Below are 65,000 nucleotides of genomic sequence, written 5' to 3' on the forward strand. Positions count from 1 at the left end.
TGGTTGCAGGGATCGAGACTCAGCTCCTGGTCCCGCCTCTTCACTGATCGCTACTAGGTCCTCTCCCTCTCTGCTTCCTGAGCTTTGTCATACCTCTTCTTAAAACTATGCATGGTTCCTGCCTCCACTACTTCACTTGCTAGGCTATTTCACTTTCTGACGACTCTATGATTGAAGAAATACTTCCTAACGTCCCTGTGACTCGTCTGAGTCTTCAGCTTCCAGTTGTGACCCCTTGTTTCTGTGTCCCCTCTCTGGAACATTCTATCTCTGTCCACCTTGTCTATTCCCCGCAGTATCTTGTATGTCGTTATCATGTCTCCCCTGACCCTTCTGTCCTCCAGTGTCGTCAGTCCGATTTCCCTTAACCTTTCCTCGTACGACATTCCCCTGAGCTCTGGGACTAGCCTTGTTGCAAACCTTTGTACTTTCTCTAACTTCTTGACGTGCTTGACCAGGTGTGGGTTCCAGACTGGTGCTGCATACTCCAGTATGGGCCTAACATACACAGTGTACAGTGTCTTGAACGATTCCTTATTAAGGTATCGGAACACTATTCTCAGGTTTGCCAGGCGCCCGTATGCTGCAGCAATTATTTGGTTAATGTGTGCCTCCGGTGACGTGCTCGGTGTTATGGTCACCCCAAGGTCTTTCTCCCTGAGTGAGGTCTGTAGTCTTTGTCCACCTAGCCTATACTCTGTCTGCGGACTTCTTTGCCCCTCCCCAATCTTCATGATTTTGCATTTGGCAGGGTTGAATTCGAGAAGCCAGTTTCTGGACCACATGTCCAGCCTGTCCAGGTGTGTGTGTGTGTGTGTGTGTGTGTGTAAAATATACCCGTATATTTGAAGTTTATGAACTCATCGATATATATATATATATATATATATATATATATATATATATATATATATATACATAGAGAGAGAGAGAGATTGTGGGGAGAGTGGACGGCAGCAGGTCTTGTACTCTACCATGAGGATCTAGTAATGGGGTGGTGCAATATGTCATACAATATAGACTTTGGAATCTTAGCATAGCCACAAAATTCTACTTGATGCATTCTCTTTACGTAGAGGATAGCTTTTGTCACCCTGTCAACAATTTAGGTATATTTGTAATGAAGAGCGGCAACTTTTTTCTGCGAGATAATTAAAAATGACTGATCTGATTCAGTGCCAATATTCTGATTTGTATTAACATTAGCAGTAGGCATTTTGGTTTTCGTGTGATAACTGAAAACACTTGTAGTTATTGGCTTCAATTCTGTTATGTAGATATTTACAAAAGCCGATAAGTGGAAAGGAAGCCACATTATTATTATTATTATTATTATAATCAAGGGGGAAGCGCTAAACCCGGAGGATTATACAGCGCCTGGGGGGGGGATGTGGAAGGCATTCAGGCTTAATTCGGGGAACTGGAGCACAGATCCAATTCCCTAAATCAAGAGCCCCTCACCAACATCAAGGAACCTTCCTTGAGGGGAAGGAAGCCACAGTATAAAGAGGATCCTTTTAGTGCAGCGTTTCGCAGAAGACCAAGCTTTATCAAGTACACAGAAATAACAAATGCACTCACTGTAGGGTAAACGAGGATCATGAGATCCGGCTCGGACATGTCACACTTAAGGTCATTAAATTTTGACATCAAGTCCGGTGAGGTAAGGTGGGAGCAAGACGATGGGAGATAAGGTAAGAAGTTCATTATGTTTGTGTGTGGTGAACAATGTTGGCAGTAGGTCCAGCCAATGTTACAAAAAGGCTCTGATTATTTCAGTTCCTGGCCCTCTAAGGGGTGTTGATCAAAGGCCCGGAGCCTTTTGAGGTTAAGCTGCAGGTGCTACACTTCTTCAGCGTGTTGAGCTAGAACTCCTGGTCCTCTTCATGGGGGGCGCTACACCCCTAGAGATCATACAGCACCTGAAGCAATAGGAGGCAGTCAAGTTCAGTTCAGGGAAAGGAAGATACAACCTTCAGGGTGCTAATCTCCAGCTCATGGACCTCTTGAGAGGATTGAGTATATTACTCCTAGGTCTCTTAACAGGGAGTGTAGCTGCAGCTCCCCTGCCTCTTTTAGTGTTTGGAGGTTCAGTTACTGTGTGTCCTGCGTAGACTGAAGTAGAGAGGGCCGGGGTTATGAAATACAGAGATACCTTTCTCGGATCGCTCATCGACTGAAATCTAGGTAAGATTATTTATCAAGAACTTGATACTCAAGTGTGAAGGACTGATGAAGCCACTGTGTAGCAAAGATACCCAAGTGTTACACATGAGTCTACAAGATCTTACGGAAGCTGAACGCAGAGATGAGACACAGGGACGTCGGGAAGTACTTCTACAGTAGAAGGTTTGTGAACACTTGAAACGAGCTAGGCGAGGAAGTAACGTAAGTAATCTTCATTCACGGATTTACATATAAATATTGTAGAGACTAGGAACCAACTAAGCCGTTTCAGCGAAGGTTTAAGAGACGGTTCTATGACACACGAATACAAGGTGCATATTTTTTAAATAAAGATAAATATTCTTGTAATTTACAAAATGAAATATAACTAGAAGTGTGACTAGTACATAGGGCGGCTATACTAACAAGCTCTGATACTCTCGCCCAACAGACACGTTGCCAACCTAGGTTCCGATGTAAACACCAATTACGCCTTGCAGCTTAGTCAGAAAAAAAATTTGATGTGATTCTTCCAGCTGAAATCCCACACGTGACTGTTGTGTACTTTTCGTTATCGTCGACACGAGACCAGCGCGGCTCCAGCTAGGCTGACCCAGCATGCTTTCCCCTCCTGGGGGAGATGCTTCACCTGCTGGGTGTCTTTCGGGTCCGGAACTATCGCCTTACTGTGTACTAGAGAAGATTTAAATCAAGATTTAAGTGAAAACTTTAGTATTGACTTAAGATACACACAACCCGCACATATGAGAAAAACTAATGAAGACGTTTCGGTCAGATATGGACAATTAATTAGTCACAGACTAGTTAATGATCCAAGTCGGACCGAAATTTCGTCAAAATTTCTTTCTATGTATTGGTTATTAGTGTATTGTTCCAGTAACGGTATTGTTCATTTTTAATCATTCTCGACTTAGTCTTTATCGTCGCAAAGCTAGCATGAGTTCTTAATTTAAGATGTCCAAAATACAGAAATTAGTCTCCCACGAAACAAAGCATCACGATATATTAATGGTTTACAAAACCTACAAACAGAAGAATGAATTACGTTCCATTTCTAGCAGCGTAGCAGTTTGTTTATTATTAAAAAGTAGGGAAATAACTTTGTAACTTGTCATGATTGTGACCAGACCTACCTGGAGTTCATTACCTTTGTAAATTGTGAGTTCATTACCTTTGTAAATTGTGAGTTCATTACCTTTGTAAATTGTGAGTTCATTACCTCTGTAACTTGCTCAGCTATCAAAACTTTGGAGTCCAGTCCCTGGACCAATTATGTACCTCTGTAATCTTTTGACTACCGCCCACAGGATGGGTATGGGGTGCATAATAAACATATTAAACTAACTAAACTAACAAGGAAACATTTGGGTATGTACTGTTTACAAACTAATTATCTATAGAATTAAACCACTCGCTCAGAATTTTTGGTATTATATCTTTAATAATAATATACAGGGTGTTTCAAATAGAAGAACTCAATTCTAAAGAAAACTGCTTTGAAAATGGGTCCATAATTTTAAAACACCTTGTATAGTAGACACATATGCGTTATTGTACTTCCAGTAATCGTCAAGCTAGTGGCGGCATAACTATTTCTTTAATGTTCAGTTTGATAATCATCTGTAAAGAGATGGTCGAGAGAAACTTCATCGTTTTACCAGAGTTTACCCAAGCAACGGGTTTTGCCCATGTAAAAGAAAATCATGGTAAAACCCCAATAAAACTTTAAAAACCCTAGGAGAACATGGTGAAACCCCGATAAAACCTGGTAAAAACCCAGATAAACGAGGTAAAATCCTTGTTGAGCAATACCCTCGTAAAACAGGATAAACCCTGGAAAAACACGGCAAAACCCTGGTAAAACACAATAAAACCTTAGTAAAACACGGTAAATCCCTGAGAATACACAACAAATCTCTGTTAAAAAAACAATAAATCCCAGGTAAAACACGATAAACCCCTGATAAAACACGATAGATCCCAGATAAAGCTTTGGTAAAACACGATAGATACATGGTAAAACCCTGGCAAAACACGATAGCCCCCTGGTAAAACCTTGGTAAAACTATATATATCCCCGGAAAAACTGGTAAAACACGATACACCCCTGGTAAAAAACGATAGATCCCAGGTTAAACCCTGGTAAAACAAGATGGACCTCTGAGAAAACACGATAAACCCCTGGTAAAACACAATAAATCCCAGGTAAAACCCTGGTAAAATCTACATAATAACCACTCCATAAATCACATACTTGATTTTCTTCGTTATGTTTCAGTTACGGATCTTTACCAGAATCTGTGATTTAAATCAGTGTCAAAGTGCAGTAACTAGCCCAGAATGTGGTGGTCTGAGGAATACAGTTGATACAGGTTATAGATTATTATTATTATAATCAAGGGGAAGCGCTAAACCCGGAGGATTATACAGCGCCTGGGGGGGGATGTGGAAGGCATTCAGGCTTGATTTGGGGAACTGGAGCACAGATCCAATTCCCTAAATCAAGAGCCCCTCACCAGCATCAAGGAACCTTCCTTGAGGGGACAGGTTATAGAAGCAGTACCTTTTCCATTCATATTTCATGTGCATCAGATCAATTCTTCTATAAAAATGACTGCCAGTGTTTGTTATGGTTTTGTTTTTAAACAATACCTACATCTGTAGGACGCTGCTGTGGTAAAACTTACTGTGGCTGGACCTTAGAGTGGTAGGATCCTTCTGTGGTAGGACCCTAGCGTGGTAGGATCCTTCTGTGGTAGGACCCTAGTGTGGTAGGATCCTTCTGTGGTAGGACCAAAGCGTGGTAGGATCCTCCTGTGGTAGGACCCTAGTGTATTACGATCCTCATATGGTAGGACCCTAGCGTGGTACGATCCTCCTGTGGTAGGACCCTAGCGTGGTAGGATCCTCCTGTAGTAGGACCATACAGTCACTCGAGCATTACTGTATTAACGCTGTGATGTGAGGTCAGGTAGACAGCTTTACATCAGGATACAGAATGTGTTGTAAACTGTTAGCAAAAAAAAATTGATGATGATTTATTTAATATCTTTACTACAAGTGGCCAATATTATTAATATTTTTAGTGTATCAATATTATTAATATTTTCAGCATATGAATATTATCAATATTTTCAGTATATCAGTGGCTGCTTTACATTATTATTATAATCAAAAAGAAGCGCTAAGCCACAAGGGCTATACAGCGGCTGCTTTACAAAAAGGTTGGTGTCATATACAGGTATCAATGAACGTGAATGTATATAGCAATAACATCAATGTACGACAGTCATGATAAAAGATGACTAACAAAAGGAAATAGATTTTAAATTTTGCCGCCGATGCGGCTATTTTTCTTTGCAACTCATATCCATCCCGTGGAGCATTTGGATACAGAAATGGCCTAGGAAGTAGGCCCCAAAAGGGTTAACAGCATTACATTTGGATCTGGACATACATACGAGATACCTTGTCATATCACAGAGGATATTATACTATCTCTCTATTCCTCAGTAAGTGGACAATTAAGCACATAGTGTTAAGGAAAGTGTCCATAAGACTCGCCACACCACGGTAAACTCTTTATGTGGAATACTTGAGTCTCCAGGTGAAGGCAACTTAAATACGTCAAGAATCATGTTCTAAATTCTTTCAAAGACCATTCAACAAGGCTGACCGTGGATCAAGTACATGCTTCCATTTAAAGTGTCTGGAGAGAAATTCGGAGGAATTGTTTAATGAAAATACTGAAGGAAAGGCTAAGCAAGTAAAAGTTGTGTAAAAAGCAGCCACTTTCAAGTAGTCTGGCAACTCTCTAAACTTACCAAGTCAAGCAGTCGTTTGGGCTTAACGACCCTCATCATTATCCTCTGCTCTCTACAGTTTATTTATATAACGATCCACAGAGATATTATCAAGTAGAAACACACAATTAAGAGCACTATAATTGTGTGTGTGTGTGTGTGTGTGTGTGTGTGTGTGTGTGTGTGTGTGTGTGTGTGTGTGTGTGTGTGTGTGTGTGTATGTATTTGTATGTGTGTATGTGTGTATTTGTATGTGTGTGTGTGTGTATTTGTATGTGTGTATTTGTATGTGTGTATGTATTTGTATGTGTGTATTTGTATGTGTGTGCGTGTGTATTTGTATGTGTGTATTTGTATGTGTGTGTGTGTATTTGTATGTGTGTATTTGTATGTGTGTGTGTATTTGTATGTGTGTGTGTGTGTGTGTGTGTGTGTGTGTGTGTGTGTGTGTGTGTGTGTGTGTGTGTGTGTGTGTGTGTGTGTGCGTGTGTTCGCGCGCGCGTATGCTCGCTTTTGTGCGTGCCAGCAAGTGCGAGTATGGGTACGTGCATGTGTACCTAACCAGTTGTGTCTGTGAAGACCAAGTCTCAGCTCCTTGCGACTCCTTTTTAAACTACAAACGCCTTCATTATTTGTTCCTCGGTCATTGGTCCCCATCATACCCTTAAAACTGTGTTTGGAATTGCTCCCTAACTTCCTCATCTAGCTCATTCCATTTATTTGCCATCCTGAGATTGAACAAGCTTTCCGTAAAATCCCTGTGGTTTACCTATGTTGTTAGCTACTGTGCCCCCTCACACGTGCCTCGTATTTCAACCAAAATACCAAGTAAACAGTCCCTAGTGCTTCTTGGGGTGAAGTATCATACGGTGTATAAAATTATTCAGCTTTAAGGAGGTCGTGGCTGAGTGGTCCCGGACCACACTAACTATTTGGCGTGGACACACAAGCAAATATTTCATTTTAATGAGGAAAAGTTTAGGTCCTAGGAGCTTCATGGTTCCTACTATACACATGAGGTAGTAAACAAGGGCACGTGATTAAAGACTAGAATTATAGAAAAGTTTTGTCTAAACAGCAGGTTTCTTCAGCCAAACACTGAGGTAACTAAATATGGAATATATCAAAAATTTCACAGGATGCGGGGCACACTAGTAGAAGCAAGAAAGAAAGATTTTAAGAACATTGCAGAAAGCCTACCAGCAGGTCCCTCTCAAATCCAACCCTCCTTCAAGGATGATGGACTGATCACTGCTTCTGCTGTCCCTATATTTAGTGATGTCTGTGTTTAGTTGTAGAAGCCTATTCTGTAGGCGAAACGTTTCAACAAAAAAGATTCCCAACTGGTGCACATGTGTCTCACTCGTCAAGTGATTCAAGGAGCTGTGGTGAGGTGAGGTGCAGTGAGGCGAGGTGCAGTGAGGCGAGGTGAGGAGCTGTAGGGTGGCGAGGTGAGGAGATGCAATGAGACTGTGGAGAGGTCAGGTGATGACTCTCTCCACCTGACCTCTTCACAGCAATCTCAATAATTTTGCCTCTTTGTTTATTATATACCTGCGTTTTCTCCCCTCTGTATAGTATGGGACATCAAGGTCAAAAAACCAATACGTTTCCCCACTAAAAATGTCTTAGTTGATTGTGTCTCTAATCCTTATTTTATCGGTATTATATATCTGGTTTCAACCCGGTATGAGGTGGGTTCCTATCCCTGGCCACAACATATACACATCTGGCAATTATATACCTCTATAATCACTCTGGACCGAGTTGTCTAATCAGTAAACGATTTATATAATTCTTTTACTTATCTCTTCGTTTCATTTTTGCTCAACGTGTTCAGCAGTAAGAAGCTGTCCGAGTGTTTTATGCGGTAATGAAAGACAATAATTGGCCATAAATAATACCCCGTCACCTTTCACTTTATTCTTTACAATCCAAAAATCAAATTTACTTTATTAGCATGCGGGTATCTGATGAAATTATGACTACCAATTACCTCTGGACCTGAGAGTAAATACTAATTTACAAGCAAGCTTTCAGCAACATGGGACAGTAGGCCTGCCCAGTGCATCTTCTTTATGTTCTTAAATATCTTGCAAGATCACCCCGCACATATATAACATGTATCGCCTGGTATATATACAATTGGTATCAGATACTTTCACTCAGAGCTCTCTTGATGTGGCCCAATTTAACTTGTGGAGTACTCTAGGAGCTTTAGTAATTAGTAAACTTAATGAACCTGTCCGTACGAATGCCCAGGCATGGTTCACGAGACCGGATCTTGGCCGTGATAAGAGCAAGTGTAATTAGGCACTGATTGGCAGGTTCAAAACAAGAGTGGGCCGTCACCGGCCCACCATTACGGCCGTGAATCACGGCGCTAGAGTAGGAACTTTCGCCCTAACGTCGTGGAGCGCGGGGGCTCTTGCTCTCCCAAGGAGCCACACCTTGGCGCAGTTAGAGGCAGTGATTGCATGCAAGATACAGTAAGAAATGTTGATTGCGACAGAGGGGCGATGCTGCACGTTTGTATGTTCGCCGCCCATGTTTCCCTCAACTTGGGATGGATGAATTCATTGGCTGGCCAACATAGCGTTAAACTAGATGCAGCATTTAGGCCTCATCTGGCAAGTTAAGAGATAGGAAAATGATCCTCCGTGAAGGGAAGGATGTTAGGTGAGTCCGCGCGAGGGACGGAATTGAGGTCTGACGAAGTGGTAAAATTGACTTGATAGTCTGTCTTCAACAGGTAAAGATAATAAGCGTGGTTATAAGAATTGAACGATGGATAATATCGTTGCAAATAATGAAAAATGAATGAACATTAGTGAAATATGAGAACGATGGCCACTTGTACCGCTAACACTACCACCACCACCACTAACAACAACAATGACGTTACCTGAAGTGTTAACCAGACGAGCGTGTTCACTCAACACTTACACCAATCAAAAATTTACTGTATCACCATGATCGAGCTATCCCGACGATCTTGTTGCATAGATAATCAAAATAATTGAACTATTATGTGTAATCAGAATTATTTTTGATTGCGCAAGCCTTCAGTGGGAGTAGCTAAACACCGTAAATGACTTTGTGATACTTAAACACTAATGAAGTTCATGCCAAACTTTTTTTATATAATCTTTGCTCTCTTTGTTTTTTTTTTGTTAATTAAAGTTAGGTAAAAGGGCTTGTCAGACTATGTTAAGCATTATATGAAGCTTAGGTCGACGCTGTAGAAGCAACGCAAGTAGTGTCAAGCCTACTCAACTTTGCAGAGGCAATGTCAGTCCTTGTAAATTCTGCGTCGGTGGTTATCGTGTTTGGTCACATTTAGTGAATAAATGCTAAGTTTGTTCATTCTGCTATAGTAACGTCAAGCTTTTCCAGCTCAGTTGTTGTAGTGACAGTTCTTGCTTGCTCTGTTATAATAACAAGCAATGATGCCTGTTATTGTGACAAGCTTTTATGCTTGTTGTAACAAGCTAAGCCAGCTCTGGTGTTGTGACAACCTATGCCGGCTCTGATGTTGTGACAAGCTATGCCGGCTCTGATGTTGTGACAAGCTATGCCGGCTTTGGTGTTGTGACAAGCTTTTTTGGTTCAAATGCTTTAGTGACAAGCCTTACCGGCCCTAATAATAAAATGTTATATCTGGTCAAATAATGAGAAGTGTGGCATTTTTTCTGTGAAATATCTTTATTATGCCTCACGTGAACGGCATCAGTCTTTAATGGCTGATGCCTCATATAATAAAGATTGTGTCCAATAAGCCGACATACAACCACAGAAGTCTTGGAATCATTGGATTACACACAATAACTGTAAATTGCCTTTTCTGATCAGTTTCGAATTTTTGAGCACTGGTATGACTTACATAAAGGTTTAAAATTTGAATGGATTTTGTAGTCTCCAAATAGTAATTTTTTTTTTAAATTTCTGAAGTATCATGTTTTTCTGGAACACCATGAATTTTGGCTGCCAAGGTCAAAATTAAACAAATCTTTACAATATATAATTTATTTAAATTATTACATATTACACAAATTTAAATTATTATTATATATATATATATATATATATATATATATATATATATATATATATATATATATATATATATATATATATATATATATAAATTAGTTCATAATTCCCTGTAGTAATTTGGATTTTATCTAACGCCTAAAACATTTTAAATATTAAGCCTAATTAAAAATTATCCCTGTTTATAATGATGTAGTGTTGACAGTATGCCACAAATTGGAGAATAATGTGAGTTTCGTTATGACCAGTCAACTGGTTTCCCTGTTATAAACAGGAGACTAACCCCTTTCAAAAGATCATCTCTGGTAAGCGATGTCCGGAGTTTCACAAGATCCGGGTTTGTTATGCTTTTGCCCGGCTATGCTAGATCCGGTAATTTAATATATAGGCCTCTGTCTTTGAAGTTCTCCTGAGCATTTTTCCATGAGGTAATGTGGAAAATGGCTCTTCTGATCAGAATTAGTGTATATTAATGAAGGGAATGGTTAGATTGTTATTAGGCAGTGTAAGTACCAATGTACTAATTTTATTCATGCTATAGGACAGTGGTTTACGTGTAAGAACATTAGAACATCTCTTCCGATTGGACTGACACTTTCTACATAGATATATCCTACTTATATGAATGTTCGGTTTGTTATCGGAGTACGCAGATGCCGATTTTACCATAACTGAAAAGTGCTTTTTAGTTTGAGATAAATTGAAAATGCCTTGTTTGATCGACTTTAAGCTTTCAGTGCAGGTGTATCTTTCTCAAAGGAAAATTTGCAGTGTTATTAGGTAGTATAAGTCCCATTTTTCCAGTTATATTAAACAAGCTGGAACGTTTCTATGTGATAATTGTTATTTGTCTCTCCTGATCGGCTACAAACTGTTAACGCCGAAATATGTCACGCAATGGTTCGGACTGTTTCAGCCCCCCCCTTTTTTTTTTTTTTAGGCTATGCATTTAGTGCTCTTGCACTAAATGCGTAGGAGTTATTCATCGCCTGGAGGATCTGAAGGCAATTAGGTTCGATTCTAGGAAAGAAAGGTTCATTTCCTTGGATAATGATCCACTCACCTCAAGGTGTTGCTCTCCAGTTCCTGGAGAACTGAGTTATATTTCCTGGGTCTCTTCAGGAAGGTCAGGTCAGTTGCAGCTCGTTTGCCGTGTGAGGGTTTGGAGGCTCAACTGATGTGCCTTTTGCAGGGATTGAAGTAGAGGGGGATGGGATACAGGGATAGCTTTCTTGGATCGTTCAGTGGTCGAATTGTCTCGTTCATTACTAGGCAGTATAACTGATATAGTAAGATCAAGCCTTAATTACCAAAGTCATGTTTTCTTATGTCCTGACGTGTTACTACATGTTAGATGTATAAGTTACGTAAATATAGAAAGTATGATAAAAATAATTTTTACATATCAACTCTGGGATTCAGAATTCCTTTTAAGTGTAACTTTGATTGCAAAATTAAGAACTTCTAATGATCAAAGAAAAAGGAGTATTTTTTTTTTTTTGCCTTTAAGTCCGGGATGATGATAATATTATTATTAATCCTTTATATTACCACATTTTCGACATTTGTATTATAGTCTACACAGATCAGGTGAACACCATTAAAAGTGATATTTTAAAGTTTCAAAAGCGATATGTCAATATACTCGGCGATTATATCAAGGTTTCTAGGACCTCCAGATCAGCATAATTGATGGCGAAACTTGCAAATCTCAAAAGTTTCAATTGCATCAAGACTTCAGCGGTGAGAAACTTTTATACCGACGGATACATTAAAATGTTCTCAGGACTCTTTAGCGGTATCTAAAAATAATTTAATTCTAATTTATATTCTCAGATTTGATCTTAAAACATGTAAAGGTGATTTTTAAGATTATTTTTTTTTAAGAAATGTTTCAAAATTTTGGAAAATTCTTTCTCTGCAAGAGAGGGAAAGCGTCTTACGTCATGACTATACTACTGTGAAACATTGAAATTAATGAAATCATGATGATTACGTTATAAATAAAAGCCTCGGAAAATGTGAAAAAGGTCATTAAAATTCTATATTTTTACCAGTATCTGATTTTATACAATGGAATTGTAAACAAAATAAATGTATTATAACACTTGCATTTTCACAAATATTCCAATCATTAGTCCATAATTAAAAAAAATTAATTTACGAATAATAATATTAAATCCGTGAAAATAAGTCTGAACATAACGAAGAAAATGCCATTGACTGCAATTAATATTAAATTAAAACTGATCTATGATATGTTCAACAGATTTATGCTAAAATTACAGTTTGGAGCAAAACTAAAATTTTTTTATTACATTTCAATTAAAAACATATCTGTTATGCCCCAAAATTACAAAGGTTAATTTTCTGGGGCAGGTCGGCTAATTTCACCAATGTGGCTTATTAGGCACTGTACTGTGTGTGTGTGTGTGTGTGTGTGTGTGTGTGTGTGTGTGTGTGTGTGTGTGTGTGTGTGTGTGAAATGGGGCCCCTAGTACAGTTATGGAGACCTATACTCGGATAGGTAGATAAAACACCTAGGAAAAAAATATTGGGATTCATACACAGCTACTATGCCTTTCGTGTGGCCTGAGATACGTAGGTAACTGGGGACGGGGTAAAACTTTCTATGATCGCCAAGCAATCAAACCTTGTGTAGTGTTTTATCACTGTATTAACATGGCTTTGCGGATGACGTACGATTCGCTCGGTCAGCCAAGTTAATCAGAGCAGGGTACGATCACTTACTGAATTGGTGGGCTCAGCTACGCCCTTAGATAAACCATTGGATTTTTCTGAAATCTGGCTGCAAAAGTTTCTCTCTCGCTCTTAGCGGACGGAGGATCGAACCTCTATCAGTCCTTGCGGTGAATGACTAACAAGGGTTTTGTGTTTTCTATGTACAGTAGACCGTTATTTAACACGGTAGTTACGTTCCTGAAAACACCGTGTTAGGTAAAACCGTGTTAGATGAACTGAAGAACTTACGGGAAAAATAAGGTTACGTTCCTGAGAGCCCCAATTATTATTACAATAAGGGGAAGCGCTAAACCCGTAGGATTATACAGCGCCTGGGGGGGGGGAATGTGGAAGGCATTCAGGCTTAATTCGGGGAACTGGAGCACAGGTCCAATTCCCTAAATCAAGAGCCCCTCACCAACATCAAGGAACCTTCCCTGAGGGGTGAGAGCCCCAAGAAAGCCTAACAACTTTTTTTTAGGCCTCCACATCTTACAAAAATAAAAGTGAATATGTAATTGCAGTTCATTGTTGTGATGTATTATGTTGTTGTTACTGCTTAAGACTACAAATGTAACAGAAATAATAGTATTTCTTACCTTAAATTGTGGGTGCTGGTGTTTGTGGATGATTGTGAAGAGAGTGTAGAGTTATGTTGTGGTCCTACTGGGCTGAGGTGGATGGTAGAGGTTCTGGTACTGAAGTTGATAGTTGTACTGGAGTGTCTAACTTTGTCATTCAGTCAATCAAGTCGTCCAGTAAGTCAGTCAAGTTGTTCAGTAAGTCAGTGAAGTCATTCAGTAAGTCAGTCAAGACATTCAGTAAGTCAGTCATTTCATTCAATAAGTCATTAAGTCAGTCAAGCCATTCAGTTAGTCAATTCATTCAGTCAAGTCATTCAGTAAGTCAGTCAGTTCATTCAGTAAGTCGTACAGTAAGTCAGTTAAGTCATTCAGTTAGTCAATCAAATCATTCAGTAAGTCAGTCATATCATTCAGTTAGTCAAATCATTCAGTAAGTCAGTCAAGTCACTCAGTAAATCACTCATTCAGTAAGCAGTCAGTCAGTCACACAAACTTATGTTTACCTTTTTTTATCTGTACAAAGTAACACTTCATCATGGCCACAGGATGTCTTGTCTAATATCTTTGTTTCCTTCGTTAATTCTAAAACTTAAATGTTTACACCTTTTCTTGCCACTTTGAGCAACACTGGTATCCTTACTGGGTGTCATGATTGCTTGGTAGATACAAGATATAGCAATAAAAAGATCAAAACGCAATTCACAATCACAAGCTTGTAGCAGAGAAGTTGGACTGGACACGTATGAAGTACGAATGCTTTGATGGTGGGGTGGTGTCGGGGGGTGGTTGGGGACGGCGGGAGGTCTCCCCAGCTGAACCACAACAAGGCGGCCGTTTGAGGAAAAGGGAAGTTTTTTTTTACCTTCCCGCAAACTGAACCATGTTAAATTCATCATACGACGTGTTACATAAAATTGTGCCGCAATTCTTCAATCGTGCTATACTCAAATCGTGCCAAATAAACTCGTGCTAAATGACGGTCTACTGTAATATACTCAATGTTATATTATTTTCTTCTCCTAAGGAGGTATATATCGCAAGGATGTCTTACAGGAGCACGGAAAGCGTCTCATCATTCCAGGAGACGGGAAGCAATCTGATTTGACCCGAGGGAGGGAGGGAGGGAGGGAACTAGCCCCCCCCCCCTTCCTTGGATGAAGAGCCCTTCACTAGCATCAAGGTTACATAAAAGAAAAGGGTTCTTGTGCATTATGATTCAAGAGAGAAGCATCTCAAATAACTCTTGAGGTGAAGCAGAGCAAAGTACATGTTGGAATCTTATCGGGATAATAAATCACTTTAATAACAGGAGGGTAAGACAAAATGCTGAACGATAAGAATGAGTGGAAAATGGAATGGGAGAGAAAGCTCTTTTATAAACATGGAATGTGCCCTCGAGATGGATATAGTGGAGCTAGACTAACGATGACTGAGACGAACGTGCTCAGATCTGAGTGTGGTGTTGAGTGTAAGAGTGGACTATGTTGTCTTGGATGTGAAAGTGGACGATGTTGTGTTGTCTTACTATTTGATGTAGAAGTGTACGATGTTGTGTTATCCGAGTGTTGGATGTGGAAGTGGACGATGTTGTGCTGAGTGTTGGATGTGGAAGTGGACGAAGCAGAAGCATCTGAGTATTGAAAGTCTGAGGGGGCGAAGGATTGATATCCTAGTGTTGGATGTGGGAGTGGAAGAAGCTGTGGATAAAATTAATTTTTAAAAGTTAAGGAAAAATCATTGAGGGGAGAAAATATTATTTCAAAGCCAAAGTCCCCAGCAGGAGAGAAGCTGCACACACTTAATGCGGAAGTCAGAAAGTATTTACTAGGTAATGCATTCCTGGAATTTTAATATTTTCTTCATGGGAGAGTGTTAAAACTATAATGGTCATACAGCGCCTCGGTAATGGAAGGTAATGAAGTTTGATCAGTAGAAGGTGATGGAAGGAAGAATTCTTGGGAATACCATTAGTGGATGGGATGCAGATTTGTGTCAGGACTAGAGGGGACTATGAAACACGTTTCTCTCAACTTAAGCAATATGGAGATGTGGCAAAAAGTGGGTATAAAACTTTGGAAGTTTTATATTATTACACTTGTTAATAAGAAGGACCAAACCAGTGAGGGTTATTTAGCGTCAAGAGTGGCTAATCCTCCGATGCTAATCGTGAGAGGCGCTTCCTAACTGTATTTACGTAATTTCACAATCAATCAAGAACTATTGCGTGACTAGAATCAATTGATCGCCAGTTCGATTCCCACCCAACAATGGAGATCACTTTCACATCTAAATCAATGTGACGATAGTCGCCCTCTTAACATGGCCTTCCTTAATTCCCTATACGACGTACTTATTATGAACCTGCCTTAATATAAAAATATACTAAATCAAAGACCAAAGTAGGTTAGGTGTCTTCTGAGCAAGCCAACTGCCAATTGCAGCAATTTGCAGGAGTAGCTTTCTACACTTTTTCTACGATGAAGCCTAAGAGAAGGTTTTCCTGCAAATACTGTCATTCTCACAGTCGTAGCTTTCCATTATTTGGCTTGTTGCACCGTGGTCATGTGTAGGACAGGTGTCTGCTACAGAAGCTCGGCCACGTATTTCGCTACCTTGGTTCAGATAATGTTCACGCCTATTTTCACATCATTGATTGCATCCTTTGAGGGTAAGTCTGTCATCTCCAGACCCAGCTTAGTCCTGATGCAGTAAGTGTTTGTGCTGTTCAGAATGAATCACGCTCCTGGTAGCATGAGCTACTAGAAAATATATGAAAAAGTCTTTTAACCTCGGTTACTCAAGCTCAGTTAATGATAAAGCTTAGGAGACTTTTATCATCCAACTGAGAGATTAAAAATATCATTAGCTGAATGATATATACTAAAGTTATATGAAAGCCAGAGCTGGTTCTAAACTACACATGTTCAAGAGACTATGTGCCGGGTAATTTATTATTAACATCTGAGAAAGATTTAGGCTATGTGAGTCTCCCAATCATTATTTCATACTAGCCTCTCATTACTATCATTCTGATAAATAATCCTCCTAATACTGTAATTCTGATATATTAGCTCCTATTACTATCCTTCCGATATATTACCTTCCTCTTATCATCATTCACTCTTCTTGATAATGTGACGCGTTACGTAAGCGCTTGAGAAGTATTTATATTCCACCGGGGTAAAATTGCTAGTATAGGTATATTACCTATTTTAATATTTCGTTTACTGTTGAACGCGTGTTCGCTCTCATGAGTATGTGCGCTCGTGTGTGTGCATATATATATATATATATATATATATATATATATATATATATATATATATATATATATATATATATATATATATATATATATATATATAACCGGTCATTTAAAAGGAACTCGTTTAAAATTAAGCCCTTTCTAAATTTTTTCATTTATATTAATATAAAAATTAATGATTTTGTACCAAAAGAACTTTAGGAAACTTACCTAACCCTTTTATAACAAGTGCAATTTCATTTGCCCTAATTCAACTAAATATATTTCAGATAAGTTTACAATAACTTAATAAACAAACACAATAAAATATATATTTTTCGTTAGGTTCTGAATGATTTTTGCGAAATTATTGCATACACAAATTTTCGCATGCCTTATTCCGCAAGAATAAGGCCAAAATTGCAAGTTTTACCTATTCGGCACGACACATATATATATATATATATATATATATATATATATATATATATATATATATATATATATATATATATATTATCACTGGTAATTGAAGACCTATAAGCTAAGAGAAAATAAAAGGAGGCATTTAGGGAAACATCGTAAGAATTCTATTAAGAATGATGAATAGTTTCTTCCGGTTTCACCCTATTTATTTCTCCGAGTAATTATTTGTTTTATTTGGAACAGCTGAAAGTTTCTATTATTATATTTGGAAAGCACGACGCTATTGATTATTCAGCGCTTTAAAAATTCCGTTTCAAACATTATAACATACTATTATTATCGACCTACTAAAATCTTGACCAATTCTCATATTATATCATAATCCACACATATAATACGCACATAGAATGAAACCTTTAACGACGTTTCTATCACGTTCTATCACAAGGCAAGTAAGACTATTCCAAGTCCACTTTTCACATTCTGCAATCCATATCTACATTTTGTTGCGTGTCATTGGCAGTCTCTGAAACTGAGGGAAGGGAAGGGAAACTATCCTTACCATTTATGCTGAGAGAGATGCTGCGGTTCATAGTCAGGAAAGCAACCTGGCGCCCCTCCCAGAGAAGAGGCCATAACCCTAGGCACAAAGTGCTCAAACCACACCAGCACGTTAATTAAGGTGGCTCAGCGTCGGTGAGAGTGGAATAAGTGGATGCAGCAGACCTTAACACTTGAGTGCTACACATCGACACGACCTTCACAGCTGTGCATCAGCGTTACAACTATGATCGCTGTCCACCAACACAACGACACTTACCGCATTCCATCAACACATCGACCTTGACCGTTGTCCACTAATACGACGACCCTGACTGCTCATCGAGACACTACAGTGAGCGCTACCCACCAACACAACGACCATGATTGGTTCCTACTACCATAACAACTTTTTTCGACGGTGACCAGGCTATGAGGGCTACCTGTCAGCCTCGTCCCAGCCTTAAGCAGATCCGTACAAACGCTTGTGACAAGCCCCTAACAGCCACAATATGCAATTTGGTCACTTGTCATGGGCGTGAGGCATCGCCGGGCTACTGGTGACTAAGCTTGTTAAGCACCCTTGTTATTTTAATGAGATATCTCAGCTGCCACCACCGTCACGTCTTCTTTCACAACGTTTAATCTTTTCCACCATATTTAGCAAGCAAGGTGGGAGCGCTCGAGGCTTGGCCCTGGGTTGCCTCTACACTCACCTCTGCCACTCTCCTAGGTGGTCTGATCATTACTCTGTACCCGAGCCTTGTGGATTTGTGGCCTACTTGTTCCTACCAATTTATGTAACCAAGAAAACAAGGCTGATTTATATAAACATTGATTTTTTCTCAAACATGTTTGTTGAGTGTTGCCATACGCTTGTCATTCGCATGTGGTCGGCTGCAGCGTTGTCAATATTGCACCTCGACAGGACCAGAGGTGTTGCTGGTGTAAACAGTCATCCTTAACTCACAATATTATGTCTATATGATGTTCATTCGAAGCAAGTGTCGTGTTATGAGGGCTTGGAATCTCCGTAACAAGGCCAGGAGAGGAAACTGTATGTCGAGCGTGGGTGCCAGGAGTGTTGGCAATCTTGGAGCCCAACCATTATGTAAACAACCACGGCCTTAATGAACTTAATTGGCGATCAGTACGACGGTTGAAGTGGCTCGCCTGGGACCTCAACACTTTCCCGACTGCATCCGACGCCTGTTTTTTCTTCTTTTTTTTTTTTTTTTAACCGCTAACCACCCTGAACCCTTGTCTTAAGCCTGAAAACCGACACTTAATGCTCTAATTATGAGTTTCCTGATTACCTAACAAGTTAAATGCTCATGTTTTAGAATGAGTATTAAATTCCTTTTCTGATGAAGTTCTGTAGGCTTGGCTATAATGATATCTAGGGGGGAATAAACGATGTTATTTTTTTAATTCATGCTAACTGTATAAATCTTGTTAGAGTGACACAGAGATGACGTATTTTCTTTAGTTTTAACATCCTAATGTCTTTAAAGGCTTATAATAAAGCCACCTGTATCATTATTGAAAATCTTAGCTCCTACGCCATTTTTCTTTATAAATCCTGTCTCCTTTTATGGTCTCATATCGTATTCTCTTTTATAAGTTTTGACGCCTTCTATAGCAATGTATAATCTTCCGTTAGATAAGTTTTGATGCTTTCTGTAGACATATTTACATTTATGTGTGGCTAGTGCAATGGTAGAACGACTTCTAACTTGATATTTTTATTATGCAAATCATACTTGGGACTGGTCGAAAAAAATTGTTTGCTAACAAATTACAATGATATTTAACTATATACAAATATACTATTAAATTCAGAATCATTGAAATGAATTTACACAATCATGAATTCAGTCACAAATTACAATGCAGTTATTAGTTATTTAAAATAGATAAGGTCTGTTTTTTCCAGAATAGGTGATTGTATTCCGCTTGACATTTGTTGAACATTTCGTGTATAGGACAAGGAGGAATAACATCTTGTAGGAGTGAGGAAGAGCCAGTTGTGAGTGTGGGGGAAGTTCGTGAGGCAGTAGGTAAAATGAAAGGGGGTAAGGCAGCCGGGATTGATGGGATAAAGATAGAAATGTTTAAAGCAGGTGGGGATATAGTTTTGGAGTGGTTGGTGCAATTATTTAATAAATGTATGGAAGAGGGATTGGCAGAGAGCATGCATAGTTCCTTTGTATAAAGGCAAAGGGGATAAAAGAGAGTGCAAAAATTATAGGGGGATAAGTCTGCTGAGTATACCTGGTAAAGTGTATGGTAGAGTTATTATTGAAAGAATTAAGAGTAAGACGGAGAATAGGATAGCAGATGAACAAGGAGGCTTTAGGAAAGGTAGGGTGTGTGTGGACCAGGTGTTTACAGTGAAACATATAAGTGAACAGTATTTAGATAAGGCTAAAGAGGTCTTTGTGGCATTTATGGATTTGGAAAAGGCGTATGACAGGGTGGATAGGGGGGCAATGTGGCAGATGTTGCAAGTGTATGGTGTAGGAGGTAGGTTACTGAAAGCAGTGAAGAGTTTTTACGAGGATAGTGAGGCTCAAGTTAGAGTATGTAGGAAAGAGGGAAATTTTTTCCCAGTAAAAGTAGGCCTTAGACAAGGATGTGTGATGTCACCGTGGTTGTTTAATATATTTATAGATGGGGTTGTAAGAGAAGTAAATGCGAGGGTCTTGGCAAGAGGCGTGGAGTTAAAAGATAAAGAATCACACACAAAGTGGGAGTTGTCACAGCTGCTCTTTGCTGATGACACTGTGCTCTTGGGAGATTCTGAAGAGAAGTTGCAGAGATTGGTGGATGAATTTGGTAGGGTGTGCAAAAGAAGAAAATTAAAGGTGAATACAGGAAAGAGTAAGGTTATGAGGATAACTAAAAGATTAGGTGATGAAAGATTGAATATCAGATTGGAGGGAGAGAGTATGGAGGAGGTGAATGTATTCAGATATTTGGGAGTGGACGTGTCAGCGGATGGGCCTATGAAAGATGAGGTGAATCATAGAATTGATGAGGGGAAAAGAGTGAGTGGTGCACTTAGGAGTCTGTGGAGACAAAGAACTTTGTCCTTGGAGGCAAAGAGGGGAATGTATGAGAGTATAGTTTTACCAACGCTCTTATGTGGGTGTGAGGCATGGGTGATGAATGTTGCAGCGAGGAGAAGGCTGGAGGCAGTGGAGATGTCATGTCTGAGGGCAATGTGTGGTGTGAATATAATGCAGAGAATTCGTAGTTTGGAAGTTAGGAGGAGGTGCGGGATTACCAAAACTGTTGTCCAGAGGGCTGAGGAAGGGTTGTTGAGGTGGTTCGGACATGTAGAGAGAATGGAGCGAAACAGAAGGACTTCAAGAGTGTATCAGTCTGTAGTGGAAGGAAGGCGGGGTAGGGGTCGGCCTAGGAAAGGTTGGAGAGAGGGGGTAAAGGAGGTTTTGTGTGCGAGGGGCTTGGACTTCCAGCAGGCATGCGTGAGCGTGTTTGATAGGAGTGAATGGAGACAAATGGTTTTTAATACTTGACGTGCTGTTGGAGTGTGAGCAAAGTAACATTTATGAAGGGATTCAGGGAAACCGGCAGGCCGGACTTGAGTCCTGGAGATGGGAAGTACAGTGTCTGCACTCTGAAGGAGGGGTGTTAATGTTGCAGTTTAAAAACTGTAGTGTAAAGCACCCTTCTGGCAAGACAGTGATGGAGTGAATGATGGTGAAAGTTTTTCTTTCTCGGGCCACCCTGCCTTGGTGGGAATCGGCCAGTGTGATAATAAAAAAAATAAATGTTCAAGAAATGTTCTGGATTTATTTTTTGTATACTAGTACATAATTACGCAGGGCATAGCAACAGTTATTCTGGAAAAGTTTACTTTGGTTATGTTTACATCAGCTGGAGGTAAAAACTGCCAGAAGTGCCTGTAGCCCAGCCGAAGCCGAACAGAAGAAACATTTAAGTATCGCCAGTAAGTCCGGATATTCTACCATGCAGGAGGAGCCATATGTTTATGCCACATTCAACATAATCACAACACTGTCGATATTATACATGTACCTTGTTACAAACAAGGTACATATATAACATTGACAAATGTGTAAGAGAGATCTAAGCACTGATGTGCTTCCCAGAGGCACACGACTTAGGCAACGTTAGGTAACTTTATTATGTAAATGTTTCGCCCGCCAGGGGCTTTATTAATTCAAAGCAGAGCCAGAAAAAACAGGCAATTTTATAGCAGAGTCGATGTTAGGTGTAGTGTAGGCAGGGTGCACAAAATGTTTAATGATGCATCACCTGATGACTGTGTCCTGATGGCTTAGCATCATTTTAACTAAAACCGCAGATTCTGAACAACGATGTTTATGTTAATTCACAACCTTGATCATTAGCCTGGCATCATTCCATTTTATCAATCAGCCGTGGCTATTATTGTGAATAACACAGGCATTATGAACAATGTCAGTACGGAAGGTCCAGTTATGCTCCTGTATATTCCCGGATTTTCCACGTAGTATGACAGTCTCGAGCTTTAGTTTCAACTAGACTTGTGGGTTTTTAACTGGTTAATTCTATAATGATATTGCTGACTGAGATTTCAGTTAGAGATAAGCCCTGAAAATATTATTAGCCACACTGTTGTTAGGGAGATTGATAATATTGCCATACTAACAATGTTAACGTTGGTAATGCTACGATCACTTGAAGTTAAATGATGCCAAACTTATCACCAAGGCAGAGAATTTATATAATCGCTATTGTTTAGAATCTGTGTTCATCTGTCTTAACAATCAGTTGTACAGAACGCCGAGAAGTTTCAGTACTTCCAGAATTTTGGCTAAATTGATTTTAGGCCGTCATGTGACGTCATTGGCTGCTTCGTGCACCGTGCCTACACTACAACTGACCATCAAGCTATATATATGTCTCCTTCTGTGCAGTGAATTTATAAAGCAGTTGTTTGGCGAAACCTTAACAAACGTTGCATAAGTGTCGCTTTTAAGCGTCCAAGAGTCTGGTGGTTTTGGTGGATATGCCACAGACATGTGGTTCATCTTGTACCATAGAATAATGATACATGGACTCACTAGGGTTATTTTACCTCTGTTCTAGGTTAATGAAATTCAGTTGCTATTATATTATTTTTCTCAAACTACTAGCTGACAGTCTAAAGTTATCAAAATTCTTCTGAAACGCCTACGCCCTTAGCGATCAATGATTTGAATCATACATTTCAAAGTCATTGTGACAGGGAATCCATATATCCTCTCTCAAATGGCTGGCCATTCACATATATATATCAGTAGGTCCGCTTGCCTGCTGTTTAATGTAAATTTTTAGGAGGACGCTTTTCTAAGAAAAACTCAAGCGACCTTGCCAGGATTCGAACCTGGAATCTTCTGATCCGTAGTCAGACGCGTTATCCGTTGCGCCACAAGGCCACGGTTGTGTAGTCATCATTTAATATATTACAGTTACATGTGTGTGTGCTCACTTTTGGTTGCGGGTAATGTTTCACCTCCTGTTTCTATTTGTTCATTGTATACGATCCGTTTCACAAGTTTCTTGCTTCATTGGACGCATCATAATCTGTTAAACTTTTTACGGTGACTGCTCTCACTGCTTCCTTGTCTAAATAAATCGTCTTTCTGAGCACCTGTGCCTAAAGATGTAATTCCTAACATTCCTATGATTACTCTGAACATTTATCTTCCATTTGAGACTCGTTGCTCCTGATAGCCACCATTCTGTTTCTTTCTGCCTATTCAAATCCTGAAAGTATCTTCAGTGCTGTTATCATTTCTCCCTTGGTCCTCTTTTCTTCTGGAGATCACTCCTAACCTTATGTAAAGCATAGCCCCAGAATGATTCGTCCAGGATTAACAGAACAAGACTTACTATAAATGTCTATTGACGATGGGAGAGCCAAAGGTGGTATCAGTATTCGGCTTGTAATATGAGTGGGTAAACTGTCACAGGTGAACACCTAGAACTGAACACTTTCAGTCCTGGCATAAACTTTGGTAACAGATACCGACAAATTTGTGTAGAAAGTGCTTTCTCACGTGTTCTCTAAACCACCTTCAGTCCTCGCTCCTGGAACAGCAGAAACCCTCCAGTAACACTTCCGCTGCCAAACAGTCACCTCTTGAACCACCTGATGAACCACTTGATGTGCTATCAGCTGGTCAGGTCCCTTCAGTACTGTAGTCAACTGAGAGAACAGAAAAACAACAGTAATTCTTTCCATAATCACCCAGAGCTAAACTTAGCAATCGGCATAAAAATCCCTGCTACATAAGACAAATAGAAGGCGAAGGAGAAGAGAGGTGCAGGACTCCTGGTCAAACCCTGCAACTTTGACCCACAGTCAGGGTAGTGTGTGTGTGTGTGTGTGTGTGTGTGTGTGTGTGTGTGTGTGTGTGTGTGTGTGTGTGTGTGACATTCCCTATTTGTGACTACACGAGAGAATCATTCTCGTGGTGTCCCTTCTTCAGTAATAATTTCTCGTATGTACACTAATATAGTGGGAAAATAGCGCGTGCGTGCGCGCAAGCGTGGGAACATGTGTGAGGGCGCAATTACAATTTGCTCTTTTTTGAGCTTCAGCTCCTTGGCCTCACCCTTAACTTTCTGTTGTCTGACGTGATCTGTTTTCATCATACCTAGACTGTTCTCTTACCATCATTCCATCATGCCTTATTTTAGGTGTGGGCTCCACAAGTGCCGCGTATTCAAGGATAAACAACACTTCACACTAATGGCCTTTGTGCATTAGCTTCACCAATAAAGTGCATCTGCGGCACTTACTAACATTCTCGATTAAAAAAATAAAAGTAACCATCTGCACTGTAAGATCTCCGACGATACCACCACACTAAGTAAAGCCGGGAGCGCTAGTAGATCCTGCCTTTTAAGAAAGTTAGTCACTAACTGTTTACAAGGAAGAAAATTAACACAATAAATGACTCTTAGGTATCATCACGCCAAATTTGAAGTGATTAACAATAATTCGTTTTAAAGATAAGACACAAATAGAAAAAAAATTCCAAAGAAAACAGTCAACCTTTCTGAGGTTGCATGTGTGTTATATTGAATGTGTGGTGTGTGTAGGTAGTTACGCAATGTGTGCATGATATGCGTGAAAAAATATGCAGAATGTGAGTAGGTCTGTAGGGTGCGTGTAGCGAGTTAAGCAGTGTGTGGGATGAGTGTAGAGAGTTTGAGGTGTGCTTTGTGATGCAATGTGTGTGGGACGTGTGGAGTGTGCTAGAAAATATGTTACAATGTGAGTGGTGTGTTACAATGTGTGTGGTGTGTTACAATGTGTGTAGGATATGTGGAGCGTGTTAGGGTATGTAGTGTGTTAGTGTTTGTGATATGTGTGAAATGTGTTAGTATGTGTTACAATGTGTATGAAATGTGCGAAGTGTGTTAGTTTGTTACAGTGTGTGTGAGATGTGTGGCGACGTTAGGACGTGTAGTGTCACAATGTGTATGAAATGTGTGGAGTGTTAGGATGTGTAGTGTCACAGTGTGTATGAGATGTGTGGAGTGTTAGGATGTGTAGCGTCACAGTGTATATGAGATGTGTGGAGTGTTAGGATGTGTAGTGTGTTACAGCGTTCGAAGACTGTGTAGTGAGACATACAGAACCTGTATGTAGAATGTGCTGTATGTTAGTGTATGTTGGATGTGTGTATGATGAGTTAAGGATGTACAGTAGCTTCGCTTATTTGGCGTAACTTCAGATATTTTTTTTTTTTTCAAAATTTTAGTTGATATATTCTTGAATGTATTTGAAGCACTAAATCCGCATGAGTCATTCAAAGCAGGAAGGAGTGGAGGCTCGATCCTCCGTCGATTTTTTTTCGAAAGATAATATGCGAGTACATAGGTGGTTGAACTCTTCTAAGTTTGGTTCTCATGATGCTGTCCTTGGCTGTAACCAGATCGTCTTAATATGGTTCTCAATAGGTCGTCGTCTTGACATGATTCTCACTAGGTAGTCTTTTTGACGTAGTTCTTACTAGTAGTCTTCTTGACGTGGTTCTCATTGTGTCGTCGTCTTGGCGTGGTTCTCACTGGGTCGTCGTTTTGACGTGGTTCTCACTGCGTCATTTTCTTGAATGGTTCTCAGGGTCGTCTTACTCATGTGATTCTCGTTAGGTCGGTTTCTCTCACTCTCTATCTCTCTATTTTTTTTTCTTTACACAGGGTTTGACAAGGTTAGGTTAAGGATCCCTAGCTTTATTGACAAGCTATTTACAGGTTAAGGATTCCTAACTTTATTGACAAGCTAAGAGCTGTTACCTACATCAGTTTATTTGAAAACATTTTTTATTGGTATGAGACATACAAGTAGGGAACAGGATGTAGTTGGAGCCATCTGTGGGCCAGCATTTTCATTTGATCAACTGACTTTATCTCGTTGACATCATAATGCTGTACGAATGTATTCCATATTCGAGTCATCCTGGGGATAAATGATCTAAGATGAAGTGATGTTCTGGAGAAGGGTACAGCCAGAGTGAAGTTGCTGCTTTCTGCCCGTCTTGTGGTATAGAAGCTTGCTTTACGTTGTCCTCTAAGTGGATCCAAGTGTGGTACTTTGACAATATTGGCCTTGTACATAACAGTAAGGCCACCCACATCCCTTCTGTGTTGCAGGCTCTGCTGAAATAACAGATCTATCCAGGATTGGTCCAGGCAAGAGATAAGACGTCTCGTTCTGTTCTCTACTCTGTCAGGCAGTAGCAAATGAGAGGAGGGGGGCAGGCAAACCAAGAAAGTGGAGCATACTCAAGATGTGAGCGTACTTGTGCCTCTTACAGAATCTTGAAACCCCTACTGTCAAGCAGATGCGAGATACCGCGAAGTGCTGTAAGCTTCCTGGCTGCCTTGTTTGCAAGATTTACAACGTGGCTCTTCATGGTCAGTTTGGAGTCAAATTTCATCCCAATGATATACATCCCAAGGATGTATGGGAGGGTGCCAACACCCTCCCATACATCCTTACTACTGCACTGGCAGTACCATCATGGTGCCTGGAGACCATCATCTGTGTTTTCTCAGATGCAAATGTTACTTGTCATCTATTTCCCCAAGCTGATATAGCTCTTAGCTGGTGATTAATGTAGCTTAGAGCAGCTGGCATTTCTTCTCGTGGATAAGTGAATGTAACTGTACAGTCGTTTGCATATGCATGGGATTCTGGGATGAGATGAAGGTCATTGAAGTAGACATTCCATAACAATGGTCCCAGCACGCTTCCTTGTGAAACACTTGCCCCAATAGGATGTCTTGCTGATACCGTTCCATTGAGAACTACCCTTAGAGATCTACCGTGAAGGTAATCACTGAGGAGACAGCGTAGAGCCTGCAATTCCCAGAACTTGCCGTTTTGCTAAGAGACCCTAGTGCCACACACGGTCGAAAGCACCAGCAATGTCCAGTGATACTGCACAGCTGACTTTGGATTCATCCAGTGACTGGTGCCACTTAGTGGAGAGGTTTAACAACAGATCAGCAGCAGAGTAACCTTTCCTGAAGCCATATTGACGGTCACAAAGTAGTAAGTGGTAGTTAAAAAACTGTCATTTGTCTTGAGATTATTGTCTCAAGGATCTTACCAGTGATTGACAACAGTGACACTGGTCTGTAGTTGCTGATTTATGCTCTGCTCTTCTTTTTGTGAACAGGGACTACATTTGCTTCTTTCCTTAGAGAAGGCCATTTACACTATACTAGGCAGTGCTGAAAGATGCGAGTTAGAGGTGCTGCTAGCTGGTCTGCACATCTCAGCAATCTTGGGCTCAACTTGTCTGGGCCCACGGCCTCAAGCGATTTGAGAAGGAAATGCACCTTTCTCTTTCTCTCTCTCTCTCTCTCTCTCTCTCTCTCTCTCTCTCCCTCCCTCCCTCCCTCCCTCCTACAGCACCATATTACATAACATTAACAATATGCTACGCTGTATAAATATTGTCTGGTTGTCAAACCACATTTTTTTTTTTTTTTGCTGGTCGTCTGATTTTAGGATAGTTTGTCGATTTTAACAGAATGAAAGTTTTCAGGCCTCTAGAATGATAATCTATAGGAAACCATTTCGTCACTCTTGAGGAATTAGGAAAAAATCTCATTTGTTTTATCGTTTTCAAATTTAATGAGGATAGACTATTCTATTTTCAGGATATTGGTGTCTCTGAGATAACAAAGGAATGCCTCTTCAACTTAACTTCAATGGTTGTGTTTCTTAATGGAAAGCTTGAATTAGATTTGACCTGTGTATGTCCTAATTTTCCATTTTAGTGTAGGAATTTGGGATATTAATTTCATTATGATTACTTGTGATTGCCTCCTCTGATTCGCTTTAAATCCTCAGTGCTGATACTTAAAGGCACTTCAAAGTTATGGTGCACTCTGCACTATTCCAATCGCGTGCACTTAGGTACAATGGCCTGGGGTAATGCAATGTGGGGACACCTTTCTCGGATCGCGCAGTAACTAAAATACTTTTATTCGTGATTATTATCAGTGAAAGGGAATGATTTGTTTTTTTCTCAAATCTGTAAACATTATTAATAAAAGAATTAAAATTCTTTTATTTTTATTCCACTTAAAAAAAGAAGTAGAGAAAGATATTAAAGTGCTTTATTTTATTTTGTTTGCAGATGGTTACATCAGTTTTTCTTGCTTTTATAAAGAGGTGAATGATTACTGCAAAATGCTTCATCAGATTGTGTTTACACATGTGACATCTCACACCAGAATATTTATTGCTGCCGGTCAACTCCAGGAAGACAACATTCGTGAGAAGCTTCAAAAACATTTAGATGAAAATGAATCCACTGCCATCAAATGCCACAGGAACTGTGTCTTCATATACATCAAAAGCACAAGTCTAGAGCAGGGAATTAAAATGGAAGTAAATAAGCACTTTTAAAACTAAAAAAAAAAAATGCGCCGTTCTGTGGTTAAATTATTTAAGTATAAATTATTTCTCCTTTGGGAAGATATGCTGACAGGAATATGACCATCATCATCCCTCCAGGAAGCAAACGGCTCATCTTTGTAGCACGGCAAGCTGAGGAACCGAGCTGTCCGTCAAAGATTCCATTCTTAAAGTCTATTGTGAAAGAAAAAGGACGAGTGATTTGCATGCAACAGATACCCTTTACCATGATTATTGTCGAAGGAGATTCCTTGCTGGGAGAATAAAAAAAAAAGCTGATGGAGGACATGACAAGCTTAACGATGATTATGCGCTCGATAAGATTTTATAAGAGATCAGCAGTGATAAATCAAATATTTGGACAAGTGAGGTGCTTGAATATTAGTATCGCATTGTATGTCACTAACAATGTCTTGCAAAGATTGTATGAGTTTGATTACAGATTAGTGTGTGTGTCCGCTTCAGGTCCATCTAATCTTTTAATTTTCTGTGATACTTTGCCTAGCGTCCTCTGACTTGTTGAAGATGATGATGATATGGTCAGGAACGTCAGTAAGTAAAAAAAATCCTTGGAGAGCGTACAAATTTATGCCCAATAATGACAAATACTCGTACACCGTCCACATTATTATGTCAGTGTGACACTCCTTTAACTTTTAGAAACTCTCTCTTTTTTGTACGATATTATCAGGTACAAAATGCCTTTAATTATAATTTGGAATATCATCACAAATGCAATTACGAATTGTTCACAGCCACTGCAAATTGAAATTGGTATTATGCTTCAAAAGAAACACCTTATTAAACAAGCTCAAGACCTTAATCACGCTCCTATGATTAAATCCTGCGATTTAAAACATCAGCAACAGTGGCTGCATCGCAAGAAAGAAAATTGAGTGGTATTCGTTCATCAGTGCAAGCCAGTGCAGATCATTTCCATGCAAATATTTCTTCACCCATTCGGACAAAATCGACTCACTTCTTGGCCTTATTTATGATGCAACCCCCCCCCCTCCCACAAACTAATGAAACACAAGTCAATGCCACAAAATGTAAGGCAACTATAATATCTTGTATTAAAATGTACTTAAAATATATACCTTGAAATGCCAGAAATCTTCCAGAAAAAAAAGTTTCAGCACAGCAACGCATCTCTGTGAAAAATAAAAATAATTTTGACTTCTTGAAGAGTATTGCCACCCAGCCGTCTACACTATTGCTCGGTGGTTTCAACACGAAGATTGCCTGCATGATGGCACACAAACTGAAGTCATGCACAAGAGCAGTGTACAGATCTCTGACATGACTCCTGACCTTACTATGTACATTGAAAAAAAGCTATATTGGAAGCCAGGAGATTTACACAGATAGTTGGCTAAGCAAAAACTTTATTTACAACAGATTACCCACAACACGTCTGACGATTCCATCCATCGCTTCGGAGGAATGCATTTTCTCATCAGCTACGCTGGTGCTGTAGGGGACTTAATAGCTGGAAGCGGACCAGCAATAATGAAGTCTACCTTTGCGCCATCAGAAATCCTGCAATTCATAATGCAGCTGCATCAGTCCTCATCTCTTTGGTGTAGATGAACAGCTGTTTATTTTCCAAGCTGTATGTTACGCAAATGTGGAAAGATTTGACAGATTTTTATAGTGAACGAATTCTGAAAATTTGAGGCCGATCGGAGGAGAGGCTCTCAGCTAATAAATGAAAACCTTTAAGGAAGAAAATATTCTGGCAAACAAACAAAGGTACCCAGATCGGGGATACCTACTTACCAAGTCCGTGAAGAGCATTATAATACTGAATAGTGTTAAGTGCAAAAGTGTGTATAGATATGGAGAGGTGTATATTTCACTACATACACAATTAATTCCATTATTATTATTATTATTATTATTATTATTATTATAGTCTTGGGATATCGTTGACTGGTTTTATTCAGGAGACGTACATTGTTAATGATCCCTGTGAAATTGACAGTCTTTAACTTAGTAAACCTCCTAATCAGTCACACTGATAGAGATATTCTCAGTAACTAAAGTTCTTCACAAGAACAAGCAGTCGTATGTGGATATACAAACAAAAAACGCAGTTAATTGTTTCTAAATATCAAGGCATTATAATCATCAGTGATTTCACTAAGACTCCAAATCTGCCGCATTGAACCTGTCTGGCTTCAGGTTTTTGTTTAAGTCAATTATTTTTTCTCCATTTTTGGCCTCCACCTCAGGGGCCATAATCAGACCACTTTTCACTCGGGGCCCCATCGGCAGGTACCCAAACCGGGCACTTCAAATTAGTGGGAGATGATCATTACTCGCTGAGTGACGTGCTACTAATGACGTTGTGAGGCTCGGCCAGGTATGGCGGGGAGGCCCACCAAATGAATGTTACGAGTGCCGCTTTACGAGCCAGAGTCAAATGAGCTTCTGCTAAAGTGTGTGTGTAAGTGTGTGTGTGTGTGTGTGTGTGTGTGTGTGTGTGTGTGTGTGTGTGTGTGTGTGTGTGCGTGCGTGCGCGTGTGCGTGCGTGTGTGCGTGCGCGTGCGTGCGTGTGTGGCGTGTGTGTGTGCGCGCGTGTGCGTACGTGTGTGGCGTGTGTATTGTGTGTGTGTGTGTGTATGTGTGGCGTGTGTGTGTAGTGTGTGTGTGTGTGTATGTGTGTGTATTGTGTGTGTAGTGTTTATATGTGCGTATGTGTGTAGTGTGTGTGTGTGTGTGTGGCTTGTGTGTGTGTGTGTACTCGATTCATAGCTCCTGTTTCCGCCTCTTCACTGGTCACTAGTAGATCCATTCCCTGCTGTATGAGCTTTATCATACCTCTTTTTAAAGCTATGTATGGATCCTGCCTCCTCTACATCACTCTCCAAGTGTGTGTGTGTGTGTAGTGTGTGTATGTGTAGTGTGTGTGTATGTGTGTATGTGTGTGTGTGTGTGTGTGTGTGTACTCAACTAGCTGTACTCACCTAGTTGAGGTTGCAGGGGTCGAGTCCGAGCTCCTGGCCCCGCCTCTTCACTGGTCGCTACTAGGTCACTCTCCCTGAACCGTGAGCTTTATCATACCTCTGCTTAAAGCTATGTATGGATCCTGCCTCCACTGCATCGCTTCCCAAACTATTCCACTTCCTGACTACTCTGTGGCTGAAGAAATACTTCCTAACATCCCTGTGATTCATCTGTGTCTTCAACTTCCAACTGTATCCCCTTATTACTGTGTCCAGTCTCTGGAACATCCTGTCATTGTCCACTTTGTCAATTCCTCTCAGTATTTTGCATGTCGTTATCATGTCCCCCTATCTCTCCTGTCCTCCAGTGTCGTCAGGTTGATTTCCCTTAACCTCTCCTCGTAGGACATACCTCTTAGCTCTGGGACTAGTCTTGTTGCAAACCTTTGCACTTTCTCTAGTTTCTTTACGTGCTTGGCTAGGTGTGTGTTCCAAACTGGTGCCGTATACTCCAATATGGGCCTAACGTACACGGTGTATAGGGTCCTGAACGATTCCTTATTAAGGTGTCGGAATGCTGTTCTGAGGTTTGCTAGGCGTCCATATGCTGCAGTCGTTATTTGGATGATGTGCGCTTCAGGAGATGTGCCTGGTGTTATACTCACCCCAAGATCTTTTTCTTTGAGTGAGGTTTGTAGTCTCTGGCCCCCTAGACTGTACTCCGTCTGCGGTCTTCTTTGCCCTTCCCCATTCTTCATGACTTTGCATTTGGTGGGATTGAACTCCAGGAGCCAATTGCTGGACCAGGTCTGCAGCCTGTCCAGATCCCTTTGTAGTTCTGCCTTGTCTTCGATCGAATGAATTCTTCTCATCAACTTCACGTCATCTGTAAACAGGGACACCTCAGAGTCTATTCCTTCCGTCATGTCGTTCATAAATACCAGAAACAGCACTGGTCCTAGGACTGACCCCTGTGGGACCCCGCTGGTCACAGGTGCCCACTCTGACACCTCGCCACGTACCATGACTCTCTGCTGTCTTCCTGTCAAGTATTCCCTGATCCATTGTAGTGCCTTCCCTGTTATCCCTGCTTGGTCCTCCAGTTTTTGCACTAATCTCTTGTGTGGAACTGTGTCAAACGCCTTCTTGCAGTCCAAAAATATGCAATGTGTGTGTGTGTGTGTGTGTGTGTGTGTGTGTGTGTGTGTGTGTGTGTGTGTGTGTGTGTGTGTGTGTGTGTGTAGTGTGTGTGTGTGTGTAGTGTGCGTGTGTGTGTGTGTGTGTAGTGCGTGTGTGTGTATTTACGCACTCATTAAGCTGTGTTTGCAGGAGTCGATAGATTGCTTCTTACCCGGCCTCTTGAGCTTAAAAAAAAACTGGCTGTCAAATACTGGTTCTTAACCTCATGATTCGTATCATAACTACTCTTAAAAATATTCATGTACTTTGTCTTAATCCCTTCATCTAGCTTATTATGTTCATGTCATTCTAGGACTGAATAATCATTTCTTAAAAAAACCGTTGTTCTAACACTATGGTGTCAGTTATGGTATTTATGGTAATAATTATGACGTGGATAAATGGGTAATGAACAATAAACACTTGCTGATTCTGACAAAAGAAAAACAGTAATACAACAGAAATTGTATAATTCGACTCCCATCTAGAGTCCTCATCAGCAGTATAAACACCAGAGGATCGAGGACAGTATATTTATTGACGACAGGTCAGATAAAAGTTGCAGTTGGCCTTCTGTGTCATGCCAGTGGAGTGACCATGAAGCTAAAATCTTGAGTAGCTTATAAACAAGTTGAACAAATGTTAAGTTGAGGGGAATTCATTGAGAAGGACATGTCGAACATGGGTCAGTAGGGATAATACATTACTCCTACATAGTAATTTTGTAAATTTAAAATACAGTATCGCCTTCTGCACCACACATTACTGTCTCCCAGCACTGCACATTGTCTCTCTGCACCACACATTACTGTCTCTCTGCACCACACATTACTGTCTCTCTGCACCACAGATTACTGTCTCTCTGCACCACACATTACTGTCTCTCTCTGCACCACACATTACTGTCTCTCTGCACTGCGCAATACTGTCACCCTGCACTGCACATTACTGTCTCTCTGCACCACACATTACTGTCTCTCTGCACCACACATTACTGTCTCTCTGCACTGCACATTACTGTCTCCCTGCACTGCACATTACCGTCTCCCTGCACTGCATATTACTGTCTCTGCACCACACATTACTGTCTCTCTGCACCACACATTACTGTCTCTCTGCACCACACTTTACTGTCTCCCTGCACCACACATTACTGTCTCCCTGCACTGCACATTACTGTCTCCCTGCACCACGCATTACTGTCTATCTGCACGACACATTACTGTCTCCCTGCACTGCACATTACTGTCTCTCTGCACAACACATTACTGTCTCCCTGCACTGCGTATTACTGTCTCTCTGCACCACACATTACTGTCTTTACGAACTGCACATTACTGTCTCCCTCCACTGCACCACACATTACTGTCTCCCTGCACCACACATTACTGTCTCTCTGCACTACACATTACTGTCTCTCTGCACCGCACATTACTGTCTCTCTGTACCATACATTACTGTCTCTCTGCACCACACATTACTGTCTCCCTGCACTACACATTACTGTCTCTGCCCCACACAATACTGCCTCCCTGCACCGCTCATTACTGTCTCCCTGCACTGCACATTACTGTCTCCCTGCACCACACATTACTGTCTCCCTGCGCTGCACATTACTGTCTCTCTGCACTGCACATTACTGTCTCCCAACACTGCACATTACTGTCTCCCTGCACCGCACATTACTGTCTCCCTGCACTGCACATTACTGTCTCTCTGCACATTACTCTCTCTCTGCACATTACTGTCTCTCTGCACATTACTGTCTCTGCACATTACTGTCTCTCTGCACATTACTGTCTCTCTGCACTGCACATTAGTGTCTCCCTCCACTTCACATTACTGTCTCCCTGCACTGCACATTACTCTCTCTCTCTGCACTGCTCATTACTGTCTCCCTGCACCACACATTACTGTAACCCTGCACTGCACATTACTGTCTGCACCGCACATTACTGACTCCCTCCACTGCACATTACTGTCTCTCTGAACCACACATTACTGTCTCCCTCCACTGCACATTACTGTCTCCCTCCACTGCCCGTTACTGTCTCCCTGCACCACACATTACTGTTTCCCTGCACTGCACATTACTATCTCCCTGCACTGCACATTACTGTCTCCCTGCACTACACATTACTGTCTCCCTGCACTACACATTACTGTCTCTCTGCACCACGCATTACTGTCTCCCTTCACTGCACATTACTGTCTCCCTGCACCACACATTACTGTCTCCCTGCACTGCACATTACTGTCTCCCTGCACCACACATTACTGTCTCCCTGCACTACACATTACTGTCTCCCTGCACCACACATTACTGTCTCCCTGCACCACACATTACTGTCTCCTTGCACTACACATTACTGTCTCGCTGCACCACACATTACTGTCTCTCTGCACTACACATTACTGTCTCCCTGCACCACACATTACTGTCTCTCTGCACTACACATTACTGTCTCCCTGCACTGCACATTACTGTCTCCTTGCACTACACATTACTGTCTCCCTGCACCACACATTACTGTCTGCACTACACATTACTGTCTCCCTGCACCACACATTACTGTCTCTCTGCACTACACATTACTGTCTCCCTTCACTGCACATTACTGTCTCTCTGCACTACACATTACTGTCTCCCTGCACCACACATTACTGTCTCTCTGCACTACACATTACTGTCTCCCTGCACCACACATTACTGTCTCCCTGCACCACACATTACTGTCTGCACTACACATTACTGTCTCCCTGCACCACACATTACTGTCTCTCTGCACTACACATTACTGTCTCCCTGCACTGCACATTACTGTCTCTTTGCACTACACATTACTGTCTCCCTGCACCACACATTACTGTCTGCACTACACATTACTGTCTCTCTGCACTACACATTACTGTCTCCCTGCACCACACATTACTGTCTCTCTGCACTACGCCATAGACAGTAAATTAGTAAGGTGTTCACTAACAACTCATAAAAATAACCCTAAACAAAAACTAATTAAATGGACAGCCACCAGGGGGCTACAGAGCTGAATTTCAATAAGAAGCTACGTACGATGTATGTATGTATGTATGGAATTTAAGTTAAGAAATCGACATAATTTATCGTACGGAAACAGAACGCCTCACATACACAAAAAAAATGGTTTATGCAGAAAACTTCCGGATCCTGCAGTTTAAGTGAGACTATCTGGTTTGTGGATAGTATTCGGGAAGGCTATCTGGTGTGTGGATAGCATGCTGAAATACTATCCGGTTAGTGGATAGCATGCTGAAAGACTACTTAGTGCTACTGAGCGTGTGCACTATCTGTTGTTGGGTTAAGTATGTATTCAGACAATACTATTACTATATACTTGAAAGATACTTGAGGGCTTGGCTCCAAGTCTACACACTACTATTACAACCCAGGATTCAAATGGCCTGTTACCCCGGGTGTAATGGGAGCAAATAAACACAGTAGAAAAAGTTTAGACTTATATTATCCTTCACCAATTTATAACAGCAATATGTACACTATGTACAGTGATAAGTATAGTGCACTCCACGGTAAGCAAAGCAGAAATAGAAGCCACAAGATAGCAGACCGTGCTTCAACCAGCTCTAGAATGGGAATGACAAGGGCAGACAGGAGAGCGGTACCCACATAACCTCTGCGATTGCCAAAACCATCTTATTGGCTAGAACCTGGTCACTAGTTGAACGACGGGGCCCCATCATCAACTCTTAGCAACCTGGTTCGCTGGTTGGGGGAGATAGCCTGTAAATGAGGGTGTGTACGTGCGCCGAATAAAGGTTACGTACTCTTTGCATGCCACAACTACCATGAAAATGTACTTTAACAATAGTAGTTGTGACATTTACGGAGCACTGTGATCGTGTGTATCACTCAGTGCTCATAGCCAAAAAATAAATATATATACAACACACAATAAAAAGACGATAAAATTAACGAATAATAAAAGCAATCAGCATAAACACTCAACACAAATATATATCATCATTCCACTTTAAAATAACTAGCATCAATTAAAAACTAAATTATTAACGTCGAAAGATTCTCCTGGACGACAGTATACTGGAGTGAGAGATTCAATGAGAAATATTAGAGGGATGTTACGGTTCCGGGACCGTAATCAAGGTTCCATGACCGAAGCGTTGTCTAATAAATATGTCCCGGTGTTTGCTCACGTGTCATTTTAAACCAATTTGTCTATATCAGTTACCAAGGTTTATACCAAGCGAAATCTAAAACTCACTTGCCATGGGTTCGAGCCGTTCCGTGATTTGTTTGCAATTGTGTTATTGCGGTTTCGTGAGTCTTAGTAAGAGAATACTGTCAATATTCGTGGCCCAAGACCATTCAACCTGCTACCAGCAGATATCAGAAGCAGCCGGAATAATTGTACGAATTTTCAAGAGGAAACTAGATCTCTTGCTCTGCCAAGTGTTAGATCACCAGACTGTGATAGCTATGTGGGCCAGCGGGCCGCCAACATAAACAGCCTGATTGAACAAACAACAGGCTGGGCTGCACGGATAAAATAACTCGATAACGGTCATAAGTAAATCACAGAAAATCATTTGGTGTTTACGTGTATATGCTGCTAGAGAAAGTATATAAGGAGGGTACCTAAGTTATAAGGACAGTGTGTAGTTAGATAAGTTAGGCATATACAGTGCCGTCACGTCTGGTAAATACATACTTAGATCTTTTTCCCCGAAGTTGCTGAAAAGGTTTTTCACCTGAGCGCGCGGGCGCCCTCGAGGGCGTGTATCATATCCTTTTTTTTACTCACGTATTTGTGGTTGCTGAAGTCGAGTCTCGGCTCCTCGCCCTTCCTCTTAATCTGGCAGTTATTGGCTTTACTCTTAACTTTGTGAGCATTATTATTATACCTGTTTCTAAAGCTTTGCGCGAATCATGACCACCACTTTATTTTACAGGTCCTTCCACTTCCTGACCAATGTGAGACTGATGAAATACTTCCTCATAACTCACTGACTCGTAAGTTTTGAACTTCCAACTGTGCATCTGTGTACTTGCTTTTCCCTGTCTCTGAGTACTTTGTATGTCATTATGTCTTCTGTGGTTCTTCTATCCCCGTATATCATCAGATTTAGCTCTTTTGTCTCTATATATAGCTAACTCCTAAGAGCTAACCCAATCGGACAAGTCGCAGGTTTGTCTCCCAGTGGCAGAAGAACTGAGCTTTGTCTTGTAAACTTTTGCACTTCTCCAGTTTTCTTGACATTTTTTCTCAAGTGTGGGTTTAATACTGAAGCTTCATACTCGAAGATTGGTTTGATAAATGCCGTATATAGTGCGGTGAACCACTTTTTATAGTTTTTTTTTTTGTAACGTTTGTCATGCATATATTTTCCAAACGCGGATATGCTTCAAAGGGTATTTAACTGCGAGCTTCAGGCGATGTGATAGGTATGCTCACCCTCAGGTCCTTCTTCCCGAGTCACATTTTCTGCCTTTATCCTCCGAGCCTGTACTCCGTTTCTGGTTTTTCTCTCACCTTCCCCAATTTTCTTTAACTTGCATTTGTTGGGGATTAATTACACCAACCATTTGTTCCAGTTAGTTATTATCTGTAAAAGACACTTGTCGATAGATATTTAGCCAGTTGCGTGTGTGTGTGTGTGTGTGTGTGTGTGTGTGTGTGTGTGTGTGTGTGTGTGTGCGCGCGCCCGCTCGCCTGTGTGTGATTTAAATTAAAGAAAGTATTGAAAGAACAAAATACCTCCCCTGTTAGCCATGCGTGTCGTATGAGGCGACTAAAATGCCAGAAGCAAGGGGCTAGTAACCCATTCTCCTGTATAAATTACTAAATTTTAAGAGAAACTTTTTTTTTTTAGGCCACTCTGCCTCGGTGGTATACGGCCGGTGTGTTGAATATATATATATATATATATATATATATATATATATATATATATATATATATATATATATATACAAGGAATTCGCGAGAGCATGCGAAATATACACAAACACTGATCTCTGGCTGAAGGAGACTCGAACCTACGAACCTTAGGACAAGGTACGCAGTGCTTTACCAATCTACCCACACTGGACCAAGGCAGCCAGCTTTCAGGGAGAAGTCTTACAGCTTTTCATCTCATCCCCTTTATATATATATATATATATATATATATATATATATATATATACTATATATATATATATATATATATATATATATATATATACATACTATATATATATATATATATATATATATATATATATATATATATATATATATATATATATATATCCTAGGTAGTAGGTTGGTAGACAGCAACTGCCCAGGGAGGTACTACCCTCCTGCCAAGTGAGTGTAAAACGAAAGCCTGTAATTGTTTTACATGATGGTAGGATTGCTGGTGTCCTTTTTTCTGTCTCATGAACATGCAAGATTTCAGGTACGTCTTGCTACTTCTACTTACACTTAGGTCACACTACACATACATGTACAAGCACATATATACACACCCCTCTGGGTTTTCTTCTATTTTCTTTCTAGTTCTTATTCTTGTTTATTTCCTCTTATCTCCATGGGGAAGTGGAACAGAATTCTTCCTCCGTATGCCATGCGTGTTGTAAGAGGCGACTAAAATGCCGGGAGCAAGGGGCTAGTAACCTCTTCTCCTGTATATATTACTAAATGTAAAAGGAGAAACTTTCGTTTTTCCTTTTGGGCCACCCTGCCTCGGTGGGATACGGCCGGTGTGTTGAAAGAAAGAGAAGATATATATATATATATATATATATATATATATATATATATATATATATATATATATATATATATTACAGGTGAGAAACTTAAAAAATCTTGTAAAAAGCTAAAGATCTGACGCTTAAATGGAAGCCAAAATCGAAAGGAACTCTTCACGAGTCTCTACCATGAGTAGAGACGGTACATTATGCTGTGCGAGTGCTTGTGCAAGTTACAGATAGTGGTAGGTAGCGGCTCTCTCCTTGCTTCCTCCAATGATCCTGTACACACAGCGTGCTCTCGTGGCCCTCGTAAGGCAAGTTCTTAATTAGAGTAAACACTGAATCGGGATGATAGTTTGGGAGGCGCACGAGTCTGCCGGATACTCTAATTACGATTGCAGATAAAAATGCGAAAGAATTTTGCTCATGTTTTATATATAATTTATAAACTAGGAAGGAACCTCACAAACACTGCACCTTCACAGTGCTCCACAAACACTGCAGCTTCACAGTGCTCCACAAACACTGCAGCTTCACAGTGCTTCACAAACACTGCACCTTCACAGTGCTTCACAAACACTGCACCTTCACAGTGTTTCACAAACACTGCACCTTCACAGGGCTCCACAAACACTGCACCTTCACAGGGCTCCACAAACACTGCACCTTCACAGTGCTCCACAAACACTGCACCTTCACAGTGCTCCACAAACACTGCACCTTCACAGTGCTTCACAAACACTGCACCTTCACAGTGCTCCACAAACACTGCACCCTCACAGGGCTCCACAAACACTGCACCTTCACAGTGCTCCACAAACACTGCACCTTCACAGGGCTCCACAAACACTGCACCCTCACAGGGCTCCACAAACACTGCACATTCACAGGGCTCCACAAACACTGCACCCTCACAGGGCTCCACAAACACTGCACATTCACAGGGCTCCACAAACACTGCACCCTCACAGTGCTCCACAAACACTGCACCTTCACAGGGCTCCACAAACACTGCACCCTCACAGGGCTCCACAAACACTGCACATTCACAGGGCTCCACAAACACTGCACCCTCACAGGGCTCCACAAACACTGCACATTCACAGGGCTCCACAAACACTGCACCCTCACAGGGCTCCACAAACACTGCACCCTCACAGGGCTCCACAAACACTGCACATTCACAGGGCTCCACAAACACTGCACCCTCACAGGGCTTCACAAACACTGCACCCTCACAGGGCCCCACAAACACTGCACCTTCACAGGGCTCCACAAACACTGCACCTTCACAGGGCTCCACAAACCCTGCACCCTCACAGGGCCCCACAAACACTGCACCCTCACAGGGCCCCACAAACACTGCACCTTCACAGGGCCCCACAAACACTGCACCTTCACAGTGCTCCACAAACACTGCACCTTCACAGTGCTCCACAAACACTGCACCTTCACAGGGCCCCACAAACACTGCACCCTCACAGGGCCCCACAAACACTGCACCTTCACAGGGCCCCACAAACACTGCACCTTCACAGTGCTCCACAAACACTGCACCTTCACAGTGCTTCACAAACACTGCACCCTCACAGTGCTCCACAAACACTGCACCCTCACAGTGCTCCACAAACACTGCACCCTCACAGTGCTCCACAAACACTGCACCTTCACAGTGCTCCACAAACACTGCACCTTCACAGTGCTCCACAAACACTGCACCTTCACAGTGCTCCACAAACACTGCACCTTCACAGTGCTCCACAAACACTGCACCTTCACAGTGCTCCACAAACACTGCACCCTCACAGTGCTCCACAAACACTGTACCTTCACAGGGCCCCACAAACACTGCACCCTCACAGGGCCCCACAAACACTGCACCTTCACAGGGCTCCACAAACCCTGCACCTTCACAGTGCTCCACAAACACTGCACCTTCACAGGGCTCCACAAACCCTGCACCTTCACAGTGCTCCATAAACACTGCACCTTCACAGTGCTCCACAAACACTGCACCCTCACAGTGCTCCACAAACACTGCACCTTCACAGTGCTCCACAAACACTGCACCCTCACAGTGCTTCACAAACACTGCACCTTCACAGGGCCCCACAAACACTGCACCTTCACAGTGCTCCACAAACCCTGCACCTTCACAGTGCTCCACAAACACTGCACCTTCACAGGGCTCCACAAACCCTGCACCTTCACAGTGCTCCATAAACACTGCACCTTCACAGTGCTCCACAAACACTGCACCTTCACAGTGCTCCACAAACACTGAACCTTCACAGTGCTCCACAAACACTGCACCCTCACAGGGCTCCACAAACCCTGCACCTTCACAGTGCTCCATAAACACTGCACCTTCACAGTGCTCCACAAACACTGCACCTTCACAGTGCTCCACAAACACTGCACCCTCACAGGGCTCCACAAACCCTGCACCTTCACAGGGCTCCACAAATCCTGCACCTTCACTGTGCTCCACAAACGCTGCACCTTCACAGTGCTCCACAATAATTGCCTGAATTTTTGTTCTCGTTTTTCTTATGTCTCATCCACCAAATTTTCCTTCATAACTTAAGAACGACTTATCTGATTGGCTTCAAATTTTCATCGCTGGTTTACGGTATTGAAGAACTGTTGTGGGTGTCCTCAGGCCATTGTGACATATCTTTCCTGATATTTCGTTTCTGTACAACTTAAAAACTCTTCTGATCGACTTCAGACATTCATAACAGGTGTGTCCTCATTTAAAGATGGTAGAGATTGTCACTGGAGTCCGTAGGTATCATTTTGTTGTTGTTGTTGTTGTTAAGCAGTGTGGATGTTTTTCCTTTAAATCATGTTAAACCGAGTCTACTTCTGAACATATTGGTTGATTCGTCTTGTATACAATTTGTCAGTATATTAAAGTATAATTTTTATTATAATTGCAATCAAAACTAAGTGCTAAACCCACAATGTATATTAAAATTGTTGGGAAAAAAAAACGACAGCTTGGAAATGATACGGTTTGTGATATCTGGAGAACGCTATATCTGATTGGCTTCAAACTTTTAGCACTGGTGGGTTTTTTTTGAATGCAAGATTCGTGTTGTTACTGGAGTGCATAGATCTCCATTTCGGCATTTTTATTTAACTGTGATACTGATATCCGTTGAATTGCTAAACAATGTTTCGTCTTTTCGGAGTCAAAATATTAACACTTATGCACTCATAAGTTTAGCTTGTGTAGGTACAATTTGACATTTTTACTGACATTGTTATAAAACTTGGAATCGCTGGTTTCAGAGCAGTTACCAGGTAATGCCTTTTCTGATCAGCTTCAAAAGTTACGTTGATGGGAGTCATTTAAAGGAAACTTGGAAGTCATTTTCAGGAGAGTAAATTTAAATTTGCAAGTTTTATTATATTATTTTTCATGAATAACTAAAGAATATCTCTTCAGATCGGCTTCAAACACCAAAGGAGGAGCATCTTAATAGGAAATATTTTTGTACTGAATTTGGGGAGTGTAGGAGGCAATTCGTCTATTATAGTGAAAAACATATAAGTCAAATTGGACTGTCTTTAAAAACAAAAATGAAACAATCATTCCTTGCTGAATTATAAAGATTTTTCAATAAAATATATCGGAGAAACAGAAAAATTGTCAACTCGCGTTTTTATGGTATTTTCCAAATGTTAAGAATTTAATCGGTTTTCAAACCTATATTTTCATACACCTTCACGCCAGAAGCGTCATATTAGAGGTTCCCGAAGGGCCATCTTTAAGTGATTGTCTGAGTTTTTTCGTTTTCTTTTTATCTGGCTTCAATTTTTCAGTGTTGACTTATTGTACCAGGTGAAGGGTTTCTGCAGGTGCCCCGAAGATCAAAGTTGTATATAGCCCACTCCTGAAACTTGGTTACCGTGCGATAACTAAAGCCTCTTCTGATCAGCTTCAACCATTCAGATAAAGTGTATCCTAATTAGAAGTCGAGATTGTTATTGGAGTGTACAAGCATCATTCTGACACGTTAAATGTAATTAACTGTACCTCAGGCTGTATCTCCCCGAAACTGAACAGAAGATTGGAAAAACGCTGCATGGTCTGACGAATCCCGATTTCTGAACTGCTTCAGTGTTTAATGGCTGATGCATTTTACAGACAGGATCCCATTAAGTTTAGTTTGTGTGAAGGGCAAATTCGTCAACGAACTAGAGTTAAAAATCTTGGAATCGCTGCAGTACGATACCTGGAGAACGACTCTTCTGATCTACTTCAAAATTTTAACTTTGGTGTGTTTTCCAGAAAGCAAAATCCGCTTTGATGTTTGGATGAATAATTCCCAGTTTGCCAATTTTATTAAAGAGTGATAGTGATAACCAGACAGTAACTGAAGAATGCCTCGTCTCATCGCCTTCAAAATATGACACCCAGTAAGTTAAGACTGTAGGAGTAAATTTTCAAATTTTACTAAAATTTAAAAAAAAAAACTTGGAATCGTTGGAATCAGAGCAATCACTGGAGAATGCCTTTTTCTCATAGGCTTTAATTAAACTTTCAGTGTTGGTGAGCTTTATTAAAAGAAAGCTTGACTTTCACTTGAGCTGCGTAAATTTTAAACTTCCAGTTTTATTAAATAAATTGGTTTCCTTGTAAAAACTTGAGAATGCCTCGTTTGGTCGGCATCAAACGCTAAAGCTGGTGTTTCATAATTGGAAGCATTTTTTTACTGGGTTTGGGTTGTGTACGTGCCAATTTGCCAATTAACAGAAAAATATATAATGGACTTAAATTAAAAGAAGCACACATATATTTTGTCTTTTAGGATTATAGAGAATTTAAAAGAGAATAGAACCTCTGAAAAGAAAACAAATATTGAGAACACGCGTTATTCAGTGTTTTTAATTTTGAAGAGCTTACTGAACTCTTAAGTTACATTTCGTACAAGTTCATGCCAGAGCCGGTCATGTTATCGGACACTGTGATCTTCCCCTTCACTAACTTCTTGCAAGAGTTTCCTTTATAACTTCAAAACGCCTTATCCGGCCTGTTTAACATTATCACTTCCGATGAACTATTACTTAAAAAAGGTTCATAGAGTAATTGACAAGGTAGGTGCCCTACGCTCAAATTTATGTAGATTCTCTCTGAAATTTATTTCCATTCAGGTGCTACTTTACCCCTTTATTGAATAGTGTAATACAATTTTAAATTAAAGAACTGGAGTACGCCTTCACTCAGTGGCCACTTTATTTTGTGCATCCATGTAGTCCTGGGTAGGCTTCCATTTGCCCCCAGAACAACCTGAATTCTTCGTGGCATGGATTAAACAAGATGCTTGAAGAAAATTTTAGAGATTTTGGTCTATGTTGACATGATAGCATCACTCAGTTGCTGCAAATTTGTTGGCTTCATATTGATGCTGCTAATTTCTTTTTCCACCACATCCCTAAGGTTTACGCTAAATTCTGAACCTACCATCTGCATCTTGCAACAGAAATTGGGATTCGTCAGATCAAGCGGCGTTTTCGCAATCTTCATCTGTCCAGTTTTGGAGAGATGTAGTCTCAGTTTCCTCGTCTTAGCCGGCAGGGGTAAATCCACGAGTACGAGTGATCTGCTGTTGTAGCCCATTTACTTTAAGGTTTGACGTTTTGAGTGCTCAGAGATGTTCTGCATAACACAATTGTAACGTGTGGTTGAGTATTTGTCACGTTCCCGTCACCGCGAACCAGTCAGGCCTTTCTTTTCTGACCTCTCATTATCAAGGCGTTTTCTCTGTGAATTCTAGACTAGAGACTGTTGTGCGTGAAAATCTCAGGAGATCAGCAGTTTCTGAGATACGTAAACCACCCCGTCTGGTACCAACAATCATTCCACAGTCAACGTCACTTAGATCACATTTCTTCCCCATTCTGATGCTCCATCTGTATAACTACTGAACTTTTTTTTTTACCATGTCTGTATGCTTTTAGGTAATGAGGTATCGCCAAGTGTATTTTTGCTGGTAGAAATTTGCGCGCATATATATATATATATATATATATATATATATATATATAGGTAGTAGGTTGGTAGACAGCAACCACCCAGGGAAGTACTACCGTCCTGCCAGATGACTGTGAAACAAAAACCTGTAACTGTTTTGCATGATGGTAGGATTGCTGGTTTCTTTTTCTGTCTCATAAACACGCTAAGATAACAGGGATATCTTGCTACTCCTACTTACACTTTGGTCACACTTCACAGACACGCACATGCATATATATATATACATACATCTAGGTTTTTCTCCTTTTTCTAAATAGCTCTTGTTCTTTTTTATTTCTTCTATTGTCCATGGGGAAGTGGAAAAGAATCTTTCCTCCGTAAGCCATGCGTGTCGTATGAGGCGACTAAAATGCCGGGAGCAATGGGCTAGTAACCCCTTCTCCTGTATACAATTACTAAAAAAGAGAAGAAGAAAAACTTTATAAAACTGGGTTGCTTAAATGTGCGTGGATGTAGTGCGGATGACAAGAAACAGATGATTGCTGATGTTATGAATGAAAAGAAGTTGGATGTCCTGGCCCTAAGCGAAACAAAGCTGAAGGGGGTAGGAGAGTTTCAGTGGGGGGAAATAAATGGGATTAAATCTGGAGTATCTGAGAGAGTTAGAGCAAAGGAAGGGGTAGCAGTAATGTTAAATGATCAGTTATGGAAGGAGAAAAGAGAATATGAATGTGTAAATTCAAGAATTATGTGGATTAAAGTAAAGGTTGGATGCGAGAAGTGGGTCATAATAAGCGTGTATGCACCTGGAGAAGAGAGGAATGCAGAGGAGAGAGAGAGATTTTGGGAGATGTTAAGTGAATGTATAGGAGCCTTTGAACCAAGTGAGAGAGTAATTGTGGTAGGGGACTTGAATGCTAAAGTAGGAGAAACTTTTAGAGAGGGTGTGGTAGGTAAGTTTGGGGTGCCAGGTGTAAATGATAATGGGAGCCCTTTGATTGAACTTTGTATAGAAAGGGGTTTAGTTATAGGTAATACATATTTTAAGAAAAAGAGGATAAATAAGTATACACGATATGATGTAGGGCGAAATGACAGTAGTTTGTTGGATTATGTATTGGTAGATAAAAGACTGTTGAGTAGACTTCAGGATGTACATGTTTATAGAGGGGCCACAGATATATCAGATCACTTTCTAGTTGTAGCTACACTGAGAGTAAAAGGTAGATGGGATACAAGGAGAATAGAAGCATCAGGGAAGAGAGAGGTGAAGGTTTATAAACTAAAAGAGAAGGCAGTTAGGGTAAGATATAAACAGCTATTGGAGGATAGATGGGCTAATGAGAGCATAGGCAATGGGGTCGAAGAGGTATGGGGTAGGTTTAAAAATGTAGTGTTAGAGTGTTCAGCAGAAGTTTGTGGTTACAGGAAAGTGGGTGCAGGAGGGAAGAGGAGCGATTGGTGGAATGATGATGTAAAGAGAGTAGTAAGGGAGAAAAAGTTAGCATATGAGAAGTTTTTACAAAGTAGAAGTGATGCAAGGAGGGAAGAGTATATGGAGAAAAAGAGAGAAGTTAAGAGAGTGGTGAAGCAATGTAAAAAGAGAGCAAATGAGAGAGTGGGTGAGATGTTATCAACAAATTTTGTTGAAAATAAGAAAAAGTTTTGGAGTGAGATTAACAAGTTAAGAAAGCCTAGAGAACAAATGGATTTGTCAGTTAAAAATAGGAGAGGAGAGTTATTAAATGGAGAGGTAGAGGTATTGGGAAGATGGAAGGAATATTTTGAGGAATTGTTAAATGTTGATGAAGATAGGGAAGCTGTGATTTCGTGTATAGGGCAAGGAGGAATAACATCTTGTAGGAGTGAGGAAGAGCCAGTTGTGAGTGTGGGGGAAGTTCGTGAGGCAGTAGGTAAAATGAAAGGGGGTAAGGCAGCCGGGATTGATGGGATAAAGATAGAAATGTTAAAAGCAGGTGGGGATATAGTTTTGGAGTGGTTGGTGCAATTATTTAATAAATGTATGGAAGAGGGTAAGGTACCTAGGGATTGGCAGAGAGCATGCATAGTTCCTTTGTATAAAGGCAAAGGGGATAAAAGAGAGTGCAAAAATTATAGGGGGATAAGTCTGTTGAGTGTACCTGGTAAAGTGTATGGTAGAGTTATAATTGAAAGAATTAAGAGTAAGACGGAGAATAGGATAGCAGATGAACAAGGAGGCTTTAGGAAAGGTAGGGGGTGTGTGGACCAGGTGTTTACAGTGAAACATATAAGTGAACAGTATTTAGATAAGGCTAAAGAGGTCTTTGTGGCATTTATGGATTTGGAAAAGGCGTATGACAGGGTGGATAGGGGGGCAATGTGGCAGATGTTGCAAGTGTATGGTGTAGGAGGTAGGTTACTGAAAGCAGTGAAGAGTTTTTACGAGGATAGTGAGGCTCAAGTTAGAGTATGTAGGAAAGAGGGAAATTTTTTCCCAGTAAAAGTAGGCCTTAGACAAGGATGTGTGATGTCACCGTGGTTGTTTAATATATTTATAGATGGGGTTGTAAGAGAAGTAAATGCGAGGGTCTTGGCAAGAGGCGTGGAGTTAAAAGATAAAGAATCACACACAAAGTGGGAGTTGTCACAGCTGCTCTTTGCCGATGACACTGTGCTCTTGGGAGATTCTGAAGAGAAGTTGCAGAGATTGGTGGATGAATTTGGTAGGGTGTGCAAAAGAAGAAAATTAAAGGTGAATACAGGAAAGAGTAAGGTTATGAGGATAACAAAAAGATTAGGTGATGAAAGATTGAATATCAGATTGGAGGGAGAGAGTATGGAGGAGGTGAACGTATTCAGATATTTGGGAGTGGACGTGTCAGCGGATGGGTCTATGAAAGATGAGGTGAATCATAGAATTGATGAGGGAAAAAGAGTGAGTGGTGCACTTAGGAGTCTGTGGAGACAAAGAACTTTGTCCTTGGAGGCAAAGAGGGGAATGTATGAGAGTATAGTTTTACCAACGCTCTTATATGGGTGTGAAGCGTGGGTGATGAATGTTGCAGCGAGGAGAAGGCTGGAGGCAGTGGAGATGTCATGTCTGAGGGCAATGTGTGGTGTGAATATAATGCAGAGAATTCGTAGTTTGGAAGTTAGGAGGAGGTGCGGGATTACCAAAACTGTTGTCCAGAGGGCTGAGGAAGGGTTGTTGAGGTGGTTCGGACATGTAGAGAGAATGGAGCGAAACAGAATGACTTCAAGAGTGTATCAGTCTGTAGTGGAAGGAAGGCGGGGTAGGGGTCGGCCTAGGAAGGGTTGGAGGGAGGGGGTAAAGGAGGTTTTGTGTGCGAGGGGCTTGGACTTCCAGCAGGCATGCGTGAGCGTGTTTGATAGGAGTGAATGGAGACAAATGGTTTTTAATACTTGACGTGCTGTTGGAGTGTGAGCAAAGTAACATTTATGAAGGGATTCAGGGAAACCGGCAGGCCGGACTTGAGTCCTGGAGATGGGAAGTACAGTGCCTGCACTCTGAAGGAGGGGTGTTAATGTTGCAGTTTAAAAACTGTAGTGTAAAGCACCCTTCTGGCAAGACAGTGATGGAGTGAATGATGGTGAAAGTTTTTCTTTTTCGGGCCACCCTGCCTTGGTGGGAATCGGCCGGTGTGATAATAAAAAAAATAAAATATATATATATACACACACAAATGCAAGGAATTCGCAAGAGCAGGCGAAATATACACAAACACTGATCTCTGGCTGAAGGAGACTCGAACCTACGAACCTTTGAACAAGGTACGCAGTGCTATACCAATCTCACCACACTGGACATTGGCATTGGTCCAGTGTGGTGAGACTGGTACAGCACTGCGTACCTTGTTCCAAGGTTCGTAGGTTTGAGTCTTCTTCAGCCAGAGATCAGTGTTTATATATATATATATATATATATATATATATATATATATATATATATATATATATATATATATATATATATATATATATATTACGCATAACATCAGATTCAGTAATATTTGTACATGACTAGAACATAATGATTTCGAAATATCAATGGCGGGGCGTAATCTGCATGTGGACTGGACGTGATCAGATTAGTGAACAGGATGGACATGTTGTGGTGATGATGAAGATTGATATTTTTGTTGTAAACAGTAAAGTGATTTATGCAATATTTCCAAACTCTAATATGCTTCAGTTTGGGTGGGTGGTGGGAGCTAGGGGAAGGAGTGGTTGTTGTTGTTGTTGTTGGTGGTGGTGGTAGTGGTGGTAGACCTGTGTGGCAGGGCTGATTGACCGTCATGAGCTATGGTGTTGGGTGGTAGTGCTGGAGTGGGGTGCTGGATGGCTACACTACGCAAACGTTTTCCAAGGAACAGAAATAAAAATAGATCAGCACTATTATACCGATCGAGTTCCCGACCATTCTTCACTTTATTCACAATTTGTCGTTAAGAATTATCTTGAGTTCATATTATACACATACACATAAACATTATATATATATATATATATATATATATATATATATATATATATATATATATATATATATATATATATATATATATATATAAAGACAAAATACATTGGCCAAACATTCACAAAAATACAACAGACAGTAAAACAACATAGGTAACTCAGAGCTACATCTCGAATACTTCGTCCAGCTCCCCTGCGGTGGGCCGCGTGCCCAGAATGCTGCAGGCATTTCCTCTCTGGATCGCAACACTGAGTCTCTGAAAGAGGAAGCTGGTCGCCTTGCGGTCCTTGGTTTCTAATATATATATATATAATGTCGTGCCGAATAGGCAGAACTTGCGATCTTGGCTTAAATAGCAACGCTCATCTTGCCATATAGGACAAGTGAAAATTTGTGTATGCAATAATTTCGCGAAAATCATTCTGTACCTAACAAAAAAAATATATTTGATTGTGTTTGTTTAGTACTAAATTTTTGTAAACGTATTGAAAATACATTTAGTTGGGTTAGGCTAAAATAAATTGCTCTTAGATAAGTTTTCTAAGATTCTCTTGGAGGAAAATTGAAAGTTTTTACATTAACATTAATGAAAAAAATATATCTTTAAACGTATAAGAGAACATTTCAGAAAGGACTTAATGAGTTCTTGCTAATTGACCAGTTTTACATATTCGGCACGACATAAATATATATATATATATATATATATATATATATATATATATATATATATATATATATATATATATATAATGTATAATGTGTATATATATATATATATATATATATATATATAAATTTATATATATATATATATATATATATATATATATATATATATATATATATATATATAATATATATATATATATAATGTGCCGAAGAGGTAAATTGGTCAATTATCAAGAACTCATATAAAATTAAGTCCTTTTCTAAATTTTCTCTTATATTTTTAAAGATACATGCAAAAAATAATTTTGTACCAAAAGAACTTTAGAAAACTTACCTAACCTTATTATAACAAGCGCAATTTAATTTAGCCTAATCCAACTACATATATTTTAGATAAGTTTAAAATAATTTAGTAATAAACTAACAATGAAACATTTGTTTTGTTAGGTTCAGAATGATTTTTGCGAGCTTATTTTTTTTATTAACACATCGGCCGTTTCTCACCAAGGTAGGGTGTCCCGAAAAAGGAAAACTTCCATCATCATTCCCTCAATCACTGTCTCGCCAGAAGCATGCTTACACTACAGTAATAAAACTGCAACATTAACACCCCTCCTTCAGAGCACCGGCACTGTACATCCAATCTCCAGGAAGAAAGTCCGGCCTGCTGGATTCATAAATGTTACCTTGCTTACACTCCAACAGCACGTCAAGTCCTAAAAACCATTTGTCTACATTCACTTCTAACACGCTCACACACGGTTGCTGGAAGTCCAAGCCCTTCACACTCGAAACCTCCTTTGCCTCCTCCCTCCAAGCTTTCTTAGGCCGACCCCTACCCAGCCATCCCTCCATTACAGATTTATACACTCTCGAAGTCATTCTATTATGTTCCATCCTCTCTACATATCCAAACCATCTCAATAACCCTCCTCAACCCTCTGGATAATAGTTTTAGTAATCCCGCACCTCCTCCTAATCTCCAAACTACGGATTCTCTACATTATATTCACACCACACATTGGCCTCAGACATGACATCTCCACTGCCTCCAGCCTTCTCCTCGCTGCAACATTCACCACCCATGCCTCACACAATTTTTCGCTTGCCTTATTCGGAAAGAAGAGCGTTGTTATTTAAGCCAAAATCACAAGTTTTACCTATTCGGCACAAATATATATATTGTACCCACGAAACGAGTGGAATTTATCAATAACAACACTGCACCAGCCAAGGAGTCGAACCCATGCTGCTTTGGCCCGCAAAACTAGATGTTGTACCCGCCAATGGTTCGACTTCTTGGCTAGTGCAGTGTTGTTATTGATCAGTACCACTCGTTTCGTGGGTACATTAATATACTGCTTGTTGAGCAAGTACACAAACAGGGAGTAGAATGAAATTAGCTCAGAGGAGTCCACACCACCGTATGCTTTTAGATGGCAAGTACAACATCCAGCTTGGCTGGATGCGCCAAGTAGTTTCACACGCCTATGTGTGTCATCAGGAGCTATGCAATGTTGCAAGAGTAGCTGCAGGAGGAGTGAGGTTAAGTTTCTTAGAGTAAGGCAGCTTGGTAACGCCATCCTTATATGGTCAGGACTGACACTGTTCGTCACCCAGCCATCCCGTCCCCTCACCACTCCTCCCTAGTTAGGGGTAGGACAGCGATAACCTCCGAAAATTACATAAAGCGCAAATAGAAAAATATGAATTTAATAGCCCGCCCTGAGCTACATCTAATAGCCGTCAACAAATCATGGTAGAGTGTTCATCATGAAATGGCTTAATTTGCAGTAGGCAGTGTTCGTAGAGCTTGCTTTATACATGAACTAATTGCAAACGACTCAACTGAGAAGGCATTGTTCTCGTCTGTAGAATTACAGATGGCATTGTAAGATAGGAAGCCTTAATTACTCAGTTTCTCCAATAATTGAGTAATACATTTAATTATATTCTCCTTGGGGAAGTGGAAAAGAATCCTTCCTTCGTAAGCCATGTGCGTCGTAAGAGGCGACTGAAGTGCCGGGAGCAAGGGGCTAGTAACCCATTTTCCTATATAAATTACCAAATGTAAAACAAAAACTTTCGTTTCTCTTTTAAGGTAACTTGCTTCGGTGGGAGACGGCCAGTGCGTTAGAAAAAAACTTATTGGGAATTTGGATATCTGGTTATTATAACATTGTGGCTTTATATTGTACACTGATGATTTAACTTTTATACTCTCTAGTCAATTAAATTTGATGCGTCGTGTATATCCTGTAAGAGATCTCCACTTCTTCAAATTACAGTAGTTCATTGGCTTTTCGTTACTAATGTTAGTTCCAGGGAGCTACGCGTATGGGGACATGGATGTCCCATTCTTAATCTTCTGTTAGATTGTTCAGGATACTTGATGCTCGCGTATGAATCATATAACTTTTTTAAGTTCCATTGTATGAGTTCTGTCAGGTGGTTCTTGTACCTCATAGATATAGCTCTTTCAAATTATGAAAACATATTTTCTTTCTGAATTATCTCTATTGTGAGTGAATGCTTCTTCATGAGGGTGAGTCTCTTATTCATAGGTTCAATGTTTTATTATAAGTGGAGCTTATTCATCATGAATCTGTCACTGAAAGTTAAGCTTTAATATTTGTTATTGTAGAGCGGGAGGAGTGGGGTAACAGGTAAGAGGTGTAATTTAATGTGCTCGCAAGTGCGGTAATGCAGACAGTGTAATGATGATGTGTGTGAATGTTATATCCTGGGGAGTCTAAAGCCAGGGGATATGAGGCAGTCTAATACAGCAACTAGGCATGGGAGAGCCGGGTACAAGTATTAGCCGGCATACTTAGTCTACCTGGAGGATATACCGGGGATCAACGTCCCCGCGGCCAGGTCCATAATCACGCCTCCCGCTGTATCAGGGCCTGATCAACTAGGCTGTTACTGCTGGCCGCACGTAGTCCATACGTACGAACCACAACCCGGCTGATCCAGTACTGACTTTAGGAATCTGTCCAGCTCCCTTTTGAAGGCAGCCAGGGGTCTATTAAGGTAACCTGACAACAACCAGGTGGTGTGACGTAACTTGATACAACTAGCTGGTGTTAGGCAACCTGATACAACAACCAGGTGGTGTGAGGCAACCTGACACCAGAACCAGGTGATGTGAGGTAACCTGGCACCAGAACCAGATGATGTGAGGAAACCTGACACAACCAGGTGATGTGAGGAAACCTGACACAACCAGGTGATGTGAGGAAACCTGACACAACCAGGTGATGTGAGGTAACCTGACAAAACAACCAGGTGATGTGAGGTAACCTGTCACAACAACCAGGTGGTGTGAGGTAACCTGTCATAACAACCAGGTGGTGTGAGGTAGCCTGTCACAACAACCAGGCAGTGTGAGGTAACCTGTCACAACAACCAGGCGGTGTGAGGTAACCTGTCACAACAACCAAGTGATGTGAGGTAGCCTGTCACAACAACCAGGTGGTGTGAGATAACTTGTCACAACAACCAGGTGGTGTGAGATAACTTGTCACAACAACCAGGTGGTGTGAGGTAACCTGTCACACCTAGCATAAAGTGATTACTTCTGCGCCCTGCCTCCTGTCTTGTAGTCTTGTTTTGACGTCTGAGACTCCTAAATGCGCATCACTTCACACGAAGCAACATTTACGAGTCTCTGGGATACATCTCCCGGTGATGCTATTATGGAAAACACGAATCCAATCTGCTGAGATGCTCGTATCAAGGCTCCAGAGGGCGCAGCAGTAAAACTGCGAAGAAAACCTATAAAGTAATTGCTAGTCACACCGTCACGAAAATACATTATCCCAACTATTATACATCATTTTTTTTCCTGTGGGTAATCCAGTGTGTATTGACGGTACCTGACGAGATCGGTTTTCGAATTCATTTTACGATTGCGTTTTCATGAGCCTGAAATTAATCCACCCACTCAGCTGAGGGGGGCCACAGGGAATAATACTAAAAGCAATCTTCCTTTTACGACTACGATGGATATTACTGAAATTATCTCGCTCACTATTAAAACCTACTCTAAGACTTGTTGTAAATCAAACACAGACAATAAGCTGCTGAATATTGTTTCACAGGGAAATAAAAAAAGCTCATCAACACTTAACAATATTTGTGTGTGCAGCCGACCATCCATGCAGTGACTTCCCAGGGAAAAGGGAAGTGATGAGCGGAGATAGTATACCTAGATACTCGGTTATGCTAATACTAGTCATCACGGACGCGTGCACAATGCGCACAGACTCCATGGACACTATCCTCAAATATGTCACGCACGTATTCATCACACACGCACTCACCCAACATGCTCACCACGCACAAACACATCACGTACACGGTAATGCAATAGTAGATTATACTGGCAATATGTAAATAAAACACATCACTGACACGCCCCACACAATCACCACCAAACCCATTCTTCGGTAACCGTAATCCATCTGTGACCTTCATTGCAACATAACTGACAAGGATAATTTCCTCGGTTCGGGTAATGGTTAATTGCTGTACTGGTTCACCACTATCCACAAATCACTGTGTCAATCGCTCTTCACTTTTCAACACTGCTTTATAAAACGAAGTAACAAAACAATGATAAACAGAGGAATTGGAGCTCAAGGAAAAAAATAAGAGGGCTAGAAAAAAAATGATGAAAATTACCATGACAAGAGTTCACTCTCATGTTTATACAATTTAATTACTACACAATGTTATTCACAAATATCCCTATACAGATGTAGGGTATTATTGCTGAGGGAAAGGAAAAGGGGAAATGTGAAAGGGGTAATTACATTATACTTTCCAAGAGTCTTGCCAAGAGAGCCAATTCATAGTTTTCTCCAGCTCTCAGTCTCTTGTCATTCCAAGAGCTCTTGTGCTCCATCCTCCCACTTCCCCCAACCGAAAGAAAGTAATCACGTGTGTTCTGTTTCATACAGCAGAGTGTTAATCAGTTTTTCTCTGGTGTCAGGTCTACTAAAAGCCCAAATCAGTACTTCTCTATAGCATAGCAGATGAGGCCAACATATAAAAACAGCTGGGCATTTCTTCGTTAGTCCACCAGATAACGGAAGATACGCACAGTGAGTTACAAATTACACAAATATTATGATGATTACATTCGCATTTATTTTCGCATGGGTAATAAGGCTGGAGAAACATCACAACGCTCATTATGCGGGGAAACGAGGAGGGGGGGGGTCACACACACACACACACACACACACACACACACACACACACACACACACACACACACACACACACACACGTACGTGCGATCTCCACTGAGCTACTCACCATGTACACACCATTCACGCACCCCACCAACGCACTCATTACATACACTCCATGCACACACATTCACCACTCACACACATTCACCACTCACGCACTCACTACAAACAGATTACGGACAATAAAATAACTTAGTGTTAAACGTGAGGTTTTGATTTTAGTCTATTAAGGATTAAGCGCTGCAAATCCATCCTGTGAGCGGTAAGCCGAATTTTACGGCTATTGAGGAAGATGATAACATTTACCAAACTCTTGAACCAATGAGGCCATTTAATGTTCATGTAAGTACACTAATAAACATACTAACACAAAAATAAAAAAATACTTTCACACTGAAGAGAGAAAATAAACAATGATACACGAAAATAGGAGATAAAAAATCTTCCTTAAATGTGCAAATATCAGAAGTTTTAAATCACAAAATAACATCTAAATTAAATGAAATCTTCTTCAGTAGAACGTGTTGTTAGTGTGAAGCAGATAATGTCAGTAGACTGAGCTTCCTTAAAATCAAGATGAACGAATTTACAGGTAATTGAACTTTTGGTAAAGATTGTGGAACAGGTTGCCTTTGTATTGAGATCACAACAGCGTTCCGTTACTGCCTTCACAGGAAGTCCTAAATCTTTGAGGAAGCAAGTTGCCAGAAGTGCACCAAGATGAACACTCACTCGAGTGCTCGTTTACACCCTGATCCATACAAACACTCTAGCAAGGTGAGTATAGTTACGTAGTGTGTCACACTGTCATTTGAAGGCTGGAGAACTGAACTCCTATTCCTTCCGCTGAGACAGACACGAGTTTAACGCCTCAGATATAGTATAATAATAATCCTTCGGCTGTAAAGTGCTTAACATCAAGCGGAGGCTTCAGTGACACTATTAACGACATCAAATTCTTAGTAACAAAATACATAGCGGTATCTTCACACATGTTATTCGTGAGTTCATGACCAGGGTGCTGTTGCGACTAAGAGCAAGAGCCATCAAGACATCATGGCAATGATTTAAGGTCCAGCAATTTTAATGAACACGTCGGAGAGTATTGTTTACTCTTTCAACACTTTCCTTCCCTCTGATACCCATCACGACTTACATTAACAGCAAGCAGAGTTTACACGAAGAATATTGCTTCTCGTGACTTTGCTTACTGATTTTAACTATCATAACCTCAAATATGGTTTCAATTAGTCAAAAAGTGTATCAAAACCTGAAAATACAATTGATTAACAAGAAACCAAACAAGAAAAAATAAAATAATATTTTTTTGTAATAAATTTATTTAAGCAATTTAGCTATCATGTGAATCAAACTTAGATCACTCATTGCACTTGTATGCATATGTGTATATATATATATATATATATATATATATATATATATATATATATATATATATATATATATATATATATATATATATATATATATATAGTAAGTTGGTAGACAGCAACCACCCAGGGAGGTACTACCGACCTGCCAAGTGAGTGTAAAACGAAAGCCTGTAATTGTTTTACATGATGGTAGGATTGCTGGTGTGTTTTGTCTGTCTCATACATATGCAAAATTACAGGTACGCCTTGCTACTTCTACTTACACTTAGGTCACACTTCACACATGTACACGTTTATTTATACACACTCTGAGTTTTCTTTGATTTTATCTTAATAGTTGTTGTTCTTATTACTTTTCCTTTTATATCCATGGGGAAGTGGAATAAGAATATTTCCTCTGTAAGCCATGCGTGTTGTAAAAGTCAAAATGCCGGGAACAATGGGCTAGTAACCCTTTTTCCTGTAATAATTACTAAAAAGAATAAGAAGAAGAAAAGTGTCAAAGTGGAATGTCTGAATGTGCGTGGATGTTGTGCGAAAGATAAGGAAGAGATGATTGTGGATGTTATGAATATGATGAAGCTGGATGTCCTGGCTTTAAGTGAAACAAAGCTGAAGGGGGTGGGAGAGTTTCAGTGGAGAGGAATAAATGGGATTAGGTCAGGAGTTTCAAATAGAGTTAGAGCTGAAGAAGGAGTAGCAATAAAGTTGAAGGATAAGTTATGGCAGGAAAAGAGGGAGTAGAAATGTATTAATTCAAGGATTATGTGGAGTAAAATAAAGGTTGAATGTGAAAAGTGGGTTATAGTAAGCGTATATGCACCTGGAGAAGAGAGAAATGTATAGGAGAGAGAGAGATTTTGGGAAATGTTGAGTGAATGCGTGTGGAGTTTTGAACCAAGTGTGAGAGTACTTGTGGTTAAGGATTTCAATGCTAAAATGGGTAAAAATGTTGTGGAGGGAGTAGTAGGTAAATTTGGGGTGCCAGGGGTAAATGAAAATGGGGAGCCTTTCATTGAGCTATGTGTAGAAAGAGGTTTGGTAATAAGTAATACATATTTTATGAAAAAGAGGATAAATAAAAATACAAGGTATGATGTAGCACGTAATGAAAGTAGTTTGTTAGATTATGTATTGGTGGATAAAAGGTTGATGGTTAGGCTCCAGGATGTACACGTTTATAGAGGGGTAACTGATATATCGGATCATTATTTAGTTGTAGCTACAGTTAGAGTAAAAGGTAGATGGGAAAAGAGGAAAATGGCAACAATAAGAGGAAGGTGAAAGTGTATAAACTAAGGGAGGAGGAAGTTCGGGTGAGATATAAGCAACTATTGGCAGAAAGATGGGCTAGTGCAAGTATGACTAGTTGGGAGGGGGGTCAAGAGGGTTGGAATAGTTTTAAAAATGCAGTATTAGAATGTGGGGCAGAAGTTTGTGGTTATAGGAGGGTGGGTGCAGGAGAAAAGAGGAGTGATTGGTGGAATGATGAAGTAAAAGGTGTGATAAAAGAGAAAAAGGAAGCTTATGAGAGTTTTTACAAAGCAGAAGTGTTATAAGAAGAGTATAGTATAGGGAGAGTAAAAGAAAGGTGAAGAGAGTGGCGAGGGATTGCAAAAGGAGAGCAGATGATAGAGTGGGAGAGGCACTGTCTAGAAATTTTAATGAAAAGAAAAAAAATTGGAGTGAAACAAGTTAAGAAAGCCTAGGGAACGAATGGATTTGTCAGTTAAAACGGAGTAGGGAAGCTAGTAGATGGGGAGATGCAGATATTGGGTAGATGGCGAGAATATTTTGAGGAACTTTTAAATGCCGATAAAGAAAAGGAGGCGGTAATTTCATGCACTGGCCAGGGAGGCATACCATTTTTTAGGAGTGAAGAAGAGCAGGATGTGAGTGTGGGGGAGGTGCGTGAGGCGTTACGTAGAATGAAAGGGGGGAAAGCAGCTGGAACTGATGGGATCATGGCAGAAATGTTAAAAGCAGGGGGGGGGATAATGTGTTGGAGTGGTTGGTTTTTTTGTTTAATAAATGTATGAAAGAAGGGAAGGTACCTAGAGATTGGCGGAGAGCATGTATAGTCCCTTTATATAAAAGGAAGGGGGGCAAAAGAGACAGTAAAAATTATAGAGGAATAAGTTTACTGAGTATACCAGGAAAAGTGTACAGTAAGGTTATTATTGAAAGAATTAGAGGTAAGACAGAATGTAGGATTGCAGATGAGCAAGGAGGTTTAAGAGTGGGTAGGAGATGTGTAGATCAAGTGTTTACATTGAAGCATATATGTGAACAGTATTTAGATAAAGGTAGGGAAGTCTTTATTGCATATATGGATTTAGAAAAGGCATATGATAGAGTGGATACGGGAGAAATGTGGCAGATGTTGCAAGTGTATGGAATAGGTGGTAAGTTACTAAATGCTGCAAAGAGTTTTTATGAGGATAGTGAGGCTCAGGTCAGGGTGTGTAGAAGAGCGGGAGAATACTTCCTGGTAAAAGTAGGTCTTAGGGATGTGTAATGTCACCATGGCTGTTTAATATATTTATAGATGAGGTTGTAAATGAAGTAAATGCTAGGGTCTTCGGGAGAGGGATTGGATTAAATTATGGGGAATCCAATACAAAATGGGAATTGACAGTTACTTTTTGCTGATGATACTGTGCTTATGAGAGATTCTAAAGAAAAATTGCAAAGGTTAGTGGACGAGTTTGGGAGTGTGTTTGAAGGTAGAAAGTTGAAAGTGAACATAGAAAAGAGTAAGGTGATGAGGGTATCAAATGATTTAGACTAAGAAAAATTGGATATCAAATTGGAGAGGAGGAGCATGGAAGAAGTGAATGTTTTCAAATACTTGGGAGTTGACGTGTCGGCAGATGGATTTATGAAGGATGAGGTTAATCATAGAATTGATGAAGGAAAAAAGGAGAGTGGTACATTGAGGTATATGTGGAGACAAAAAACGTTATCTATGGAGGCAAAGAAGGGAATGTATGAAACTATAGTGGTACTAACACTCTTATATGGGTGTGAAGCTTGGGTAGTAAATCCTGCAGTGAGGAGGCGGTTGGAGGCAGTGGAGATGTCCTGTCTAAGGGCAATGTGTTGTGTAAATATTATGCAAAAAATTCGGAATGTGGAAATTAGGAGAAGGTGTGGAGTTAATAAAGTATTAGTCAGAGGGCTGAAGAGGGGTTGTTGAGGTGGTTTGGTCATTTAGAGAGAATGAATCGAAGTAGAATGACATGGAGAGCGTATAAATCTGTAGGGGAAGGAAGGCGGGGTAGGGGTCGTCCTCGAAAAGGTTGGAGGGAGGGGGTAAAGGAGGGTTTGTGGGCGAGGGGCTTGGACTTCCAGCAAGCGTGCGTGAGTGTGTTAGATAGGAATGAATGGAGACGAATGGTATTTGGGACCTGACGAACTGTTGGAGTGTGAGCAGGGTAATACACACTCACACACACACACACACACACACACACACACACACACACACACACACACACACACACACACACACACACACACACACACGTACGTGCGATCTCCACTGAGCTACTCACCATGTACACACCATTCACGCACCCCACCAACGCACTCATTACATACACTCCACGCGCACACATTCACCACTCACACACATTCACCACTCACACACTCACTACAAACAGATTACGGACAATAAAATAACTTAGTGTTAAACGTGAGGTTTTGATTTTAGTCTATTAAGGATTAAGCGCTGCAAATCCATCCTCTGGGCGGTAAGCCGAATTTTACGGCTATTGAGGAAGATGATAACATTTACCAAACTCTTGAACCAATGAGGCCATTTAATGTTCATGTAAGTACACTAATACACATATTAACACAAATATAAAAAAAAATACTTTCACGCTGAAGAGAGAAAATAAACAATGATACACGAAAATGGGAGATAAAAAATCTTCCTTAAATGTGCAAATATCAGAAGTTTTAAATCGCAAAAACTTCTGATATTTGCACATTTAAGGAAGATTTTTTATCTCCCATTTTCGTTATCATTGTTTATTTTCTCTCTTCATTGTGAAAGTATTTTTTTTATTTTTGTGTTAGTGTGTGTGTAACCTCTTCTCCTGTATGAATTGCTAAATCTGAAAAGAAAAACTCGTTTTTCTTTGTAGTTGACCCTGCCTCGGTGGGACACTGCCGGTGTGTGTGTGTGTGTGTGTGTGTGTGTGGAATATTTATCAGAATTTGGCTAAAAAATATTACGTAAAGTTAGGTGAGGTGAGGTTTCTAAGTTAACCTTGGTAAAAAATATCATTTTTTTTCTTTTGCAGGAAGTAGGGCTTTCACACCGTGGTGCTTTTACGTTCTATCTTTATCCAGTGTTATCTAGTTGGAACCCACCAAGTGCTGGGTCCTTAAGTTATTTAAGGTCCAATAACTTCTTGTGTCTTAAATCTCAGATTCCAGTCTTTCCTTATTTTCAAATATAATCTTGTTGATGCTAAAGAAATTAATATTGAATTTATGGAAAACAGAAAATCATTTGATTCTTTACTTAGTATGGCCAATTTCTTATATAATTTCTTTACTAAATCTTTTTGTTAGACTATGATAGATTCTTGTTGGTAAGCAAGTCATTAAGATGGAAAGGCTGTATTTCCTTCATTGTAAATGGTCTGCGAATTCATTTTTTTTTTCACAGAACTGTGGTCATGCGGTCTTTTTCCCTTTTCAAATTGGTTATCATTTTTTCTATCGTATTAAAAGCGTTGTATATGCTGATTTTGATTCCATATCTTTACACTATTGGTGACTGGCAAATTCCACGTTAGCAACCCCCGGCTACCCGTCTGCTATCATATGGAGATCTTGAGGAAGATGGATCAGTGAAATTCATTAACCATATACAGATTTTTATTATCTTTTTATTTTATTTTTTATTCTGCTAGTCTTAAAAGGAACAAGAGTAAACTCCATCGTTGCCGTGGGATATAACAACATGTGATGCTGATCTATATTCATGATCTTACACGAAACTAGTTGTCGTTAGAAATATATGCTCGTGATGAATTACATTATTCAACTGCAATCTAAAGGAATTAATTTAACAGTCCATCCGTAGATGGAAAGGAAACTGTCCACGACGTTCATCACCTTCATTAATTCACAACGGTCCATGCAGGACCGAAACGTCACCTGCAGTTTCCCTTCCAATGTGTGGTTCAGTGTGAACTGCAAGCTAGCTTAGAAAACTTAGCTAATGAGATTTGTGTCAGTCTCTGTGCGATCAGAGGAAGTTACTGTATCCCACATTTAACATTAACCCAGCCCCTCTACCGCAATGCACGAAAAAGAAAGTTCAAAGTGTGGCATAAGTTTCTAATACAATTAAGTTTCAGTGCTATAGAACTGAAGTTAATCAAATAAATCATTCAGAATCCCGAGGACACTAATATCCCAATTTCTTCAATTGCAAAAATAGCAGTTTGGTATTTACAGATACCAAATCAGTCTGAACTTACCACTCAGATACACCAGCTATGAAAGTTTGAAGCCAATTAGAAGAGTCATTGCCTAGTTATCACGTTGAAACCAGTAACGCTTGCTGCTTAATAAAATTGACAGTAGTAATGCATACCCTTCAATGAACAAACTACGTCAGAACTTTAAGGTTGAATTAGTCAGAAGTTGCATTTTCAAGATTATTTTTTTTTTTATTATCACACTGGCCGATTCCCACCAAGGCAGGGTGGCCCGAAAAAGAAATACTTTCAGCATCATTCACTCCATCACTGTCTTGCCAGAAGGGTGCTTTACACTACAGTTTTTAAACTGCAACATTAACACCCCTCCTTCAGAGTGCAGGCACTGTACTTCCCATCTCCAGGACTCAAGTCCGGCCTTCCGGTTTCCCTGAATCCCTTCATAAATGTTACTTTGCTCACACTCCAGCACGTCAAGTATTAAAAACCATTTGTCTCCATTCACTCTTATCAAACACGCTCACGCATGCCTGCTGGAAGTCCAAGCCCCTCGCACGCAAAACCTCCTTTACCCCCTCCCTCCAACCTTTCCTAGGCCGACCCCTACCCCGCCTTCCTTCCACTACAGTCTGATACACTCTTGAAGTCACTCTGTTTCGCTCCATTCTCTCTACATGTCTGAACCACCTCAACAACCCTTCCTCAGCCCTCTGGACAACAGTTTTGGTAATCCCGCACCTCCTCCTAACTTCCAAACTACGAATTCTCTGCATTATATTCACACCACACATTGCCCTCAGACATGACATCTCCACTGCCTCCAGCCTTCTCCTCGCTGCAACATTCATCGCCCATGCTTCACACCCATATAAGAGCGTTGGTAAAACTATACTCTCATACATTCCCCTCTTTGCCTCCAAGGACAAAGTTCTTTGTCTCCAAAGACTCCTAAGTGCACCACTTGCCCTTTTCCCCTCATCAATTCTATGATTCACCTCATCTTTCATAGACCCATCCGCTGACACTTCCACTCCCAAATATCTGAATACATTCACCTCCTCCATACTCTCTCCCTCCAATCTGATATCCAATCTTTCATCACCTAATCTTTTTGTTATCCTCATAACCTTACTCTTTCCTGTATTCACTTTTAATTTTCTTCTTTTGCACACCCTACCAAATTCATTCACCAATCTCTGCAACTTCTCTTCAGAATCTCCCAAGAGCACAGTGTCATCAGCAAAGAGCAACTGTGACAACTCCCACTTTATGTGTGATTTTCAAGATGTCGCATGGAAAATGATAAGCCAAAGATCAGTCCAAAAATTTATCCAGGATGAAAGCCAATCAGTAAAGCATTCTGTAGTTATTGCAAAGAATCCAGCAGTTCAAAGTTTAATAAATATATTAGTAAATGAGCAAATTTGCATCTATACAGCCGAAACCTAGGGGGCAACAGTTTTCCATAAGATACATCAGCCATTAAAGGGAAATGGCTTTCAAGTTAGGCATACTCGCCTTATTGCACAAAAAAAAAATCACAATATTAAAAAATGGGACTGGTAAATTTGCACCCAACACAAAATCTAAGTAGGATACAGGATTTTAAAATTTGAAGCCGATTAGAAGAGGCTTTCTCAGGTTATCGCACATTAACCAATATCGGGAAAAAGTCTATATGTAACTGACACCAGCGTTGAAAAACTGCAGCTTCTCAGATCAGGCTTTCTCAAGTTATGTGCTAAAACCTCAGAGGACTGACATAAAATTCTGTCAGTCACTTAGAGGTACACCTTTGGGAATACCTAATAACTGATAGCAAATAAATCTGTGTAGTATGTTCTACTATACAATAAAACAATAAAGCACAAGAATCAAAACTGTACAGATAAGCATTCTACGAACAACAATAACAATGAACTGTTATAACAGAAAATCAGACAAAGCATTAAAGAACAATAAATACTTCAAGGTGAACAGGTTGATGTCCAAGTCCACATTTAAGTTGCCTAATACACAAGGTCTCTAGATTACTTAAATTCGATTTGTTCTGAACCCTAGTTAAAATTGTATTATGTTCGTGCCCTATTTTATAATTGAGTTTAGAGTGAATTCTGATAGGCGAATAATGTAGTTTTACATGAGGTGATAGACTCGTGCATGGAAGTCCTCTGTGCTCACAAATTCTAGTTTTAAAAACCTGAAAAAGAGCTTCAGATATATTTAATATTATAATTAGTCTGTGTGAACTGATACACTGCATTTGAACACAGAAGAAACAGGAAATTTGCACCTGGAGTGATGGCCGTCTAAAAT

At 40.4% G+C, this 65,000-nt stretch overlaps 1 non-coding gene across 1 annotated transcript; it reads right to left on the minus strand.

The window, feature by feature from the left end:
• Positions 1–22,956: 22,956 nt before the first annotated feature.
• Positions 22,957–23,029, minus strand: TRNAR-ACG (transfer RNA arginine (anticodon ACG)). Its single transcript has one exon. It is a non-coding gene; the product is annotated as a tRNA-Arg (tRNA).
• Positions 23,030–65,000: the final 41,971 nt, after the last annotated feature.

The sequence above is a fragment of the Cherax quadricarinatus genome, chromosome 27, assembly GCF_038502225.1.
Source record: "Cherax quadricarinatus isolate ZL_2023a chromosome 27, ASM3850222v1, whole genome shotgun sequence".
NCBI classification, from domain to species: Eukaryota; Metazoa; Arthropoda; class Malacostraca; order Decapoda; family Parastacidae; genus Cherax; species Cherax quadricarinatus.